General features: G+C 44.3%; 2 long non-coding RNA genes across 2 annotated transcripts; both read right to left on the bottom strand.

The window, feature by feature from the left end:
• Window positions 1-15,105: 15,105 nt before the first annotated feature.
• On the bottom strand, window positions 15,106-23,369 carry LOC139838886 (uncharacterized). The gene is made up of 2 exons (XR_011756714.1): window positions 23,241-23,369; window positions 15,106-15,358 (listed from the first exon to the last, which is right to left on the bottom strand). It is a non-coding gene; the product is annotated as an uncharacterized lncRNA (long non-coding RNA).
• Window positions 23,370-48,891: 25,522 nt separating this feature from the next.
• On the bottom strand, window positions 48,892-69,276 carry LOC127323221 (uncharacterized). The gene is made up of 5 exons (XR_011743363.1): window positions 68,893-69,276; window positions 68,568-68,804; window positions 68,372-68,465; window positions 67,803-67,887; window positions 48,892-49,122 (listed from the first exon to the last, which is right to left on the bottom strand). It is a non-coding gene; the product is annotated as an uncharacterized lncRNA (long non-coding RNA).
• Window positions 69,277-72,089: the final 2,813 nt, after the last annotated feature.

Here is a 72,089-nt window from a genome sequence, read left to right as displayed (position 1 = left end):
TCATGTCTCAGGCCTCCCCCTGGATTCCTGGAGTCGTGAGATGCTCATCCCCCGAGCCCCAATGCCCCTAGCACCTCTGCCCGAGCATGCCAACCTGTGGTCACCTCCATATTGGTCAGCAGCGACCTGAGCACTCCAGCCCCCGATGCCACGCCAAGGAGACGTCCTGGCCTCCCTCTCCCCGAGGTGCTTGCTCCCGAGGCCAGTGCATCCCTACAGCAGCCTCGCTCGTGCTCGTCCCGACCGTGGTCACCACGCCCGTAGCACACCGATCCGTTCCCGACAAACACAACACCGATTACATCAGATGAATCTCAATCATGTAAGGCAGCACATGAGATCATTGTATTGAAGTACATGGGAGACTATGTGCTTTGGTTTATTTTTATTTTTTTATTATGCCCATTTGAATATTGGTCAAATCCTAGGTTTTACCAAGATTTAAACAAGTTTAAAACATGAAAATGAAAAGGTAAGCCTGGATCCTTCTTAGTCACTCTAAAATGAAGCTTTTGGGAGGTTTTTGAAATTTCCGTGTTTGAAACCAAAAACCACTTCTCTTCATGCTTGACTTCATAAGATAGAGTTTAGGGTTAGGGGTAGATACATGATTTGTCTTATTTGAATTGTCTAGACCTTGTTTATCAACTTTTGAATGCTTACTATATATATGACATAAGAAGACTATGTGCTTTGGTTTTTCATTTTTCTGATTTTTTTAATTTTATGCCCATTTGAATCTTGGTCAAATCCTAGGTTTGACAATGATTTAAACAAGTTTAAAATATGAAAATGAAAATGTAAGCATGGATCCTTCTTAGTCACTCTAAACTAAAGCTTTTGGGAGGTTTTTGAAATTTCCATGTTTGAAACCCAAAAGCACTTCTCTTCATGCTTGACTACATAAGACAGAGTTTAGGGTTAGGGGGTAGATACATGATTTTTCTTGTTTTAATATGTCTAGACCTTGTTTATCAACTTTAATGCTTACTATATGACATAAGAAAACTATGTGCTTTGTTTTTTTATTTTTCTGATTTTTTTTTTGGAATTTTGATGCACATTTGATTCTTGGTAAAGTCCTAGGTTTGACCAAGATTTAAACAAGTATAAAACATGAAAATGAAAAGGGAAGCATGTATCCTTCTTAGTCACTCTAAAATGAAGTTTTTGGGAGTTTTTTGAAATTTCCATGTTTGAAACCCAAAACCATGCACCTCTCTTCATGCTTGACTTCATAAGACAGAGTTTAGGGGTTAGGGGGTAGATACATGATTTGTCTAGTTTGAATAAGTCTAGACCTTGTTTATCAACTTTAATGCTTACTATATGACATAAGAAGACTATGTGCTTTGGTTTTTCATTTTTCTATTTTTTTATTTTATGCCCATTTGAATCTTGGTCAAATCCTAGATTTGACCAGGATTCAGACAAGTTTAAAACATGAAAATGAAAAGGTAAGCCTTGATCCTTCTTAGTCACACTAAAATGAAGCTTTTGGGATGTTCTTGAAATTTCCATGTTTGAAACCCAAAACGACTTCTCTTCATGCTAGACTTCATAAGACAGAGTTTAAGGGTTAGGGGTATAGATACATGATTTGTCTAGTTTGAATATGTATAGACCTTGTTTATCAACTTGAATGCTTAGTATATGACATAAGAAAACTATGTGCTTTGGTTTTTCATTTTTCTGATTTTTTTAAATTTTGATGCCCATTTGAATCTTGGTCAAATCCTAGGTTTGACCAAGATTTAAACAAGTTTAAAACATGAAAATGAAAAGGGAAGCATGTATCCTTCTTAGTCACTCTAAAATGAAGTTTTTGGGTGGTTTTTGAAATTTCCATGTTTGAAACCCAAAACCACTTCTCTTCATGCTTGACTTCATAAGACAGAGTTTAGGGGTTAGGGAGTAGATACATGATTTGTATGGTTTGAATATGTCTAGACCTTGTTTATCAACTTTAACGCTTACTATATGACATAAGAAGACTATGTGCTTTGGTTTTTCATTTTTCTATTTTTTTGAATTTTCTGCCCATTTGAATCTTGGTCAAATCCTAGGTTTGACCTATATTTAGACAAGTTTAACACGTGAAAACGAATAAGTAAGCCTGATAATCCAATTTGTTGACTCATTTAACTAGTTAATCCCATTTGTTGACTCTCTGTTGACCAGGCACTTGAGGTAAAACTGAGTATATTGCACTAGCCAGTATCAGTACACAAGGGGAACACTGAGCACACAAAAAATGCTAGTATAAGACTCGAGGGTATACCTGAGTATATCTAAATTTCCAGGGTTAGACTCGAGTACGCATGTTGCGGTGCAGAAGTGGAAGACGTGCAATTGTTGATGCGTAGACGCGGGTCGCAGTGCAGAAGTCGAAGACGTGCAATCGTGGACTTGTGTCGCGTTGCAGAAGCTCAAGACGTGCAAACGTTCAATGTTGGACGCGTAGGACGCGGGTCGCATTAACCACCCCTCGCCTTTATAGACGCCTCATCGCACTATCTATGTCACTCTCACTCGCTCATGCAACGCCGCCTCTCACGTCCTATCATCACTCGCTCATGTCACTCTCCCTCTCTGCCGGCGAGATGGACAAGGAGAATGCGAATCCCATCGTCCATGATGCCATCGGCTCCAAGCGCGACGCCTCCCACTTCGAAGCCGTCCCCTCAAAGGTCGTCGCCGCCGCCGGTGGCGGTCGGATCCCGCCGGGATGGGACCCCTATGAGCCGGTGCCGTACATCTCGCCTCCGAACCCCTACGACACCTGCATGGACGACCCATGGAACGAGGTAACTATGGTTTGCTCCCTTTTTTATTCCCCATTCCTTTTTGAACCCTATTTTTGCTGGTTCCCTAGTAACTATTAGTGCCGATCTGTAGATGGATGAGTATTGGGTTAATATTTGCGCCGATTTTATTCCATTTTGCTTTGATCCCTTCTTGATTTCATTTCTGATTTGGAGTTCGGCCGTTCGGTTTATTTATGCAAGTAATAATGGGATCTCAATCAGCTAATTTATGCAAGTAATCATGGGATCTCAATCAGTTACTTTATGCACGAATCAAAAGATATCAACCGTTTAATTTTGCAAATAATCTGGAATCTGTTCAAATTCAGATCCGGAATCTGTTTCTTTGCCTATGATGAATTGTTGGGCACAAATTTTTACAGGGAGGTTTCAGTGAACCATTGCTGTGTACAAATCTGTTGTGCATGAGCTTTGGTTCGCTCACTCCATCCATGTAGACATATAATCGTGTCCACTCTAACAGAGGATGGCTCTGTTTTTCCTTACTTTGTTATCATGCACGTTAGTCATCGTGCAACTCATTCACTCATAGTTATTGTTTGATATGGATCAGCTGTCTGGCAGCGATGTCGGCAGACGAAGAGGACCAGGACGTCAAGACTCGCCAGGTGCTACGGAGGCTGCAGGTCGGCCAGTACGTCTCCTACTTCGCCAAGGGTGTCTACAGGTGCCCCTTCTGCACTAGGAGACTCGGCGGCACTGACTTCAACTGCCTCCTCACGCATGCCGAGAACATCGGCAACACCTTCCCCAAGGTTGGCTCGACGGTGAACCCCTACTCCTTCCGCTCCAAGCACGTGGCGCTCGGCATGCACCTCCGCAGCATCTAGCGGGTGGAGATCTCCGCCGGGCGCATGCCTCCGCTCAAGCCCAAGGCTCCCAAGGGGAGCAGCAAGTGGAGGCAGAGGCAGATGGGGTAGGCGGAGTCCTGGACGTGTGTTGCTGCTGCAAAGCAGCTTCTATTTTGTTGTTAGCTAGCGATCCCTTGTTGTTATGTTGTTAGTATGATGGTGTTGTGAAGAACCTCGAACCTGTTACTATGTTGGCTGCTGTGTATGCAGGTTATTATCTAGGGAGGGATCCCTATTAATCTATCCCTATTCTACTATATTTTGTTGGCCCTACTTTTGTTTCTCGATTTACTATGACTGTGAATTTGTCGTACATTACCCTGGAGATTTGCTTCTAGATTTAACTACATACATATGGACCAGAGGGAGTACTAGATTTGCTGCCATATTGGGAAAACAACGAGGGCCAAAAGGCACAAATAATTGAAGAAAGACAGAAATGCAAGCTTCTCTAGATTTGATAGTACTAATTTGGTGAAAAAAAGACAAAGAGAAAGAGGGGGGAAAGGTGCTCTTAAATATGCCAATTTGCGCCAAGAGAGACAGAACCCAGCTCCTGCTCACGTACAACCAAACGCGGTCTCGTCCTGTCCCGCGCAGTCCCTTTCTACTAGCCCCACGCGACGCGACCCCACACGACGCAGCCCCACACGTCAGCACGGAACGGTCAACTAAACGGGAATCCTCCCGTCTGAGCTCCTTCTACGGGTTTCAAATAAGGGCTTGGGGAAAACTGAGTAAAAACATAAGGCTATCTTATTGACTAATATAGCTTCTTAATTAATAAAAGGATTATCTATAATGTGCTCAGTTTGCCCATTTATTAAAGTATAAGACTGGCAGGAGAGAAAGTAATCGTTAGATTCCTCATTTGCCCCTGCATGCTAGCACGATTAAAGCACCTTCCGCACGTGGTGGACTCCTCATTTCCTTAAACCTCCTCGTTTCTCGGGATAGACCAACAGTTTTTCAGGATCGTGGGTTAATGTGGCCGCCTCGGTTTCCATGCGGGAGACCATTAAACGTCGACGACTAACCTTCCCGCGTCGCGGCCGATGCAAACCATCGCGTCCTCTCGCTGACAAGGCGGCCCCTAGGTATTTTTCAATTTTTGCCAAACTTAAAACTATGATTGATTTTAAAAAAAAAAGTGCTACATGTAGCTCGGAGTTGCAACATGGGTTGCAACTGAGATTTGTTTAATGACATCAACTGTTTGAGAACGAGGTTAAGTTCTCATCAGTCCACAAATTGCACCCTAAATTTATATCACCATTTTGGATGGACGGACACGATTGCTCCAAGAGAGTCGAGGAGACGCCTGTAGGCCCGCCATATGCGGACAGTTAAAGTCAAAGAAACCGATTCGGCTAGCTACTATGACTATAAGGGAAAAACGCTAAACTCTCTCGTTCCATTCACTTTCTTCCTCTCTCCACCTCAAACAAACATTTGTTCGTCGCTCTCTCCTCCGGCAATGTCTTCAAACTTCAGGTCGTCGGCGGTCAAGTACGCGGAGAAAAAACGTCGGCTCGAAATTTTGAGAGACGGTTCCAGAAACCAAGTGGGCTCGCCTTCACCGCCGCCGAAAAGCGTCCGTGTTGTGCTCACCGAGTTAGTTTCCTTCGCCATGTACTTTCGTTTCTTTCGTTGCTCTCTTCTCCAGCAATGTCTTCAAACTTCAGGTCGTCGGCGGTCAAGTACGCGGAGAAAAAACACCGGCTCGAAATTTCAAGAGACGGTAACAGAAACCAAGTGGGCTCGCCACCGCCGCCGAAACGCGTCTGTGCTGTGCTCACCGGGTTAGTTTCCTTCGCCATGTACATTCGTTTCTTCTTGCCCGGGCTCAAGCTCTTTAAGAGTCTCTATGGTTATACATCTTAAAGGGCTGGAAGTTCCAACGACGCCCGTACTGCACCAACTTCCACGACCAAGGAATCATCGTCGTTCGATGATTTCAACCCGACCCTACCCCGGCGAAATGAGGTAGCACCAAGCAATGTGTAGTTATCTTCTTCTTCTTCCTTTGCGCTTACTTGCTACCGATGATTTTGCCCTGAAGGAAGCGGTGCCGACTATCGACACCACGGTCGCCATCTTGATGGAAAAAAACTAGGAGCTCAGCTTAGAGTGTGATCGCCTCCGAGACGATTTGGCCGCCAACAAGAAGAATTAAAAATCTTGTGGAGCTCATTTGTAGCCTTCGCAATGAGTGCGACATGTTGAAGAATGAGCTGATTAAGCAGAAAAAGAGGAACATTGCATTAGCGGAGAAAGCTAGGAGCATACTCAAGACTGTGTGCCTCGCAAAAGACAAGTCTGATATAGAGCGCAAATACCTTCTTCAGGATAAAGAAGAGCTCCTAAAGTTGAACCTTGAATATGCTGACATTGCCATCCTTGCCCAGCTCAAGAGGTAGAAGGCACAAGATACGTTGATGCACCTGATGTTGGAGAGATGCAGTGAAAGAGAAGATGCAGTGAGCAGTTTGGCGGGATCAATGAGTGGCGTCGGGCAAACTTCACAGAATCCGCCCTGGCTGAGCTCCAGGGCCAGAAATTCCAGCAGAACCAGCAATGCAAGTTATGCGCACCTACAACTTCTACTCACTGATTAGAGGTCGCACGACATGGCATTTTCCCTCGAAATCATAGTAGTAATAGTTGTACTACTCAGTATGTACCTTTTTGTAAAATAATTTCTTACATGTATTAGAAACTACCCCTCTCCTTTCTGGATGCACCCGGGACATTGTCATCCGGCCCTCTTCTGGACAAACCCCCTCGGGAAGGACAGTATATTTTTCACATTTCGCTACTAGTACTTCTAATTCCACCGCTTATTTTTCTAATCCGTTAAATCGTTAATTAGATGACCAACTGATGGAAGCTGTGATAGATTAGACCAACAAGTGGTGAATTGTGCAAAAGATATGTCCGTGTTTTATGCAAAAGAGTGATATGGAGATCTGGTGGAATCTTGAATTTCCTCTTAAGTGGTAGGCATGCTTCACTTATAGCTAGAGTACATTGCGTACCTGGTGCATTTCGTCAGTACCGATCAGCTATTTTTGCTTATCCCGGAAGAGAAGGTAGTAGCCTTTTCAGCGCTACGGAGTTGTCTATTCACTGCTTGCTTTGTCTGCTCAAATGTCTCTCTTCTTGTCAGTCTCGCAGGTGAGACTCCCCTCCCCCCTCCTCCGCGCATGTGTCAAATATTCTGCCTCCTATTTAAAATGACATTGCCACCGCTCGTGGGCCCCGCGCCTCCAGTGGAAATTGATGCTTCTCAATCGGAGTGTAGGACGAATGATAGAAGAAGATTCTGGAGATAACTAATGTAGCAATACTGATATTCTATGGTCCAACATGCGAAGATGCCATTTACGGGATTGAACTTCGGTGACTTTGCCAGGCTGACTTTGCCATGACTTTGGTGAGTGACATGTGGACCACACTTGTAAGTGACTCAAAGACACTGAATTTGGGGACTCCTGAATGCTTCGTATATTTCTGACGGTTTCTGAATTATGTACAACTTTTGTAATATTGGTTAAACTAGTTTTGACTAGGGTTTGTGTAGGGTGGTTGAATGTTTTGGTTGGTCCAAATGGTGTTGTGTGGTCCAAATGTGATGTATCATCACACCACCATGTTCCCCCTCCCCCCCACCCCCAGGTTTTGGTAATGCCATTCTGATACATGCTTCATAGAAGGAACATACATTTTTTCCGTTAGGGCATGACAATTTTGAAAAATTCAACCAAAAAAAGGAAGACAGAATGGTAACATCATTTTCCATGTGATGATGCACCCATGTGCCAAATTTTGGTTCATTTTAAGAATGTAAGGTGAAAATTACTCGAGGAAGCTAGTTGGAGTAGACGGGCATGGCTGGATTGGCATAGGGGATTTATTTTTTGAAGGATATTATTTTTCATAGACAATATCTGACACAAACAATAAAATGTTAAGGTCTCATATTATTCTGAATGATTTTGAATTACTTATAACGTTTGGAAGTATTGGTATACATGTGCCCCACATGAAGTTAAATGGTCCAAGAAAAAAAAGGTTTCGTACACGTTTCCCAGAAAGTGGAAAGTCGAGTACATGCACGACTTCACGCGTCCACTACTGGATACAGAGAGTTAGAAGCTATAAAATCATCGGCCTCATCATCTCTCGCGAGCTCGTCCTCTCCACTCCCCCAACTTGCCTCCCCCACACTGTGAAAAACCCCCATCCACTCACCGCACCTCCGAGGCATCGACTTCCCCGTTTCCAACCGCAGTAGCATGAAGACAGGTCTTACTTACGAGGCGGAGCAATCGGCGGCCGCCCGCGCAGAGGATGCCTCTGCGGTAGTGTCCGTTGCGGCGGGTGAGGCTTCACCGGGCACCCAGGCAGCTCGTCTCCTCTGCTTGTCTGATTCTTCGACCTTGATCAAAACGGGCGTCCTGGCCGTCATGGCGGGTGAGGCTTCACCGGGCACCAAGGCCACTCGTCTCCTCTGCTTGTCTAATTCTTCGACCTCGGTCGAAACGAGCATCCTGGCCATCGAGGAGAAGGTGGATAGCAACGCCGTTGCTCCCGCCGAAGATGTGCACGGCGTTACAGGCCACCGCGGCGAGGTCTTCCTAGGCCCGGTGCTGGACGCGGACCTCGACCCCTTCGACGATTTCGGCCCAAAGGTTCATTTCCAGGAGGATGTCGAGGGTGACGATGAGGAGGTACTGCTCTTTTACCGAAACTGTCCCGATCCTCTTTGTGTCATATTACTGTTCACATGGTTTCCACGAGCCTGGTTCTTGATTGATTTGATGTCCTACCTTATTCTTGTAGATGTAATTTATTCTACGATTCGTACGGTCAGATTCTAGTTTAATTTCGACTAATCTGCCATGTAGTTGGCTCGATTAGTCATATAATTAATTTATGTGTTCATACTTAGTGGACTTGCAATTGTTGTGGCTTATGTTCATTGTTGTTCATAGGGTTTTCTCGTTATTTAGTATGATTTCTTCTGCCATTTACTTGTTCTACACATTTAATTTTAGGGTTTCTAAGGTTTGATTATGATAGTGGAGTATTTATTCGATCTATCATTAAACACCTAATTATGTAGTTAATAATTCATAGGAGTATTCTGATGACATGGACGACAAAAACGAGCGCAGGGACCAGAAAAGTCGCTACGTTCTGAAGAGGCTGAAGGGTGGTGAAATTCGTTTCCGCATGTGCGGGGAGCTATTTTGCCCATTCGGTGGCAAAATACTCCAGAAGGACATCCGCAACCTGATCCAGCATGTGACGGGTGTAGGCCTAAGTACATCGGGGAAGCACCGCCCTGCAACCAAGGCCAAGCACGCAACATATGGCCTCTTCCTCCAGAATTACGTCTTGCCTGACTTGTTCCCGGTCAACGCCCCTGCTGCTGGCCCTCATGCTCCTGGTCCTGTTTAAAGTTCATATGTGTAATCTTATTCCCTTTGGAAGTTCAGCATTAAACTCTACTATTACAACCGTGGTGGTCTTGTGATGTAGTACTCTTTTGATGCATTTGTGATGTAGTAGTACTTTTTTTTGAACTGGTATAGTACTATCTAAGAAAAGTACTCCCTCCAATTCACATTCATTTTACACCAAGAAATATGGATTAGAGCGAGGGAGTAAATTAAACATGGCATCTCGTGCATGAAGCTTGATAGATCGATCGGGTTGGCTAGAATAGCAATACAGTGCTGCTCATTAGGCAAATGCATGCCATGTACGATAGTATACATCCAGTAAAGAAGTCTATACTGACATAAAAAGACTACATTGGGGATGAGAGTCAATTGGGGCATCTACAATACAGAAAATCTTGCTCGTAGCTGATTTTGGCTAAGAGGGTTTTACTCACATTACACGTGCCACTTTCCTTGCCTGCAAAACAAGTTCCGATAAAGGAAGAGGAAAGAAGAGGACATTGTGGGCGAGATTGAACACCTTTTTTATGTGTTAAGCTGAGGCCTCGTTTAGCTGAGGATTTCGACTTAGATCTAACAGCTCAACACACCTACAAATAAATCTCCTTGCGCGCACCACCGTCAGCAAAAATAAAAAAATTAGCACGCAAGACTAAGAACAAAGTGAATTTAAGTAACTTGGTTAGCTTTTCAAGCAATATATTCAGAGAAAGAGCACACATGTTTGGCTCGACATAATCGTAAGAGAAGAACAATAAATCTAAGGCACCCCACTTCATCGACAGAAGGGGCGTGACAACACATGGATTCATACCTTGAGTCGACGCTGGCTCGTAGAAGGGCGGCCGCGCCTCGAGGATGCCGGCGACGTCTCCACCTTGGTCTCACATGTGACTGCTTCTCGGCGGGCGGTGCGCCGCGCCATGTAGAAGATCTATCAAGAGAGGAGAGCCCGATGATGCTACCGACGCCTCAACCTTGATAGCACCGACCTGTTGCTCCGCACCGAGATGCGCCACGTGCAAGATTTAGCGGATGCAACAATTTTAGAGATATGTCATGATCGTTGTAACAAATTTCAACGTGATCATGATTTGATCCTGCACTCGACCTTGAACATAAGTACTAGTACAGTCTCACAATTATTTATCATTATACTTTGCGAGATTTAGCGGATGCGCCAAATTCAGAGATAGATCATGATCATGGTAACACAATTTTCAATGTAATGATGATTTGATGTTGCACTCAACCTTGAACATAAGTACTAGTACGGTCTCACAATTTTGTATCATTGTACTTTGCAAGTTTTAGCGGATGCGCCCATTTTCAGAGGTAGATCATGATCATGGTAACAAATTTTCAACGTGATGATGATTTGATGTTGCACTCGACCTTGAACAGAAGTACTACTACTGTCTCACAATTTATTTATCATTATACTTTGCAAGATTTAGCGAATGCGCCAAATTTAGAGATAGATCATGATCATGGTAACAAATTTTCAACGTGATGATGATGTGATGTTGCACTCGGGCTTGAACAGAAGTACTAGTACGGTCTCTCAATTTTTTATCATTATACTTTGCAAGATTTGGCGGATGAGCCAAATTTAGAGATAGATCATGATCATGGTAACAAATTTTCAACGTGATGATGATTTGATGTTGCACTTGAACTTGAACAGAAGTACAAGTATGGTCTCACAATTTTTATTATCATTATACTTTGAAAGATATAGCGGATGCGCCAATTTCAGAGATAGATCATGATCATGGTAACAAATTTTCAACGTGACGATGATTTGATGTTGCACTCCGCCTAGAAGAGAAGTACTAGTACGGTCTCACAATTTTTTTTATCATTATACTTTGCAAGATCTAGCGGATACGCTAATTTCAGAGATAGATCATGATCATGGTAGTGACCAATATTCATGGTGATGATGATTTGATTTTGCACTCGACCTTCAACAGAGGTACTAGTACGGTCTCAAAAAAATTTATCATTATACTTTGCAAGTTTTAGCGGATGCGCCCATTTTCAGAGGTAGATCATGATCATGGTAACAAATTTTCAACGTGATGATGATTTGATGTTGCATTCGACCTTAGCCAAATTCAAAATCTCATAGCGGCAAAGCTTCCCGCCCACAAAATACAAAAATTTCACACACTTCTAAATTCCCATTCTACCCCTGTGGAGATGACAGCAAAGTCGGTTGGTGGGGGGTCTGCCCGTCATTTTTCCGATCACCACCTCCCTAGCCCCGAAAACCCTCCCAAAAAATACATTTTCTTCACTCTCTCCTCTGAGACCACCCACCATAACTTCTCAAGTCCCTCTCTCTACCACCTCCACGACCATCGCACCGGAACATACCCGCCGGACTTCCCTGGCCTACCCGAGGCCTCGCGATCCTCGTCATCCGGCTGCCTGCCGGAGCCGCTTCATCGACGCCGTCATCAACCGGACCGGATCATCCCCGCCAAACCTCGAAACCATATGCTCATCCAGCAGTCTACCGCAGTTGCTTCAGCTGCGGTATCGTCCACCGCATCGGATCTTGCTCACCGACACCGTTGTGCATGAACCGGATCTGCTTCACCGGCGCCTTGCATGATCTAAACTCTTCTACTGTCGCTTTTCTATTGCTTGCACGCAAGTTCTTGTTTAATCTTGGGGGAACCTGTTTGTGCTAACGACGCGCCGTTACGTCTTTGCAGATGAGATGGGTAACCATGAAGTGTAATGGCCGTCTCTCCAACCCCAAGTAGCACATGTAGTGTACTTCATCACCGGATCTATCAACCCCAGGAAGATCTGCTGTGACTCCCACAGAGTGATTCTCCTAATGTAAGTCCCTTGTTTTAGAGCCATGTTCTGGGTTCAGATGCGTGTTTGTCTGAAGCTCTTTTAGTTCATTCCTAGCTATGACCGTAACACCTTGCTATTTTCTAGTTCATTGCTAACTTTAAGTGATTGAACATTTTGGTTTGGATTCCCTGCTCTGTAGATGTAGCCATCATAACTTCTATCTTGCTCAGTCGTTGTTACAAAAATTATAGGCTGCTACTATTTTGTTCATGCCAATCTTGTTCTCCCTGAACATGTTGGTTTGCATTCCCTGTACTACAGGTGATGCCATTGTTATTTCTATCTACTTCGTCGTAAGCTAACAAAGTAATTGCCTGCTATTAGTTCCTGCATGCTATCGCTCTGCCATCCTGTAGTACAAATTTATTTGAACTCGTCACAGCAGCTACTTCCATCATAATTTTGTCTGCCATCTGATTCTTCAAAAGCTGCAATATTAACTTGTTTCTCTTAATTGGCATGGCGCTCACATATAGAATGGTGAACATATTGGTGTGCATTCCCTCTTCTACAAGTTCATAGGTGATCCCACTATATTCCGTTTCTGGTCCATCCTAAGTCGTAGCATTAACTATCCTCTATGACTATCCTCTATGTGTTGCTCATTACAACTTTATATCCCGAAACAAATTGATTTGTTTCCCTTATCTACAAGTTTATGAGTGATGCCATGATAACTCCTATATGTTTTATTCCTAGCTATTATAGTAACATCCTGCTATTATTTAGTTCATGGCCAATTTTAAGTAATTGCACATGTTGGTTCACATTGCCTGCTCTATAGTTTTTGGCATCATAACTTCTATATTTGGTTTACATTCCCTGCTATGTAGATCTAGCCATCATAACTTTATCTTGCTCAGTTGTTGTTACAAAAATTATGGTCTGCTACTATGTTGTTTGTGCCAATTTTTTACTCCATGAACATGTTAGCTTGCATTCCCTGTACTACAGGTGATGCCATTGTTTTGTATCTAGTTCATTGTAAGCTAACAAAGTAAGGACTTAGTTTGGCATGCTATCACTCTGCTATCTAGCCTGTAGTACAAATAAACTTGTCATACTACTAGATAATAATTTTGTGTGCCATCTTGTTCTTCAAAAGCTGCATTATTGACTTCTTTCTCTGACTTGGCATGACGCTCACATATGGAATGCTGAACATATTGGTTTGCATTCCCTCTTATACAAGTTCACAGGTGATCCCACTATATTCTGTATCGGGTCCATCCTAAGCTTCAGCATTAACTATCCTCTATGTATTGCTCATTACAAGTTTATATCCCAAAACATCTTGATTTGCATCCCCTTCACTATAAGTTCAGGAGTATTATTTAGTTCACGACCAATTTGAAGTAATTGCACTTGGCACATGTTGGTTCACATTCCCTCCTCTTTAGCTTTTGCCATTGTAACTTCTATTTTTGGTTTACATTCCCTGCTCTGTAGATGTAGCCATGATAACTTCATCTTGCTCAGTCGTTGTTACAAAATTTATAGCATGCTACTATGTTGTTCATGCCAATTTTGTACTCCCTGAACATGTTGGTTTGCATGGGACTCGATAGTAGTAAGTCTGCTGTTTCATTCTAACGTGCTCTGTTATATTGGCTGTTGGTATGCGGCATGCACTCTTTGTTTGCTTATTGTGCGCATTACAATGATCTTGTTATAACGACGAAATGATGAGTTCCAAATTCTTTGGCAAACAATATTGTAGCATCTTTGCCTTTCCATTGTTGTTGTCTTAACTTGTAATGTCTTTGTTTCAGATATAGGTGGTGCATGGACAACTTAAAAGATTGTCGAATCGCTTCATTGTATTGCTAGGTTTAATTACCATTCAATTTCCCTGGGTTCTGTAATATTTTTTGAAAGCCTTGCAGCTGATGTAATATTTAGATAGTTTTTATAGTTCTTTCGCGCATTTTTTCTATGGTGCTTGTGGTAAGTGAGGCTATCCGACAGAAATCATGTGCTGCGTAAATATTCTCAGTATCTTTCCATGTTCTGCGCAATCTAAATCACAAATTCCCATCCCTTAAACGGCCCAATTAAGCGAAATCACATATGTGCCGGCCCGCAAAATCCTAAAGCGCCTATCATGCTATCATATAAACAGCAACTAAACGGGCTGGCCCACTGACTTATTGGGCCAGCCCACTTGCTTTAAGGTGGACCCCGCACAAAAGCTGGGCCGGCCCTGTAACAGAAAAGTGGGCCCACATGCTTATTGGGCCAGCCCATTTGGTAACTGGGCCGGCCCGTTAGCAGGAAAGTGGGCCCCACAAGCTTATTGGGCCGGGCCGCTAACTTGTTGGGCCAGCCCACCTGCTTTACGGTGGACCCCACATACTAACTGGGCCGGCCCGTTAGCATGATAGTGGCCCCCACAAGCTTATTGGGCCGGCCCACTAACATGTTGGGCCAGCCCAATTGGATTTGTGGTGGACCCCACATACTAACTGGGCCTGCCCTTCAGCTGAAAATTGGGCCCCACATGCTTATTGGGCCGACCCGTTAACCTGTTGGGCTAGCCCACTTGCTTTACGGTGGACCCCACTTACTAAAAAGGGCCAGCCCGGTTACATGAAAGTGGGACCCACCTATTTATTGGGCAGACCCACTATCTTGTTGGGCCAGCCCACTTGCTATATGGTGGACCCCACATACTAACTGGGCCGGCCCTTTAACTGGAAAAGTGGGACCTACCTGTGTTTTTTGGGTCGGCCCACTAGCTTGTTGGGCCAGTCCAGTAGATCTATGGTTGACCCCACTTAGTAAATGGGCCGGCCCGATAACAGGAAAGCGGGACCCACATGCTAATTGGGCTGGCCCACTACCTTCTTGGGCCGACCCATTTTCTTTATGGTGGACCCTACATGGTAAATAGGCCGGCCCGGTAACTGGAAAGTGGGTCCCGCATGCTTAGTGGGTGTGACGCCCCAAAACCGGTACCATGAGGATCCCAGCGAACCCGCCGAAATCCGCACGATATCGATTTTAGGAGACGCACCACCAAGCGCCTCGTACACGCCAAAGCATGCACGCGATGCGGGTGGAATCAATCACGAGAGGTAACATTACAACATGATTACAATAGAGCCCACAAGAAACAGATATATTACAGCAACGACTCCAACGAGTCAAGATACAAATAGATACATACAAAGATCCAAATCATACAGAAGATCAAATATATCCGAGTACGGACAAGATACAAATTTGGACTAAGAGTCCTGAAGATAACCAGTGGCGTCCATAACCCTGCCCAGGCCAAGCCGAAAGAGTAACCTTGCTAGCGTCGTCTTCATCGAACATATCTTCATACCTGCCCGGTTATATCCCGTAGAAGCAGCAATAAGTACGGATTCATACTTAACAAGACTTCAAGACATATAAGCATTCGTCAACCAGTCGTCCTTTGTACTTGAGGCACACAGGGGACTTAGAGGACGCAAGAGGAACGTCATAGGCAATATGGTGGGGTTAAGCGGCAGCGCGCAAGCACTAAAAACCTATAGAGACACTCTACAACAGTCGTCTAACCAGAGAAGATGAGAGAGCGCACAACTAACAGTTCTATACTCTGCAAACATAACACAGTCGATGCGTTCCCCCTTCGCCAAGAAGTACTTACAAAGGCACTCACATGATTGTCAAGTTTTAACCATTTATTATTGAAGTTATACTAACTTACTACACAAATTATTATTAATGAATCAACAGGTGCAAGTTGTCTATGGTCGAGTCATACAGCTCCAAGTCGTCCATAACCGCGGACACGGCTTATCGATAAGATTGTAACCCTGAAGGGGTGCCCAAATGTGCCCACACGCACGATCAAACCACTTGCGACAGGTGGATATCACGACTCACACTCTCCTTCACGACAACAATGTCCAGGAAGCCACCTAACCAAGTTAAACCCATATCGAAGTCCGGCCGTATCTCCGAAGCGGACTTAGCTATGTGTGTCAACGTGCTAGGTGGTTTAAACACACACTGGGGCGATAAATCACTTCACAGAGGCTCCACGACCTATACGTGCATACCAGAAACAAGGGATACAAGGCACCCAGGGGCTTCCCAAAGTAAATAAGTAACATGCTGGCATGCACGCAACAACAAATGGTAAAACATTGCAAACTAGTTGTGGCCACTGGACAAAGTTGTAGATTCCGGCAGTGGTCGAGGGGAGACCCAGAAATATACCCACGTGTGGTTAGAGCGCTCAGTCTCGGAACAGATAAAAAGAATTCTGGGTCCTAGATTTCATGGAAACACAAGTGAGCCGTCATAAAACGAGCAACTGACCCACCGATGTCTCCGCTAACAACTATTAACAAGTAACCATGATATCCTCGATAGATATAACCATGAACCATGTGTCATGTTTGTGGAGAAAAATAGCAATTTACCAAGTAATTTAGACAAAATAGACCGCAAGCAAAGCACGACTAGATTAATGGAAAATAAACAATGTAAGTAGGAGAAGAAAGATAATGGAAACACATTCGGAGAGATTGATCCATATATTATAGGTGCGACACAAATAGAGAGCATGGTGGTGATCTGAACAAGATGAAAGAAAACACCATACAGCTGTGCGCCCGCGTTGGCATTGACGTTGTCATTTTCAGCCATGTCGTCGAGGTAGAGACTGCTGATGTCGGGGAAGAAGTCCTCGTCAGGGAAGTGGTCGTCGAAGTCCGTGATGAAGTCAGTAGTCGCGCTGATAGCGCTCCCCAAAAACCTTATCGCCCTTCTCCCGTACAGGACTCGAAGAAGCGGGGTTTCGGAGGCCTACTGTCCCGGATCGCGGTGCACGCCGCCAGACGGGATGGAGAAGAACCTGTAGCAGCGCAGTGCTATGGAAAGCGTTTGCAAGAACCTGTACGTGAGGTGAGGAGCGCCCTCCCTTTTATAGGCATGGGCAGGCAGGCGAACAGACGGCGACGGGAGATGAAACGAACAGTCAGTGGGAGGCGAACCGAAGAGACAGCAGCCGGAGCCGAACGGCCCTAATAAAAACCCACTAGCAAAAATTCGTTTCAGCTTTGTGCAACCGTTCAGATTATTTCCCATTCACCCGCGGCAAAAGATAGAGAAGCTCTCGGCTCGAGGCATTCCCGCAACCCGCGGCGTGTCGTGACGATCGAACAAGCGAGCGAGGAGGAGGAGGAGGAGGAGTGCGTGAGGATTCCCTCTTGTTCTCACTCACATACAAGTGCTAGAACAACTCTCCTTATAAACCACTCCAGCTCTCTCTCAACTAGCAATGTGGGACTAAACATTTGTCCCACCTCTTGCCATGCATGAATGGGCTACATGGGCCTCTAGGATTTTCAGGAATTATTGGAATGGAAAAAATGGACTGGGCTATTTTGTGCCAAAATTCTAACAATCCCCCACCAGATCCCAGAGGCACATGTAATTTCGCCTTTGGTTCCAAAACAACACTTGTTTATATCGGGTACTGCAGTGGAGACTGTTAAGTTGAACTTCCGCCTAGAACTCTATGCTACACTGGGCGGCAACTTGTATAGTGGACTATGCCTTGAACTGCAAGTTTGCTGCATCCTAGCTTCACACAAAGCCTTGACCAATACTAGGCTGTCGTGGGACTTCCCCGCGGGTGGAGCTTATGCGTCATACTCCATGGCCTTTCATGAGTTTGTTAGAGAGCACCCAACTCTCATAGACTGCGACGGTTAACAGTCAAACTCATATAGGTGTGCTCTTCAAAAGATGTTCTGCAGGACAACATCTCTGCTTAAGATAAGCCACTTAGAACACATTAAGATAAATATCAACTGCCATGCAGAATAGGAAAGTATTGCATCTTCACGGAGTGGTGTTTATTAAAATATGGATACTTTCCTCTCAGTCAACCAACAGCTTGTCTCCCAATTCTAATTCACGGGATCTCCGATCACATAGAGTGGTTTACCACTGTGGAAAACTCATATTGTGGGTCTCATACCCATCTCCTTTGATGCATTATCTATCACATTGCATGATAGAACCTTTGTGAAGGGATCTGCCAGATTCTTAGATGTTTGGATGTAGTCCAATGCAATAACTCCGGAGTTTCTCATTTTTCTGACAGATTTCAATCTCCTCTTCACATGTCTTGAGCACTTCATATTATCCTTAGAACTGTTCACCTTAACAATCATTGTTTGATTGTCACAGTTCATTAGAATTGCGGGTATAGATTTTTCAACCACAGGTAAGTCCATCAAGAGTTCACGGAGCCACTCTGCTTCAACAGTGGCCGTGTCAAATGCTGTGAGTTCTGCTTCCATAGTTGACCTCGTTAAAATGGTCTGCTTGCAAGACTTCCAAGAAACAGCGCCACCTCCAAGTGTAAATATATATCCACTCGTGGCCTTTATCTCATCAGCATCACAAATCCAATTTGAATCACTATAACCCTCTAGTACCCTTGGATACCCACTATAGTGGATGCCATAGCTCATAGTGCCTTTTAAATAGCGCATAAATCTCTCAAGAGCTTACCAATGATCATCTCCAGGATTTGAGACAAATCGACTGAGTTTGCTTACAGCAAAAGCAATGTCAGGCCTCGTAGCGCTAGTTAAATACATAAGCGAGCCAATTATTTGAGATTATGTAAGTTGATTTCTAGCAGTGCCTCGATTCTTTCGAAGTATCACACTAGGATCGTATGGTGTTGGAGAAGTCTTGCAATTGCTATACCAAAAACGACTCAAGACCTTTTCAACATAGTGAGATTGAAGCAAAGTGATCCCACCATCATCATCTCTCATCAGCTTGATGTTCAAGATAACATCAGCCACTCCTAAATCCTTTATCTCAAAAGACTGAGATAGAAAGTCCTTGACCTCCTTAATCACATTAAGGTTGGTCCCAAAAATCAATATGTCATCAACATATAAGCACAGAATGACTCCCTCGCCCCCACCATGGCGATAGTACACACATTTGTCCGCTTGATTTACAACAAAGCCTGCACTGGTTAAGGTTTTATCAAATTTCTCGTGCCATTGCTTTGGTGCTTGTTTAAGACCATATAAAGACTTCAACAACTTGCACACCTTTCCCTCTTGATCATTTACTACAAAACCATCTGGTTGATCCATATAAATTTCCTCGTCCAACTCTCCATTTAGGAAAGCTGTCTTGACGTCCATTTGATGAACGAGAAGACCATGTGAGGCGGCCAGAGAAAGTAGTACTCAAATAGTGATCAACCTAGCCACATGTGAGTAAGTGTCAAAGAAGTCTTCTCCTTCCTTTTGGGTATAACCCTTGGCCACAAGTCTGGCCTTGTACTTTTCAATAGTACCATCCGGCCTTAGTTTCTTCTTAAACACCCATTTGCATCCTACAGGTTTGCAACCATAAGGACGATCAGTGATCTCCCAAGTTCCATTGGCTAAAATGGAATCCATTTCACTTCGGACAGCTTACTTCCATTAGTCAGCATCAGGAGATGCATAGGCTTCTGAAATAGAAGTGTGAGTATCATCTACGAGATACACGATGAAATCATCACCAAAAGACTTTGCAGTCCTTTGTCTCTTGCTCCTTTTAGGAATTTCGTTATCATCTTTCTCGGGATCTTGAAGGTGTTCTAAGGGAATAGTAGGTTCAGGAATTGTAACAGATTCCTGACTAGATAAGTTAGGTATCTCCTCATTTGATGAGCTAGAAACATTTTTCATAGGAAAAATATCCTCAAAGAAAGTCGCGTCATTCGACTCCATGATTGTGCCAACGTGCATGTCGGATACCTCAGATTTTACTATTAAAAATCTATAGCCAATGCTACGAAAAGCATATCCCAGAAAGACACAATCTACAGTTTTTGGTCCAAGCTTGCGCTTCTTGGGAATCGGCACATTCACTTTCGCTAAACAACCCCAAGTTCGTAGGTAAGAGAGTTTTAACCTTTTCTTTTCCCATTCCTCGAATGGAGTAATTTCTTTGTTCTTTGTGGGAACTCGGTTTAGGACATGACACGCGGTCAACAGTGCCTCCCCCCACCATTCCTTAGAGAGACCCGATGTGTTTAACATGGCATTAACCAGATCTGTTAGAGTTTGGTTCTTTCTTTCGGCTACTCCATTTGACTGGGGTGAGTAGGGAGGCGTCCTCTCATGAATTATACCATGTTCCGGACAAAAGGAATCAAACTCATTGGAAAAATACTCTCCACCTCGATCAGACCTTAGCCTCTTAATCTTTCGATCAAGTTGGTTTTCCGCTTCAGCTTTATAAATTTTGAAGAAGCTCAAAGCCTCATCTTTTGTCTTCAGAAGATACAAATGACAGTATCTCGTAGAGTCATCGATCAATGTCATGAAGTATTTCTTTCCACCTTTTGTCAATACACCATTCATCTCACAAAGATCAGAGTGTATGAGCTCTAGTGGTGCCAAATTTCTCACCTCTGCAGTCGTATGCGACTTGCGAGGTTGTTTTGCTTGCACGCATGCTAGTCATTTTGATCCTTTGGCATAAGTGAATTTTGGTATTAAATCTAATTTTGATAATCGCGTCATGCAACCAAAATTAACATGACAAAGACGTGAATGCCAGACATTTGATATAAGATCAGACGAAACATGATTCACAACTTTATTAAAAACATCTGACAGTGACAAAGTGAATAAACCTCCGCACTCATATCCTTTACCAATAAAAGTACCAAACTTAGAAAGTACAAACTTATTGGACTCGAAAACAATCTTGCAGCCATCACGGCATAGAAGGGATCCGCTAACAAGATTCTTATTTATTGAGGGAACATGATGCACATTCTTCAATGGCACGGTCTTTCCCGAAGTGAACTTCAGATCGACCGTACCAACACCATGAACAGAAGCATGCGAGCCGTTTCCCATCAGCACGGACTGAGTCCCTCTGATCTGATATGAAGAAAACATGGAAATGTCAGAACAAACATGTACATTAGCGCCCGTGTCAATCCACCAATCAGGAGAATGACATAATGAAAGAACGATGAGGTAATATACCATACCCAACATCCTTCATATCAACATCGCCCATGACAACATTGGCGGTCTTGCCGCCCTTCCCATGCTGGCGCCTGTCATAACGGTTGGGACAGCTAGGAGCCCAATGCTCAGGATCACCGCACACATGACAGGAACCTTTCTTCTTATCAGTCTTCTTCTTGAAAGTAGTGGACTGTGAGGGCTTGTTCTTCCAGTCGAACTTGCTCTTGCCACAAACTTGCCCTTGTTCTTGAACTTGTGGGACTGGAAGTTCTTTTTCTGTACCAAGTTGGCACTTGAACCACCCTCAGCACCACGAGCAAGTGTGTCTTTTGCCCTCGCCTTTTCTTCCACATCAAGAGTCCCAATGAGATCCGAAGCAGTGAACTCTTGTCTCTTGTGTTTTAGGGAAGTAGCAAAATTCCTCCATGAAGGAGGCAGCTTGGCAATAATGCTTCCGGAAACAAACTTGCCCGGTAACACACAGGAGAAGTACTCAAGCTCCTTGGCCAGTGCCTGTATCTCATGAGCCTGCTCAACAACTGAGCGATCACCAGTCATCTTGAAGTCACAAAATTGCTCCATGATGTACAGTTCACTACCTGCATCCGAGACCCCAAACTTGGCCTCGAGAGCAGCCCACATGTCCTTGCCATTAGTAAAGAACATATAGGGTTCAATAATGTTCTCTCCAAGTACAGATAACAGAGCAGCCCTGAACAGCCTGTCAGTTTTCTGAAAAACTTGCTCCTGAGAAGGAGTAAGCTCTCCCTCAGGCTTGCCAAGAGTGGCGTCATTGCAGTTCATGTTTTCAAACCAGAGAACTGCTCTCGCGCGCCATCTCTTGTAGTGAGTACCCTCAAAAAGGGGCGGCTTCACAGATGCGACAAAGCCACTTGGGGTAAATTGCCTATAATAAGGTTTTTGGATTGTTGAGAAAAATAGCAATTTACCAAGTAATTTAGACAAAATAGACCGCAAGAAAAACATGACTAGATTAATGGAAAATAAACAATGTAAGTAGGAGAAGAAAGATAATGGAAACACATTCGGAGAGATTGATCCGTATATTATAGGTGCGACACAAATAGAGAGCATGGTGGTGATCTGAACAAGATGAAAGAAAACACCATACAGCCATGCGCCCGCGTTGGCATTGACGTTGTCGTTTTCAGCCATGGCGTCGAGGTAGAGACTGCTGATGTCGGGGAAGAAGTCCTCGTCGGGGAAGTGGTCGTCGAAGTCCGTGATGAAGTCAGTAGTCGCGCTGATAGCGCTCCCCAAAAACCTTATCGCCCTTCTCCCGTACAGGACTCGAAGAAGCGGGGTTTCGGAGGCCTACTGTCCCGGATCGCGGTGCACGCCGCAAGACGGGATGGAGAAGAACCTGTAGCAGCGCAGTGCTATGGAAATCGTTTGCAAGAACCTGTATGTGAGGTGAGGAGCGACCTCCTTTTTATAGGCACGGGCAGGCAGGGGAACAGACGGCGACGGGAGATGAAACGAACAGTCAGTGGGAGGCGAACCGAAGAGACAGCAGCCGAGCCGAACGGCCCTAATAAAAACCCACTAGCAAAAATTCGTTTCAGCTTTGTGCAACCGTTCAGATTATTTCCCATTCACGCGCGGCAAAAAGATAGAGAAGCTCTCGGCTCGAGGCATTCCCGCAACCCGCGGCGTGTCGTGACGAATGAACGAGCGAGCGAGGAGGAGGAGGAGTGCCCGAGGATTCTCTCTTGTTCTCACTCACATACAAGTGCTAGAACAGCTCTCCTTATAAACCACTCCAGCTCTCTCTCAACTAGCAATGTGGGACTAAACATTTGTCCCACCTCTTGCCATGCATGAATGGGCTACATGGGCCTCTACGATTTTCAGGAATTATTGGAATGGAAAAATTGGATTGGGCTATTTTGGGCCAAAATTCTAACAATGTTCCCCAACAGATAACCCGGTAAGATAGCAGTAACGGTAACGAGATATAAACAGCACTAGCATGCACTACGACTCGCAAGGCAGACCCGATAACCAAAAACCAGCTGTAGGAGGTTGGTGGTTGGTGGTGGCAATATGGGCTGCTTGAGGTAACAAGTGGAAGGGACACGTGACAAGAACGCAACTTAAGGATAGCATGAGGGAGAAGGCAAAATAAAATAGGTGAGCGACTTCTGCAGGGGCACAAGTATAGGGGAAAATGCTTGCCTGTTAAAGCTTGCTGAGGAACATCCGGAGGACTTGTCGTATCTCACCACACCACTTCGTGATCCTATCCGGGAAGAAACAAATGCTGGAACACACAACGCATGCAAGTCTTACTACTACGGATAAAGAAGATCCAGCATGATCATGATGATATGCATGACATGGCAGCGATGATGCAATGCACTTATCCAATTTAAGCGGAGTCGAAACCCTGGACAAACAGTTTAGGTTGGAATTGCATATTTACCGGCAAAGTTAAGTGGTTGTTTGATGTAGCCCCGCCTATCGTCGACGCTACACCATGGCCAAGGAGTCCCACAAGTGAACCAATGATACGTCTTCAACATATCGATAATTTCTTATGTTCCATGCTACTTTATTGATGATACCTACATGTTTTATGCATACTTTATGTCATATTTATGCATTTTCCGGCACTAACCTATTAACAAGATGCCGAAGAGCCAGTTGCTGTTTTCTGTTGTTTTTGGTTTCAGAAATCCTAGTAAGGAAATATTCTCGGAATTGGACGAAATCAACGCCCAGGATCTTATTTTTCCACGAAGCTTCCAGAAGTCCGGAGAGGAAACGAAGTGGGGCGACGAGGCAGCCACACACCAGGGCGGCGCGGCCCAGGCCCTGGCCACGCCGGCCTGTGGTGTGGGCCCCTCGTGGCGCCCCCTGACCTACCTCTTCCGCCTACTTAAGCATTCGTCGATAATAACTCCAGTACAGAGAGCCACGATACGGAAAACATTCCAGAGACGCCGCCGCCGCCAATCCCATCTCGGGGGATTCAGGAGATCGCCTCCGGCACCCTTCCGGAGAGGGGAATCATCTCCCGGAGGACTCTTCAGCGCCATGGTCGCCTCCGGAGTGATGTGTGAGTAGTTCACCCCTGGACTATGGGTCCATAGCAGTAGCTAGATGGTCGTCTTCTCCTAATTGTGCTATCATTGTTGGATCTTGTGAGCTGCCTAACATGATCAAGATCATCTATCTGTAATGCTACATGTTGTGTTTGTTGGGTTCTGATGAATATGGAATACTATGCTATGTTGATTATCAATCTATTATCTATGTGTTGTTTATGATCTTGCATGCTCTCCGTTACTAGTAGAGGCTCTGGCCAAGTTTTTGCCTGTAACTCCAAGAGGGAGTATTTATGCTCGATAGTGGGTTCATGTCTCCATTAAATCTGGGGGAGTGACAGAAACCTCTAAGGTTGTGGATGTGCTGTTGCCACTAGGGATAAAACATCAATGCTATGTCTAAGGATATATTTGTTGATTACATTACGCACCATACTTAATGCAATTGTCTGTTGTTTGCAACTTAATACTGGAGGGGGTTCGGATGATAACTTGAAGGTGGAATTTTTAGGCATAGATGCATGCTGGATAGCGGTCTATGTACTTTGTCGTAATGCCCAATTAAATCTCACAATACTCATCATAACATGTATGTGCATGGTCATGCCCTCTTTATTTGTCAATTGCCCAACTGTAATTTGTTCACCCAACATGCTTATTCTTATGGGAGAGACACCTCTAGTGAACTGTGGACCCCGGTCCATTCTTTTACATCTAATACAATCTACTGCAATACTCGTTCTACTGTTTTCTGCAAACAATCATCATCCACACTATACATCTAATCCTTTGTTACAGCAAGCTGGTGAGATTGACAACCTCACTGTTACGTTGGGACAAAGTATCTTGGTTGTGTTGTGCAGGTTCCACGTTGGCGCCGGAATCCCTGGTGTTGCGCTGCACTACAGTCCGCCGCCATCAACCTTCAACGTGCTTCTTGGCTCCTACTGGTTCGATAAACCTTGGTTTCTTACTGAGGGAAAACTTGCCGCTGTACGCATCACACCTCCCTCTTGGGGTTCCCAACGGACGCGTGTTGTACGCGTATCAAGACTGTTTTCTGGCGCCGTTGCCGGGGAAATCAAGACACGCTGCAAGGGGAGTCTCCACCTCCAATCTCTTTACTTTGTTTTTGTCTTGCTTTACTTTTATTTACTTCTTTGTTTGCTGCACTATATCAAAAACACAAAAAAATATTAGTTGCTAGTTTTACTTTATTTTCTATCTTGTTTGCCATATTAAAAAAAACACACAAAAATTAGTTACTTGCATTACTTTATCTAGTTTGCTTTATTTACTATTGCTAAAATGGGTACTCCTGAAAATACTAAGTTGTGTGACTTCACAACTACAAATAATAATGATTTCTTATGCACACCTATTGCTCCACCTGCTACTACAGCAGAATTCTTTGAAATTAAACCTGCTTTACTGAATCTTGTTATGCGAGAGCAATTTTCTGGTGTTAGTTCTGATGATGCTGCTGCCCATCTTAATAATTTTGTTGAACTATGTGAAATGCAAAAGTATAAGGATGTAGATGGTGACATTATAAAATTAAAATTGTTTCCTTTCTCATTAAGAGGAAGAGCTAAAGATTGGTTGCTATCTCTGCCTAAGAATAGTATTGATTCATGGACTAAATGCAAGGATGCTTTTATTGGTAGATATTATCCCCCTGCTAAAATTATATCTTTGAGAAGTAGCATAATGAATTTTAAACAATTGGATAATGAGCATGTTGCCCAAGCTTGGGAAAGAATGAAATCTTTGGTTAAAAATTGCCCAACCCATGGACTGACTACTTGGATGATCATCCAAACCTTTTATGCAGGACTGAATTTTTCTTCGCGGAACTTATTGGATTCAGCTGCTGGAGGTACCTTTATGTCCATCACTCTAGGGGACGCAACAAAGCTTCTTGATAATATGATGATTAATTACTCTGAATGGCACACGGAAAGAGCTCCACAAGGTAAGAAGGTAAATTCTGTTGAAGAAACCTCTTCCTTGAGTGGTAAGATTGATGCTATTATGTCTATGCTTGTGAATGGTAGGGCTAATGTTGATCCTAATAATGTTCCGTTAGCTTCATTGGTTGCCCAAGAAGAACATGTTGATGTAAATTTCATTAAAAATAACAATTACAATAATTCTAGGCCATATCCTGCTAATGGTAACTCTTATGGTAGATATGTTTCACCTAATGCGGAAAAGATGTTAGAAATTGAAAGATCTACCAAGAGCTTTATGCAATCACAATATGAGCAAAATAAATTGTTTACTAAAACTATGAATGAACAATCTACCTTGTTGAAAAATATAGGAAATCAACTTGAAAATCTGAATATGGAGATCTCTGGGTTGCAAACTAAATTTGCAAATGCTGAAAACCGAATCTCATACATGACTGCGTCACAATCTTCCTTAATTAATAAAATGGCTGCTAAACCTGAGGATATTGATAATAAAATTGTTACTACAGCAAACGCCATCCAAGTTAGAATTAATGAGAATATAAGATTGATGGCCGAATTGCGTGCTAGGTGGGAAAGAGAAGAAAATGCTAAAGAAGATAATATAGCTAAAGTTTGGACTATTACCACCACTAGTAATGCTAATGCTCCACATGTTTCTGCACCTCCTACTATTAATGGTAAAATAATTGGTGTTGGCAATGTTTCCACTTCTAATGCAAAGCCTAAAAAGCTAGGAAAGCTGCTGAAACTGCCTTTGATAAAACTGCTGAAATTTTTTCTAATGTTGGGGATAATGATCCCATTGCTTTAGATTATAATGGTTTAGATTTTGATGATTGGCACATCTCTGAAGTTATAAAGTTCTTACAAAAACTTGCTAAGAGTCCTAATGCTAGTGCTATAAATTTGGCCTTTACGAAACATATTACAAATGCTCTCATAAAAGCTAGAGAAGAGAAATTAAATCGCGAAGCTTCTATTCCTAGGAAGCTAGAGGATGGTTGGGAGCCCATCATTAAGATGAAGGTCAATGACTTTGATTGTAATGCTTTATGTGATCTTGGTGCAAGTATTTCCGTTATGCCTAGAAAAATCTATAATATGCTTGACTTGCCACCATTGAAAAATTGTTATTTGGATATTAATCTTGCTGATAATTCTACAAAGAAACCTTTGGGAAGAGTTGATAATGTTCGCATTACCGTTAACAATAACCTTGTCCCCGTTGATTTTGTTGTCTTGGATATTGAATGCAATGCATCTTGTCCCATTATATTGGGAAGACCTTTTCTTCGAACTGTTGGTGCTATCATTGATATGAAGGAAGGCAATATTAAATATCAATTTCCTCTCAAGAAAGGTATGGAACACTTCCCTAGAAAAAGAATGAAGTTACCTTTTGATTCTATCATTAGAACAAACTATGATGTTGATGCTTCATCTCTTGATAACACTTGATACACACTTTCTGCGCCTAGCTGAAAGGCGTTAAAGAAAAGCGCTTATGGGAGACAACCCATGATTTTACTACTGCATTTTTATTTTATATTTGAGTCTTGGAAGTTGTTAATACTGTAGCAACCTCTCCTTATCTTAGTTTTGTTGCATTGTTGTGCCAAGTAAAGTCTTTGATAGTAAGGTTCATACTAGATTTGGATTACTGCGCAGAAACAGATTTCTTGCTGTCACGAATCTGGGCAGAATTCTCTGTAGGTAACTCAGAAAATTCTGAAAATTTAGTTGAGTGATCCTCAGATATGTACGCAACTTTCATTCAATTTGAGCATTTTCATTTGAGCAAGTCTGGTGCCTCTTAGAAATTCATCTTTACGAACTGTTCTGTTTTGACAGATTCTGCCTTTTATTTCGCATTGCCTGTTTTGCTATGCTTGATGGATTTTTCTATTCCATTAACTTTCAGTAGCTTTGTGCAATGTCCAGAAGTGTTAAGAATGATTATGTCACCTCTGAACATGTGAATTTTGATTATGCACTAACCCTCTAATGAGTTGTTTTAAGTTTGGTGTGGAGGAAGTTTTCAAGGATCAAGAGAGGAGGATGATACAATATGATCAAGGAGAGTGAAAGCTCTAAGCTTGGGGATGCCCCGGTGGTTCACCCCTGCATATTTCAAGAAGACTCAAGCGTCTAAGCTTGGGGATGCCCAAGACATCCCCTTCTTCATCGACAACATTATCAGGTTCCTCTAATGAAATTATATTTTTATTCCATCACATCTTATGCACTTTGCTTGGAGCGTCTGTTTGTTTTTGTTTTTTTGTTTTGTTTGAATAAAGTTGGATCCTAGCATTCATTGTGTGGGAGAGAGACACGCTCCGCTGTTGCATATGGACAAATATGTCCTTCGGCTTTACTCATAATGTTCATGGCGAAGGTTGAATATGCTTCGTTAAATTGTTATATGGTTGGAAACGGGAAATGCTACATGTAGTAATTGGAATAATAACTTGGATAATGTGATACTTGGCAATTGTTGTGCTCATGTTTAAGCTCTTGCATCATATACTTTGCACCTAGTAATGAAGAAATACATAGAGCTTGCTAAAATTTGGTTCGCATAATTGGTCTCTCTAAGGTCTAGATAATTTCTAGTAAGGGTTGAACAACAAGGAAGACGGTGTAGAGTCTTATAATGCTTACAATATGTCTTTTATGTGAGTTTTTCTGCACCGGTTCATACTTGTGTTTGTTTCAAATAACCTTGCTAGCCTAAAGCTTGTATCGAGAGGGAATACTTCTCATGCATCCAAAATCCTTGAGCCAAACACTATGCCATTTGTGTCCACCATACCTACCTACTACATGGTATTTCTCCGCCATTCCAAAGTAAATTGCTTGAGTGCTACCTTTAAAATTTCCATTCTTCATCTTTGCAATATATAGCTCATGGGACAAATAGCCTAAAAACTATTGTGGTATTGAAAATGTACTTATGCACTTTATCTCTTATTAAGTTACTTGTTGAGCGATAACCATGTTCCTGGAGACGCCATCAACTACTCTTTGTTGAATATCATGTGAGTTGCTATGCATGTCCATCTTGTCTGAAGTAAGGGTGATTTACCATGAGTTGAATGGTTAGAGCATGCATATTGTTAGAGAAGAACATTGGGCCGCTAACTAAAGCCATGATTCATGGTGGAAGTTTCAGTTTTGGACAAATATCCTCAATCTCATATGAGAATATTAATTGTTGCTAAATGCTTATGCATTAAAGAGGAGTCCATTATCTGTTTCTATGTTGTCCCGGTATGGATGTCTAAGTTGAGAATAATCAAAAGCGAGAAATCCAATGCGAGCTTTGTCCTTAGACCTTTGTACAGGCGGCATAGAGGTACCCCTTTGTGACACTTGGTTAAAACATATGTATTGCGATGATAATCTAGGTAATCCGAGCTAATTAGGACAAGGTGCGGGCACTATTGGTATACTATGCATGAGGCTTGCAACTTGTAGGATATAATTTACATAATACATATGCTTTATTACTACCGTTGACAAAATTGTTTCTTGTTTTCAAAACCAAAGCTCTAGCACAAACATAGCAATCAATGCTTCCCTCTGCGAAGGGCCTTTCTTTTACTTTTTATGTTGAGTCAGTTCACCTATTTCCCTCCACCTCAAGAAGCAAACACTTGTGTTAACTGTGCATTGATTACTACATACTTGCATATTGCACTTATTATATTACTTTGCATTGACAATATCCATGAGATATACATGTTATAAGTTGAAAGCAACCGCTGAAACTTAATCTTCCTTTGTGTTGCTTCAATACCTCTACTATGAATTTATTGCTTTATGAGTTAACTCTTATGCAAGACTTATTGATGCTTGTCTTGAAAGTACTATTCATGAAAAGTCTTTGCTATATGATTCAATTGTTTACTCATTGCATTTACATTGTTTCGAATCGCTGCATTCATTACATGTGCTTACAATAGTATGATCAAGATTATGATGGCATGTCACTTCAGAAATTATCTTTGTTATCGTTCACCTACTCGGGACGAGTAGGAACTAAGCTTGGGGATGCTGATACGTCTCCAACGTATCGATAATTTCTTATGTTCCATGCTACTTTATTGATGATACCTACATGTTTTATGCATACTTTATGTCATATTTATGCATTTTCCGGCACTAACCTATTAACAAGATGCCGAAGACCCAGTTGTTGTTTTCTGCTGTTTTTGGTTTCAGAAATCCTAGTAAGGAAATATTCTCGGAATTGGACGAAATCAACGCCCAGGATCTTATTTTTCCACGAAGCTTCCAGAAGTCCGGAGAGGAAACGAAGTGGGGCGACGAGGCAGCCACACACCAGGGCGGCGCGGCCCAGGCCCTAGCCGCGCCGGCCTGTGGTGTGGGCCCCTCGTGGTGCCCCCTGACCTACCTCTTCCGCCTACTTAAGCCTTCTTCGATAATAACTCCAGTACAGAGAGCCACGATACGGAAAACCTTCCAGAGACGCCGCCGCCGCCAATCCCATCTCGGGGGATTCAGGAGATCGCCTCCGGCACCCTGCCGGAGAGGGGAATCATCTCCCGGAGGACTCTTCACCGCCATGGTCGCCTCCGGAGTGATGTGTGAGTAGTTCACCCCTAGACTATGGTTCCATAGCAGTAGCTAGATGGTCGTCTTCTCCTAATTGTGCTATCATTGTTGGATCTTGTGAGCTGCCTAACATGATCAATATCATCTATCTGTAATGCTACATGTTGTGTTTGTTGGGATCTGATGAATATGGAATACTATGCTATGTTGATTATCAATCTATTATCTATGTGTTGTTTATGATCTTGCATGCTCTCTGTTACTAGTAGAGGCTCTGGCCAAGTTTTTGCTTGTAACTCCAAGAGGGAGTATTTATGCTCCATGGTAGGTTCATGTCTCCATTAAATCTGGGGGAGTGACAGAAACCTCTAAGGTTGTGGATGTGCTGTTGCCACTAGGGATAAAACATCAATGCTATGTCTAAGGATATATTTGTTGATTACATTACGCACCATACTTAATGCAATTTTCTGTTGTTTGCTACTTAATACTGGAGGGGGTTCGGATGATAACCTGAAGGTGGACTTTTTAGGCATAGATGCATGCTGGATAGCGGTCTATGTACTTTGTCGTAATGCCCAATTAAATCTCACAATACTCATCATAACATGTATGTGCATGGTCATGCCCTCTTTATTTGTCAATTGCCCAACTGTAATTTGTTCACCCAACATGCTTATTCTTATGGGAGAGACACCTCTAGTGAACTGTGGACCCCGGTCCATTCTTTTACATCTAATACAATCTACTGCAATACTCGTTCTACTGTTTTTACGCAAACAATCATCATCCACACTATACATCTAATCCTTTGTTACAGCAAGCCGGTGGGATTGACAACCTCACTGTTATGCTGGGACAAAGTATCTTGGTTGTGTTGTGCAGGTTCCATGTTGGCGCCGGAATCCCTGGTGTTGCGCCGCACTACACTCCGCCGCCATCAACCTTCAACGTGCTTCTTGGCTCCTACTGGTTCGATAAACCTTGGTTTCTTACTGAGGGAAAACTTGCCGCTGTACGCATCACACCTTCCTCTTGGGGTTCCCAACGGACGCGTGCTGTACGCGTATCAACCAACAACACAAACCCCCGCCATATATGTCAAGGTGAACTCCTTCCTCTCTATGGTCGACCTCAACACCAACTCGAATGGTATGCTACCTCATGCCTATCGTCATGGTGTCTATAGGTGCCGACATCGACAAGGACCAAGAGAGAAGGAACTCCCATGGTGCAAGAAAGAAGAGAAGAAGGAAGAGGAAGAAGAGGCGGGAGGAAGAGGCCCAGCCGGCCCAGAGGCCGGCCAACCGCCCAAGCCGGCCAGGCCGGTCCCAGGGCCGGTCAGACCGGGCCCCAGACCGGATCCACCCCGGCGACAACCGGGCGTCGTACCGACGCCAACCAGAGGGACTTTTGCGAACTTCCCGGTCTGGCGCCCGATTGACCGGCCCTGGCGCCGGCCGGCCCGGTCTACAGCCCGGTTGGCACCCTGTTGACCGGATTTCACGGGTTCGACTCGACCGGAAACTGCCCGGGTCGGTCCACCGCATACCTATTCGACCCAAGTCGCCTTGTACCTCTATATAAGCACCTAGGTCATCCCCTTTACTCCTTAGACAAGATTTTAGGCTTAGACATGGATTTGAGCTTTGTCTCCCTAGGGTTTCATCCCCTTTGTATCAAGACTACCCTTGTTGGATGATTGGATTTGGTGTGTGAGATTCTAGTGCTACCCACTCTCTCTCCCACTCCTATATTCATCTCCCTCAGCAATCTCTCCGCTCGGAATTCTACCGCGCGTCTCTTCCGGGTTGATTCTATTGGCGTGGTCCATCGAGCCACGGGGGTAAGTATCGATTGTATCGGGTTGGTGTGCGTGCGTGAGTTCCTCGTGTTCTTCGTGTTCATCGTGTTCTTCGCGCTCTCCCTCTCCTTCCCCTTTGGATCTCGGGTCAATCGCAAGATCGGGCCACACACGGGGTCTTAGACCTCATCATATGGTATCAGCAGCCTTTGGTTTCCACGGATTTGACCCCACACCCACCCAATTTCGTCTCTAAAATTTCCCCCCAAAAATAGCCCTAAATTGCCTTTTGACGGATCTGCGATTTGGTTGCGTTTTGAGTGGTTTTGGTCCATGGATTCGGTGTTATTGTGCTTGATCTACTATTTCCCCAACTTCTAGGCCCCAATTCCATCGTTTTCCTTCGATTTGGGTCGATTTGGATGAGTTTGGCTCAAGAACACGACAGGCCGGTTGAGAAATCCGGTCAACCGGGCTGCAGACCGGGCCAGCCGGTGCCAGGGCCGATTAACCGGGCGCCAACCGGGCGCCAACCGGGCGCCAACCGGGCCAGAACCCGGTCAACCGGGCGCCAGACCGGCCCAGCTGGCCTAGGAGCCGGTCAACCGGGCGCCAGACCGGGTGCCACCACTCCCACCTCCGCCGCCGACCACCACCACTCCTCTCCACCACCGGCAAGCTCCGTCACCCTCCCAAACCACCGGTACACACCACCGCGGCCTCATAACTACCGCCGCAACCGCAAGAGCATCGACACCACCCACCACCGGCTTCCCACCGCCACCACCGCCAAGCTACTTTGACCCTTTTCTTCCGCTAACTTGTGTTTGCTTGTTCCGGTTTGAGTGCCTTGTTTGTGAAACTAACCCGCAGCTACGAAGCAAGCGATGACATCCTCGGCACCCCGAACTTGCAACCGTACTCTTGACATCACCGCCATCATCGCAAGTTGTGTGTTCATCACCGCCTACACCTCTTAGGTATAACTTGCATTACCCTTGTAACCCCTCTTCTTTTGCGATCAATCCTATCGAGCATTGCTTATTGAGTGTTGCGAGACATTGCACGTGGCCCCGATTGTGAGGTGTGTGTGTAGTGTGGAGTCAATCTTCTAAGCAAAACTCGTGTGGCAAGATAGCAAAAGCGAGCTAACACAAACAGTGTGCGAGAAAAAGCCGCCAAAACACAAAAAGAGCAAAAGAGTGCAAGCGCCCCCATACATACAAATACAAAAGAGTGTCAAGTGCCACCAAACACAAAAGAGAAAAAGCTTTTAAGCAAAAGAGAGAAAAGAGAAGAGAGGCCGCGTGTAAATCTTGTTGTCTCTCCGTTTGCAACCAAAGCTTTGCCTCTCCTTGTGTTAGTGTGACACCGAGCACCCTTGCTTTTGGGTTCTTACACTTTTCCGCTCATTCCTTGGTCACACTAACCCCGTTCATCTCGTGTGTGCGTTCCATATCCTTTCTGTGTTTATAGTGATCATCGCTTTGACATTTGAATTTTTGGATTTCACCCACTCTTGACAATACACTTGATTTCGGATTTCGTCTTTTGGCTTTCCACCATACTCACCTAACACCATATTTGCTAGCTTTTGCGTGTGCTTTTGTGTGAGTACCCGATACAATTGTTCTAACTCTCGGTTTTGTTGGATCACCCCAATCTTGTCATACCACGGTAAGGTTGCGAGGTAGTGTTCTTCCACTAACATACACCATATAGATCTTGTCGTGCTAACATGTATAGCGATGAAGAAGATACGGAGGAGTACACGGAGCACTTCGAGGAGGATACCTCTTCAAGCACCGCGGATATGGAGGAACATGTGGACCCCTACTCCGACCATGGCTCCCCAAGCATCACCGACATCTCCGACTTCGACGAGCTCTACATCGACAATGGCTCACCAAGCATGGACGACATGGTGGAGCAACACCACGAGTACGACATCGACGACATGGTGGAGCAACGCCACGCCTTCGACATCTTCGACATGGTGGAGCAACGCCACGCCTACGACATCGACACCATGGCGGAGCCTCACCTCGACTCCATCTTGAGCAACGCCTACTTGGCAAATGGAGCTACATATGAGGATAGAGGACCTCCACGATGGCACCATCATATGGATCATCAAGATCATCCTCATCATGATCGTCATCGACACTCGTCTCCGAGCTCCACAAGGCGCCACCATGAGAGTGCTTATGCACAAGATCGTCGACTTCAAGTACATCATATGGAGCATCAAGAGCGGCCACAACATGATCGTCATCGACACTCTTCTCCAAGCTCCACAAGGCGCCGCAAGCAACATGCCAAGTCGCATGAGCCATCATCTAGGCATGGCAAGGACCGTCATCGACTCACACCATCTCATGATAGCCGTCGACCACTACCACCTCATGGTCTACATCGACATACGTCACCACATGAGCTTCGCCGCCACAAGCCACTTCATGATCGCCATCGACCAACATCCCCCAAGGATCTTCGACGACACTCATCAAGACATGGTGATGAAGCACGACTATGAGAGCCTCGACATTAAGGCGACAAACACCATCATAGGGTGTCTACCACTCCAAGGATGGAGAGGGCACATCAAGATGACCTTCCTCATAGGGCGACTTCTACCTCTTCTGCCACCACCACAATGGCCCCTACCTCGTCACATGCCTATGGACTCCGATGCTACAAGTGCAAGCAACAAGGACACCCTCCACGGGAATGTCCCAATCTCCTATGTGAGGTGTGCAAGGCCAAGGGTCACGTGGCATGGCAATGCACAAAGCCAAGCGCCAAGACGCTCTACTTCAACGAGCTAAATGCACAAGTCCCCGAGATGCCTATAGCGCCCACACTTCAAGATGGAGATCTACAAGGTCAACTCAAGGATGATGTGGATCGGAGCCTAGCTCTCTACGACACTACGGCGCCACCGCTTGAGGATGACTTGGGAGGCGATGGAGTTGAGCATGGTGACCATGGGATTCTCCCTTCACCTATGGAGGCGCATGGAGTTGAGATGGTTGAGCATGTGAATTTCCCTTCAACCAAGGAGGCGCATGGAGATGAAAAAGTCGAGCCTACTCCTATATGCTTGATTGATGAGTTGGTACCAATCCCATGTGAGCATGAGAGCCACCAAGCCCACTTGAGTGAGAGTGATAGTGAGTTGAGTGACTCCCACCCCATATGTGAGTTTGAGTGCTTCCATTTGGAGGACATGAGTGATACACTAAGTGAGTTGAGAGAGGTAGATGATAGGTCCATGGAGGACATCGCATTTGCTAACACATTAACCTCTCCCTCGTTTGTGTCTTCTTATGTTGCACTAGGTTCCACGGAGGACAAGTTCCCGATCATGGAGACGATGTACGTGGTGCATGAAGATGATGATATCTCACCATGCTTGCTTCAAGACGGACATGTCGTCCAAATGGACCCTCCTACCTCCACAACACCTACCTCAAATGAGTCAGCCTACAAAGGTAACAACATAGGTGTTGATGATGCCATGATCCCACTAGTGGACATGATGACTTATGAGTGCATGCATGATCTTGATGATATATTTGCTACGTCGCATGCTACGTTCACTTTCCCATGTGATGCTTTGCTTGATAACATTGTTGATCATGTGGAATTGATTGATTGTGATACCATGACCATGCCATGCTATGAGAGTTTCACTTTTTCCCCGCTTGCTTGCAATGATAATGATTATGATAATACTTGTGTTGTGCCACCCTTGATGAACACTTGCTCTTTACATAGGGTTGTCGACAACAATGATAACATGTTGAACATGCTTTGCCCAAAATGTTTGCACCATTCCATGATCCTTGCATCCAAGATTGTGAACAATTTATCTTTCTTATGGTTGGTATGCAAGAATGCTTATTTCATTGTCCACGAGATGGCCCCCATAGCCTTCTCACTTTTTGATGATCATGAGTTACCACATGCCATGAATGCACCTTCTTGCCATATGCACCATCGCCATGCATTTCATACTATCTTGCTTGACACTAATGGTGATGTGCACAAGTCATGGAACATCATGAAGGATGATGTGTTCCTTTACCATGCACACACGCTTTTTGTTCTCTCTATTGTGTGTATAGGTACCCGAATGACAACATCCACCTCCACGGAGCATGATTTGACGAAACGTGCAATTGAGAGCTACCCCAACAAGGTCGAACTACATCACCAAACCCGTGAGATTCACACCAACGGGTATGTTCCCAAAAGCTTTCGCCCTCGTGTGTTTCCGACTTGTCTTGTCGAGCTTTCGGTTTGGTCCAATGCCTCGTCACCTCTTTTGCCTCTTATGCAACATATCTTGACACATCTTGTTGGCACAATGGTTGTTGTATGCCTTGATGTTATCATCATACACTTCGAGAATTTCAAGGACCATGTCATACATGTGAGAGACATCTTATGCATCTTGTGCCACATGTCACACAACAAGTTGCTCTTCTTTGGATTTCTCATTTCACCTATGGCAATTGCAATGGATTCTTTGACACTTGAGGATACTCATACTCGGCTCACGCCAACCATACTTTCCCAAGCTAAAAGTCTCCATAGCTTTGCTATTGCACATAACAATTTTGCCCAAAATTTTGCCGCCGATAGTTTCCTTTTGATTGTTCCATTTGTGTGGGACAATGCTTCACAACACATTTTTTACACTTTACAAAGGAAACTTTTACATGCACAAATTTTTTCCCTACCACATTTTGGATACATCGACACTCTTTTGGTTCCCATTTTTGCCAAATGCCTCTTGGAGAAACGACTTGATGCTTCATATTTGATTGAGAGCCTCTTGTTCGCCGATCACAAAATTAGCATCCACAAGCTTTCCGTTCGCAAGTTGTTTTTCCCCAAGTTCTTCTTCGACCGCTTCATCGACAAACAAACTCCCAACTACTTGGTGAGCAAGACGTCCATCATCTCGGACCTCTCGCCACAACATGGAGATGAGGAGGAACAAGAGTCGAGGATGACTCTTCCCCAAGGGGGGGGAGATGATGTAGCCCCGCCTATCATCGACGCTACACCATGGCCAAGGAGTCCCCCAAGTGGATCAACAACACAAACCCCCGCCATATATGTCAAGGTGAACTCCTTCCTCTCTATGGTCGACCTCAACACCAACTCGAATGGTATGCTACCTCATGCCTATCATCATGGTGTCTATAGGTGCCGACGTTGACAAGGACCAAGAGAGAAGGAACTCCCATGGTGCAAGAAAGAAGAGAAGAAGGAAGAGGAAGAAGAGGCGGGAGGAAGAGACCCAGCCGGCCCAGAGGTAGGCCAACCGGGCCCCAGGCCGGCCAGGCCGGTCCCAGGGCCGGTCAGACCGGGCCCCAGACCGGATCCACCCCGGCGACAACCGGGCGTCGTACCGACGCCAACCAGAGGGACTTTTGCGAACTTCCCGGTCTGGCGCCCGGTTGACCTACCTCTGGGGCCAAGTTCCGCCCAAGTTCCGAAAGTCGGCGAAAACCATACTGGATGTTACTGCGGGACAATGGCGCAATTCCGGAACAAGGCCGGAACTTGCCCGGAACTTCCGCCCCGACCGGAACTTCCGCCCCGACCGGAACTTCCGCCCCTCCAGACCGGAACTTCCGCCCCTGACCGGAACTTCCGCCCAAGTTGACCGGAACTTCCGCCCCATCGAACTTCAGCCAGACAGCACTTTTAGTTGTAACTTATCCCTTCGCCCCACCTACCATAAATAGCCTAGTTGGCTCAGATCTGAGATTAGACTTGATGTAAGAGAAAACATGAGCTATGCTCCTTCCCGCGGGAAACCTTCTAGATCTACGAATCTACGAAGTTATCTACTCTTCTAGGCGGTTGATCTCTTCCATTCTAGGAATTCTAGTGTTTTGGATCTTTTGCTTTTGCAATTCTATCTATTTGCACTCTTTTCCTCTTTGGAACTCTATCGATTGCTATTGCCAACCTTTTGTGAGGGATTCTACTCCTTGTGGGTCTTTTTCTTGCAATTCCGTTGGGTTGGTGTATCGGGCCAACGAAGGACAACCGGTTGTGTGTGTGTGTTGCGTTTGTATCTTCGATCCACCCCGTCATCCACCCACGTTCTTCGTGTTCATCCACCTCCCCACGAATCCCATCCAAATCCGTGAAGATCGGGCACATCCAAGGACTTAGTCCACATCATATGGTATCAGTAGCTCTTTGGTTGCCACGGATTTGACCCCCACATCCCCCAATTCCACCAATTTCGCCCAAAAAATTTCCAAATTTTTTTTCCCAAAAAATAGCCCCAAATTGGCCTTGGATCGATCTCTCGATTTGTTGAGTTATTTGTGGTTTTGCTCCAATAGAAACTTGCCTTTGGTGTTGATCTGCAATTCCCCCACCTTCCCACAGCTTCTAGTGCCAAATTTTCCTCGAATTCGAAGGATTTCGTCCCGGATTTCCGCCCAAATCGACGAACAGCTCGCAGATCTGATTGCGACCGGAAGTTCCGCCTCGGAGGACCGGAAGTTCCGCCCGGGGACCGGAAGTTCCGCCCCTCAGGACCGGAAGTTCCGCCTGGCTGAAATTTTGACAGCAACCTTCGTTTTTCGTTTTGGTACTAACCCCCTTGTGTTTGGACTTCGGTTTGAGTGCCATTTCAGCTACCACAAAGCTTCCGCAACATCGACAACGGCGATGGCACCCCGAAGATCCAAGCGGTTCATTTGACACCTACACCATAGCAAGTTCAAGATCGTCGGCCACCATCATCAAGTGGTATAACTTGCTCCTAACTTGTAGCCCTAGCCTCTTTTGCGTACCTTTCCTATCGAGAGTGGCTTTCTAGTGTTGCGAAGCATTGCGCAAGCGTCCCGACCGTGAGGGTGTGCGTCTGTTGAGCAAAGCTTCGAAGCAAGCTCGTGTGAAAAGATAAGCAAAAGAAGTGTGACATACTTACATAGATAGTAGTATCCTTACATAGTGAGAAAAAGAAAAAAGAAAAATACAAAAAGAAAAAGTGTGTGAGTGACACCTATACACAAAAGAGTCCAAAGCTTTTAAGCAAAAGAGAGAAAAGAGAAGAGAGGCGTCTTGCGCAAATCTTGTTGCTTCTCAATTTTGCAACCAAGCCACGGTCTCTCTTGCGTTAGCGTGACACCGAGCTAGTAGTCTTCGTTAGGATCATTTTGTTCTTGCTCATTTTCCAAGTCGCGCTAACCCCATTTTGTCCCACGCGTGTGTTCCTCATTGTGTATGCCTTTTGTGATCACCGCCTTTGACTTGTGACTTTTGGATCTTACCCACTTTTGACAATAGACTTTTCGTTTGGTTCTTCCATTTGGCTTTCCACATCCGTACCTAACACCATATAGAGTTTTGTTTTTGTGTGTGTAACCGGTTGTTCCTCACCTTGATACACCTTTCCAATTTTGTTGTGAGTCTTTGACTTACTTGTGAGCTTTCCTCTAACCCCACAACATAGTTCTTGTTTTAGTTGTAACCATGTCTAGTGGAGAGGGGAACCAACTACCGATGACACGGCACCAACATTGGATCGCTACTCAAGCCGTCAACAAGAGTATCCATGACCTCACGGCAAGGATCGATGAGACCGTTGCACGCTATGAAGAACGAGCTCAAGTGCAAAGACGGGACCTCAATGTCCAAGTGCAAGACATCCATGACAAGCTTGATGCTCAAGCCCATGATATGAGGGCCACACTTGCTACTCAAGGTCAACAAAACATGGCGAGCATGAGAAGGCAAGAAGAAAGGATGGCACGCCTTGAGCAAGCTATTGCCAACATCGCCAACAACCGAAGCCAACACTCAAGGTGTTCGCGCTCTCATAGTTCAAGACACCGAGCTTCATCCTCGTCTTACCATGCTTCTAATGAAGACCCACACCACCATAATGTGGATGCTCAAGTACTTCAACAACAAGCTCAAGATGTGGAGCAAGCACGTGCTCAACTTGAACAAGAGAGACTACAACAAACACATCGCCAAGCTCAATTCGAAGAGGAACAACAACGTCTACGTCATGATGAAGCTCTCCTTCATGCACGTGAGCAAGAACGTCTTCGCCATGAGCAAGAGGCACGTCAAAAACAAGGGCAACCGCGCCCATCTCAAGTGGCCAATGCTCAAAGGAACCCACCTCATGACGTCGACCAAGAAGTGAACCAAGAACGCCAAATCATCAATATTGATGCTCCGCAAGATGATGGCGCAAGAAGGAACAATAGGGACAATAGAAGACACAACCCTCTCAATTATCGAGCTCATCAAGCACTTCATGCTCACCAAGGTGAAGCAAGGAACCGAAATGAAGAAGACGCCTCAAGTGAAGCTAGTGTCATGCCACACCCCCGGCAACCTCATGGAAGGCGTCCTCCTCTCCCAAACCGCCACCATGGAAATGAGGATCCACCTCAACAACCTCAACAACCTCGACAACCTCGCAACCATAATGAGGATGAAGATGAAGAAAGACCACCTCCTAGACGCAATGACCGCAATGAAGAGGAAATCTTTGGGAAGCTCAAATTCACCATGCCCAAATTCCACGGAGAAGAAGACCCCGATGCATACCTCTCTTGGGTTCTCAAGGTTGACAAGATTTTCCGCATCCACAACTTCTCCGAAGCAAAGAAAGTGGCTATGGCATCATTTGAGTTTGAAGGATATGGAAATGTTTGGTGGGAAGAAGTGAACAAGAAGCGTGACAAGGAAGATCTAGAGCCCATTGACACATGGGAAGAGATGCAAGAAGTCATGCACAAACGCTTTGTGCCCAACCACCATAAGCGCGACCTCTTCAACAAGCTTACTCAACTCAAGCAAAGCTTCAAGTCCGTTGAGGAGTACTACAAGGAGATGCACATGACCATGATGAGTGCCAATGTCGATGAGCGAGAAGAGCAAACAATGGCAAGATTCTTGAATGGATTGAACATTCCCGTCAAGAGGATAGTGGAGTTCTTGCCTTACACCAACATGGTTGAATTGCTTCATCAAGCAACAAGAGCCGAGCGCCAAGTGCGAGAAGACTTAGCAAGTGCAAAAACAAAGTCCTTCTTCACCGCAAGAAATGCAACAACCACCTCCTCAAGCATCAAGAACACAAGTGCTATTGCTCCCAAGGATCCTCCTAAGCAAACGAAGAGCAACTTCAAGACAACAAGCTTCAAGCCGGATCAACCAACTATGTCCTCCAAAGCTTCCACGGGATCTAGTAACATCACTTGCTTCAAGTGTGGAGCTCAAGGACATAAATCCTTTGAATGCAAGAACACAAGAGTTATGATAACTCGAGATGATGGAGATGTGGAGTACTTGAGTGAAGGAGAATATGAAGCCTTGGTACAAGCCGCAACCAATCATGAAGATGATGACTTGGAAGACCAAGAGAAAGTCCTATGTGTGCATGATGCAAGCCCGTCCCTTGTGGTGACCAAAGTGTTGACAACCCATGCACTTCCCAATGAAGATCAAAGGTGCAACATCTTCCAAACAAGAGCCGGAATCAATGGCAAGTCAATAAAGGTTATCATCGATGGAGGGAGTTGCCACAATATTGCAAGCACCAAACTATGCTCCAAGCTCAACCTCACACTCCGGAAGCACCCCCACCCTTACCATGTGCAATGGCTAAGTGACAATGGAAATGTCAAGATACAACACACCGTCTCCGTATCCTTCAAGAGTGGCGCTTATGAAGACACCGTTGATTGTGATGTAGTGCCCATGACGGTGTGCCACATGCTACTTGGTCGCCCTTGGCAATATGACAAAAGAGCAAGCCATGATGGCTACACAAATGCCTATAGCTTCAAGGTCGGCGACAAGACGTTCATCCTACGCCCAATGACTCCTAGCCAAGTAATTGCGGACAATGCAAAGGCTTTAGCGAGGGCTAAGGAAGCTACCATCACTAGTGAGATGAGTGGTGAGAGAGTGACCCACCACAAAGAAAGTGAGCGCCACAAGCCATATATGAGTGAGATGAAGAGTGTCCTCATAGCTACCAAAAGTGAGATGAGAGAATTGCACCACAACCCATCCACCATATTGCACTACGTGCTCATTTGCAAGGGGCCATCCTCGGAGACTAACAACTTAACAACACTTCCTTCGTATTTGTTGTCTCTTTTGAAGGAATTCCAAGATGTCTTCCCCGACGAGCTTCCTCATGGACTACCACCACTTCGAGGGATTGAGCACCGCATCGACCTCATACCCGGCGCTCCTCTACCAAACCGCGCCGCCTACCGCACCAACCCCGAAGACACAAAGGAGATCCAACGACAAATACAAGACCTCCTCGAAAAAGGGTATGTTCGTGAAAGCTTAAGCCCTTGTGCGGTTCCCGTGATTCTTGTTCCTAAACCGGATGAGACGCAACGAATGTGTATGGATTGTCGCCCCATCAATGCCATTACCGTTCGTTACCGCCATCCCATTCCGCGTTTAGATGACATGCTTGATGAATTGAGCGGTGCCACGATTTTCTCTAAGATTGATTTGCGTAGTGGCTACCATCAAATCCGCATGGCAATAGGTGATGAATGGAAGACGGCATTCAAGACCAAACTTGGTCTCTATGAATGGCTTGTCATGCCATTTGGTCTTTCAAATGGTTCATCTACTTTCATGCGACTCATGAATCACATCTTGCGACCTCTCATTGGCAAGAGTGTGGTTGTCTATTTCGATGATATTCTCATTTATAGCAAAAACCTCGAGGACCATGTGCAACATGTGAGAGAGGTCTTGTGCATCTTGCGTCATGAAAAGCTTTATGCTAATCTTCCAAAGTGCACCTTTGCTCAAAACAAGTTGGTTTTTCTTGGCTTTGTGGTTTCCGCCAATGGCATTGAAGTTGATTCTTCCAAGGTTGAGGCCATCCACAATTGGCCCACTCCTACCAATGTTGGTCAAGTTCGAAGTTTTCATGGACTTGCCGGTTTCTACCGCCGCTTTGTGAAAGATTTTAGCACCATTGCTTGCCCTTTGAATGAGCTTACGAAAAAGAATGTTCCATTTGTGTGGGGCAAGGCACAACAAAAAGCTTTTGATGAGTTGAAGAAGAGACTTACCGAGGCACCACTTCTTGTTCTTCCAAACTTTTCCAAAACTTTTGAGATTGAATGCGATGCTAGTGGACTCGGTATTGGTGGAGTGCTTATGCAAGATGGAAAACCCGTGGCATACTATAGCGAGAAGTTGGATGGCGCACGCCTCAACTATCCTATATATGACAAGGAACTTTATGCTTTGGTTCGTGTTCTTGAAGTTTGGCAACACTATCTTTGGCCAAAAGAGTTTATTATCCACTCCGACCATGAATCTTTGAAATATTTGAAAAGTCAACACAACTTGAACAAAAGACATGCAAAGTGGGTTGTGTTCATTGAGTCCTTTCCATATGTAATCAAATACAAGAAGGGCAAGGACAATGTTGTGGCGGATGCTCTTTCCCGCAAACTCACCCTCTTACTCACTCGTTTGGATATTAGTGTTTTGGGTCTTGATGAAATCAAAGATTTATATGCTTCCGATCCTTTCTTTGGCCCAATCTTTGCAAAGTGTTCTAGTGACAAGGGCATCGATGATTTCTATTTGCACCAAGGATTCTTGTTCAAGGGCAACAAACTTTGTATTCCCACGTCTTCGCTTCGCCTTTTGCTCTTACAAGAATCGCATGGTGGTGGTCTTATGGGACACTTTGGACGAGAAAAGACATATGCCATGCTCTCCACTCACTATTATTGGCCAAGAATGAAGCGCGATGTGGAGCGCCTTTGCCGACGGTGTACAACATGCTTACAAGCTAAGTCTACCTCCAACCCTTATGGTCTTTACACTCCATTGCCTATTCCATATGCACCATGGACCGATATTAGCATGGATTTCGTTCTAGGCTTGCCTCGCACTAAGCATGGTCATGATTCTATACTAGCAAGAGTGCCTGTGCGTTGCTACAGATTATTTTTACGAATAATTTTGACCAGACGAAGAGTCAATGACCGGGAGGTCTGCAGGGGCTGTGACCTATACACCAATCCACTCCGCGCTGACCAACGATCTCCGCCACAAATGTGACATCATTGTCAATGGCGACGAGGTTCTGCCTTCTACATGAGTGATCCTGAGCCCGTCCCCCCCCCCACCCCCAATTCCTCCTAAGATAATGTTGCCTAGATGCCGCTCGTCGTCCCTTTGACACATGCCCTCCCAATTTTCACCCTCTCGCCTTGCCCCACTCCCCACGGTTCTCTCGAAATCCTAACTCCACATATCAGTGAGTGTTGTCCGTCCTCATGTAGATGGCCGTCCAGTTGCGTTCGGGATGCATCGTCGTGACCCTCAGCCCCGAGAATGCTGCCTTGGCCAGACAACAAGGTTGACAACAAATGCAATATTTATAAAATAGTTCATAAAAACAGTTCATACATGGAGAGTTGCAACAGATTTATAAAATAAATCAAGAAATGTTCACAAATTGGTAAATACAATAACTTGTTGCTGGTAAAAAATCTTATGTTTCAATTTGTTTTTATTTTATACCAAATGGTTGAGTATTGTTTAGATTTAGATGAATCAACTGATTAAATAAAACCAAGCGTGGGAGTGAAATGCAGAATCAATCGCTGATGAAAAAACATGTATCATTGCTGGAGGAAAGTCGATGATGTAGTCAATCAAGAGAGTAGCTCAGGGATCTAATAACTAAAAGAGGAGAGCATGTTACCTACCACTTTCAAGCACATCGTTGGGTATATCCAAGATGGTTCACGAAGCTCTGGTGCTCTTGGGAGTTCAGAAAGGGCTGTCGATGCCTACAGGTTTGCAATGATGATGGAAAAGCTGTGCAATAAAAGAAATAGCTTTGAACCAAAACCTGATTTGCATCTTCAGCTAATCAAAATGGTATTTTAGTTCAGACCAACATGGAGATGAAGACCAGAATTATGCTTCGTTATACTTAATGCAAGGATTGAGATCAAGTGGCCAAAAAGTACCTTTTCTAGCAATGCTAGAGCTTGCACTAAACTGAAATTTACATCGCTAAATCCTAATGGTTCTATCAGATGCATGTTGCTGTCGAATGACTGTCTACGAGCACACAGTGGACGAAAGGATGCGCGCTCCACGCGAGCTCAACGCCCCCGGCAGAGGCCATCTACAAAAGCCTCAACATCACATTGCTCAATTCTTCGTATTTGGCATCTAGAGCAAGTATTGCATCGACATGCTATATACTTGAACACAGTTGATTACTGAAAGATGTGGTTCTTCGACCCCAAACAAGTCAATCATGTTACTGCAGAACGCAATTGATTAGAGAGATCCATGGTTAGATTGGGGATCGATCGCTGTCCCAATCATGGCTAAAGCTGATGATGAGGAGCCGCTCCTCCTGGGCGAGGATTGCCTAGTTGACCGCCCACCTGGAGTGTTCCAAGTTGTCCTTGGCGGGGATCCATCGGCTCGCTGCCGATCTGGTGACACGGCGATCCCGCGATAGTATCGAGTATCGAGCTCGCTTGCTTCTGGCTCGTCGACGGGATCCGATCGCCCGCACCACGCCCGCACCCGCCATGGCGCCGCTTAGCGATGGTCCTCCCGATGGCCTGCACTCGAGGTAGGTGGCCGGTTTGATGCAAAGGCGCTGCGTTGTCCAGAAGTGCTGCCGGCGGCGGGGCAGCGGAAAATTCCTCGGGGTGTCTCCTCATGACCCGTAACCGTCAGGCGAGGTGAGAGAAGAAGGTTAGACCGCTGCGGGGCTTAGGAGAAAAAAGAACTCGAACCGTTTTATCACTTGTGGATGGCAGTGGTGGGTAATTTGGATTAAATTCAGGGGTAGTTTAAAGTTGGACGGACGACCGAGGGAGAAACCCTTTTGCTTTTATTATTAGGTATAGATTTGTGGTAGTAGATAGATTCTCTAAGATGGCTCATTTCATACCTTGCCATAAGAGCGACGATGTTTCACACATTGCTTCATTGTTTTTCAGGGAAATTGTTCGCCTACATGGAGTACCGTAAAGCATTGTGTCGGATCGAGACGTCAAGTTCATGAGTTATCTTTGGAAGTCGCTCATGGCAAAGTTTGGAGTGAAGCTCTTATTCTCATCATCCTCGCACCCGCAAACGGACGGCCAAACGGAAGTGGTCAATCGAAGCCTCTCTACTCTCCTACGCATCCTCGTAAAGAAGAACTTGAAGTCATGGGAGGAGTGCCTTCCTCATGCGGAGTTCGCCTACAACTGCGCCAAGCACAAGACAACATCAAGGAGCCCCTTCATGGTAGTCTACGGCTTCGAACCTTACACGGCACTCGATATACTCCCGCTTCCCCTTCATGAGCGGACCAACATGGACTTCGACAAGCGCACCGCCGCCGTGAAGAAGCTACATGAAGAAACAAGAGCGACCATACAAGAACATGTGCTTCGTCAAGCAAACCGCATCAACGCAAAGAAGAAGGAAAGAATATTCCAAGAAGGAGACCTCGTTTGGATCCACCTCCGGAAGGAAAGGTTCCCTCATGAGCGCAACTCCAAGCTCAAGCCAAGAGGAGATGGCCCCTTCAAGGTCCTCAAACGCATCAACAACAACGCTTACGTCATCGACATACCGACATCCAAGTACTTGGTGAGCAATACGTTCAACGTCTCGGACTTGTCGCCCTATCATGGAGATGAGGAGGTGCACGAGTCGAGGACGACTCTTTCCCAAGGGGGGGCAGATGATGTAGCCCCGCTCACCGACGTCGCTACACCAAGACCAACAAGTCCCCCAAGTGGACCAATGACGCGAGCCCGAGTTAAAGCTCTACATGATGAGGTGAATTCGCTCCTATCCACGTATGCTTTTGATACTCCTTTGGATGGCTTGCTACTTCATGCCAATACCCTATGTTCAATCAGGTACATCGACCAAGACGCAAGCCATGGAGACCAAGCCAATGGAGAGAGAGCTAGAAATGATGAAGATGGAGCTACAGCACCCAGGCCGGAACTTCCACCCCCCAGGACCGGAACTTCCGGCCAGATGCTCTCAAGATGCCTTCCAGCGCCCAGGAAACAGAGTCCAGCCGGAACTTCCGCCCCAGAGGACCGGAACTTCCGCCCACCGGAACTTCCGCCCAAGTTCCGCCCAAGTTCCGAAAGTCGGCGAAAACCATACTGGATGTTACTGCGGGACAATGGCGCAATTCCGGAACAAGGCCGGAACTTGGCCGGAACTTCCGCCCCGACCGGAACTTCCGCCCCTCCAGACCGGAACTTCCGCCCAAGTTGACCGGAACTTCCGCCCCATCGAACTTCAGCCAGACAGCACTTTTAGTTGTAACTTATCCCTTCGCCCCACCTACTATAAATAGCCTAGTTGGCTCAGATCTGAGATTAGACTTGATGTAAGAGAAAACATGAGCTATGATTCTTCCCGCGGGAAACCCTTCTAGATCTACGAATCTACGAAGTTATCTACTCTTCTAGGCGGTTGATCTCTTCCATTCTAGGAATTCTAGTGTTTTGGATCTTTTGCTTTTGCAATTCTATCTATTTGCACTCTTTTCCTCTTTGAAACTCTATCGATTGCTATTGCCAACCTTTTGTGAGGGATTCTACTCCTTGTGGGTCTTTTTCTTGCAATTCCGTTGGGTTGGTGTATCGGGCCAACGAAGGACAACCGGTTGTGTGTGTGTGTTGTGTTTGTATCTTCGATCCACCCCGCCATCCACCCACGTTCTTCATGTTCATCCACCTCCCCCACGAATCCCATCCAAATCCGTGAAGATCGGGCACATCAAAGGACTTAGTCCACATCAGGAACCTTCTACTGTCGAGGTGTTGATCTTCTCGACACCACTAACAAGAATGCTTGCTCCATGTTGATCGGTCGACACCACTAACAAGAAGTCGTTTCCCCATTGTTAATGAAATGCTTCTATCGGATCCTCCGAATATCGGACCTATTAGGATAAGGCAAAGATCGTCCAACCCACGTGGATACCTAGGACTCGGAAAAACTCAGATAAGAGAGAAGACTCAAAATTCGCATAGGTAAGGTGAGAAAGAAAAGAGGTAAGGAGAAAAATCAGAGCTAATCAGATCTATCCAACGAATTTTAGAAAATAGTTTGGACGCTCTAAACTCAACGACCGTTGGCAAGGTTATCCTAAAGGCTGGACTAGTGGGGTACCGTCAACATGATGCTCTGATACCAACTTGTGATGCCCCAAAACCGGTACCATGAGGATCCCAGCGAACCCGCCGAAATCCGCACGATATCGATTTTAGGAGACGCACCACCAAGCGCCTTGTACACGCCGAAGCATGCACGCGATGCGGGTGGAATCAATCACGAGAGGTAACATTACAACAGGATTACAATAGAGCCCACAAGAAACAGATATATTACAGCAACGACTCCAACGAGTCAAGATACAAATAGATACATACAAAGATCCAAATCATACAGAAGATCAAATATATCCGAGTACGGACAAGATACAAATTTGGACTAAGAGTCCTGAAGATAACCAGTGGCGTCCATAACCCTGCCCAGGCCAAGCCGGAAGGGTAACCTTGCTAGCGTCGTCTTCATCGAACATATCTTCATACCTGCCCGGTTATATCCCGTAGAAGCAGCAATAAGTACGGATTCGTACTTAACAAGACTTCAAGACGTATAAGCATTCGTCAACCAGTCGTCCTTTGTACTTGAGGCACGCAGGGGACTTAGAGGACGCAAGAGGAACGTCATAGGCAATATGGTGGGGTTAAGCGGCAGCGCGCAAGCACTAAAAACCTATAGAGACACTCTACAACAGTCGTCTAACCAGAGAAGATGAGAGAGCGCACAACTAACAGTTCTATACTCTGCAAACATAACACAGCCGATGCGTTCCCCCTTCGCCAAGAAGTACTTACAAAGGCACTCACATGGTTGTCAAGTTTTAACCATTTATTATTGAAGTTATACTAACTTACTACAAAAATTATTATTAATGAATCAACAGGTGCAAGTTGTCTATAAACGAGTCATACAGCTCCAAGTCGTCCATAACCGCGGACACGGCTTATCGATAAGATTGTAACCCTGCAGGGGTGCCCAAATGTGCCCACACGCACGATCAAACCACTTGCGACAGGTGGATATCACGACTCACACTCTCCTTCACGACAACAATGTCCAGGAAGCCACCTAACCAAGTTGAACCCGTATCGAAGTCCGGCCGTATCTCCGAAGTGGACTTAGCTATGTGTGTCAACGTGCTAGGTGGTTTAAACACACACTGGGGCGATAAACCACTTCGCAGAGGCTCCACGACCTATACGTGCATACCAGAAACAAGGGATACAAGGCACCCAGGGGCTTCCCAAAGTAAATAAGTAACATGCTGGCATGCACGCAACAACAAATGGTAAAACATTGCAAACTAGTTGTGGCCACTGGACAAAGTTGTAGATTCCGGCAGTGGTCGAGGGGAGACCCAGAAACATACCCACGTGTGGTTAGAGCGCTCAGTCTCGGAACAGATAAAAAGAACTCGGGGTCCTAGATTTCATGGAAACACAAGTGAGCCGTCATAAAACGAGCAACTGACCCACCAATGTCTCCGCTAACAACTATTAACAAGTAACCATGATATCCTCGGCAGATATAACCATGAACCATGTGTCATGTTCCCCAACAGATAACCCGGTAAGATAGCAGTAACGGTAACGAGATATAAACAACACTAGCATGCACTACGACTCGCAAGGCAGACCCGATAACCAAACAACAGTTGTAGGAGGTTGGTGGTTGGTGGTGGCAATATGAGCTGCTTGAGGTAACAAGTGGAAGGGACACGTGACAAGAACGCAACTTAAGGATAGCATGAGGGAGAAGGCAAAATAAAATAGGTGAGCGATGATACGTCTCCGACGTATCGATAATTTCTTATGTTCCATGCCACATTATTGGTGTTATCTACATGTTTTATGCACACTTTATGTCATATTCGTGCATTTTCTGGAACTAACCTATTAACAAGATGCCGAAGTGCCAGTTCCTGTTTTCTGCTGTTTTTGGTTTCAGAAATCCTAGTAACGAAATATTCTCGGAATCGGACGAAATCAACGCCCAGGTTCCTATTTTTCCCGGAACCATCCAGAACACCCGAGAGCCGCCAGAGGGAAGCCCTGGGGGCCCCACACCACACCCCGGCGCGGCCAGGGGGGGCCGCGCCCCCCTATAGTGTGGGCCCCCCAGAAGCCCTCCTGCGCCGCCTCTTCCCCTATTTAAAGCCCCTGGATCGAAAACCCTGATACGTTCGACGAAACCCACAGAAACCTTCCAGAGCCGCCGCCATCGCGACGCCAAGATCCGGGGACAGAGTCTCTGTTCCGGCACGCCGCCGAACGGGGAAGTGCCAGGAAGGCTTCTCCATCGACACCGCTGCCATCTCCACCGCCATCTTCATCACCGCTGCTGCTCCCATGAGGAGGAGTAGTTCTCCATCAAGGCTCGGGCTGTACCGGTAGCTATGTGGTTCATCTCTCTCTTATGTACTTCAATACAATAATCTCATGAGCTGCCTTACATGATTGAGATTCATATGATGATGCTTGTAATCTAGATGTCATTATGCTAGTCAAGTGAGTTTTACTTATGTGATCTCCGGAGACTCCTTGTCCCACGTGTGTAAAGGTGACAGTGTGTGCACCGTGTGGGTCTCTTAGGCTATATTTCACAGAATACTTATTCACTGTTGAATGGCATAGTGAGGTGCTTATTTATATCTCTTTATGATTGCAATGTGTTTGTATCACAATTTATCTATGTGCTACTCTAGCAATGTTATTAAAGTAGTTCTATTCCTCCTGCACGATGTAATGGTGACAGTGTGTGCATCCGTGTTAGTACTTGGTTTATGCTATGATTATGATATCTTGTAGATTATGAAGTTAACTATTGCTATGATAGTATTGATGTGATCTATTCCTCCTACATATGCATGAAGGTGACAGTGTGCATGCTATGTTAGTACTTGGTTTAGTCCTTTCATCTATCTTACACTATAAGGTTACTAAAATATGAACATTAATTGTGGAGCTTGTTAACTCCGGCATTGAGGGTTCGTGTAATCCTACGCAATGTGTTCATCATCCAACAAAAGTGTAGAGTATGCATTTATCTATTACATTATGTGATCAATGTTGAGAGTGTCCACTAGTGAAAGTGTAATCCCTAGGCCTTGTTCCTAAATACTGCTATCGCTGCTTGTTTCTTGTTTCTTTGCGTTACTACTGCTGCAATACTACCACCATCAACTACACGCCAGCAAGCTATTTTTCGCACCGTTGCTACTGCTCATACTTATTCATACCACCTGTATTTCACTATCTCTTCGCGAACTAGTGCACCTATTAGGTGTGTTGGGGACACAAGAGACTTCTTGCTTTGTGGTTGCAGTGGTTGCATGAGAGGGATATCTTTGACCTCTTCCTCCCCGAGTTCGATAAACCTTGGGTGATCCACTTAAGTGTAATGTTGTTGCTGTTGTACTACCCTCGGCTCTTGGAGGCCCAAGACTGTCTACAGGAAAAGTATGGGGAAGTAGACATCAAGCTATTTTCTGGCGCCGTTGCCGGGGAGGAAAGGTAAAAGGTACTCACACTCCGGACCTCGGCTACCAAGCTATTTTCCGCTGTTGTAAGTACTCAAAGCTATTTCCTTTAGATCCTGCAATTGCATCTTTTTGTTTCTTGTTTACACTAGTTTGGCATAATGGACAAGAATGATCTTCTTATTCTATTTCCTGATTTAAAACATGGATTGTTTGATGCGAAAATTAAAAAACCTATGGAATCTTATTTGCATGCTGGTAGTAATATTAGTATGAACGCTTTGAACACCATTGTTGATAATGATATAGAAAGTTCTAAGCTTGGGGAAGCTGGTTTTCATGATCTTTTTAGTCCCCCAAGCATTGAGGAGAAAATTTTCTTTGATGATACTTTGCCTCCTATTTATGATGATTATAATGATAGTAGTCTTTTGTTGCCACCTGTTATGGAGGATAAATTTGATTATGATTACAATATGCCTCCTATATTTGATGATGAGAATAATAATGATAGCTACTTTGTTGAATTTGCTCCCACTACAACTAATAAAATTGATTATGCTTATGTGGAGAGTAATAATTTTATGCATGAGACTCATGATAAGAATGCTTTATGTGATAGTTATATTGTTGAGTTTGCTCATGACACTACTGAAAGTTATTATGAGAGAGGAAAATATGGTTGCAAAAATTTTCATGTTACTAAAACACCTCTCTATGTGCTGAAATTTTTCAAGCTACACTTGTTTTATCTTCCTATGCTTGTTACTTTGCTCTTCATGAACTTGTTTATTTACAAGATTCCTCTGCATAGGAAGCATGTTAGACTTAAATGTGTTTTCAATTTGCCTCTTGATGCTCCCTTTTGCTTCAAATATTATTTCTTGCGAGTGCATCATTGAAACTGCTGAGCCCATCTTAATGGCTATAAAGAAAGAACTTCTTGGGAGATAACCCATGTGTTATTTTTCTACAGTACTTTGTTTTATATTTGTGTCTTGGAAGTTGTTTACTACTGTAGCAACCTCTTCTTATCTTAGTTTTGTGTTTTGTTGTGCCAAGTAAAGTCGTTGATAGAAAAGTTCATACTAGATTTGGATTACTGCGCAGTTACAGATTTCTTTGCTGTCACGAATCTGGGCCTAATTCTCTGTAGGTAACTCAGAAAATTATGCCAATTTACGTGAGTGATCCTCAGATATGTACGCAACTTTCATTCAATTTGGGCATTTTCATCTGAGCAAGTCTGGTGCCATTTTAAAATTCGTCTTTACGGACTGTTCTGTTTTGACAGATTCTGCCTTTTATTTCGCATTGCTTCTTTCGCTGTGTTGGGTGGATTTCTTTGTTCCATTACCTTCCAGTAGCTTTGAGCAATGTCCAGAAGTGTTAAGAATGATTGTGTCACCTCTGAACATGTGAGTTTTTGATTATGTACTAACCCCTCTAATTAAGTTTACTAGTAAAGTTGCACGTGCAATGCACGTTCCCATTAATATAAATTTATTTAGACGCATGACACACATAATGTCCCAAACTATCGGAAAAAATGGAAATTCAATTATATGAAAACAAGAGCAAAAAAACGTTCTATAAACTGTTAAATCCTATTGAAATATGGTGCCAATTATGTCACACGAAATTCAGGTGAATCAACTAATCAAATTATATCTTAACATTGTTACTTATGTTTCTACTCCTGCTACTCTCACTTCACAGATTAATTATATACAAATGATGGAACAATTATGCTCAAGTCTCTACAAACAACCAAGCCTGTTAGTATGTAACCGCTAAAATACTCACAAAACCTGGTTTTTGCATGGATGTACCGATCACTCGATATTATCAGCAACACCATTAGACTATAAACAAAAGTTTCCGAAACACCTAGCCGAAGTAGTAAATATAAGTAACGAATGCATCAACCGTGTAGATGAATAACTGGAGGGGCATTTGATTCATAAGTACAAGTAAATAAGCACTTACTCTGTTGTCAAACAGTAAAGATGTAAATAGATCTTTCTCTGTCTAAGCAATCACTAATTACATTACCATGTTGGATCACTTCATAAATACGTATCCTTAATTCTCCCTCTGCTTTCATGGCACCAAGACATTTTTTTTGTGAAGAGACAGGGAGCTTCAATAGCTGACATATCCTCCATCCAATTTCTATAGTTGATTCCATTCATGCTGCAAGTTTGAAGAATATAGAAGTAACTGTCAGATGCCGGGAACACTTTTTGTGCACATCAACGGAGAAATTCCTGAAGTAGATAAACATTACGCGTAGTTAATAAATTTTAACCAAAATTAAATGAACATGTTGTAGAATAAGGTCTCATATAGTAATACTCTTCTTCATTTCGAACAGCGCTCACAATGATAATCAATTCCAAAATTTAACAATACATGTTTATATCACCTATTCTAGGAGCACATGCACATCAATCCTCTTATATGACTCACACATTCACATTCAATTAAAATAAACGATAAGTATATCACCAATTCACAATTTCGGGGCAGATGGACTAAATGAAATATCCAAGATAAAGTACAACAGTGTAACACAGGAGCCAAGAACCTTAGCAACATATGGCTATCTAAACATATGTGGTAATAATTTATAATAACATTAGGGTTTTTTTTTGGAAAAAAGTCTTCTGCAATTCTAGAGGCCAGGCTTTTTCTACAGGCTAATTCCTGTTCTTCTTCTGTACTCATCAGATAATCACCCGGCGGCATTAGCTAATTCAATTTTTTTAAAGGTTTAAAGGCTCAAGTCATGTGAGCATATAACAAAGAATATAAATCTGTCCAAATAGCGCGTGGGTGACCTACATATGTTCCATTAAAACCAGAAAGATGGAAAACACAATTTTCTTACGAAAAGTTAAAGGGAAAAAGACGACCGACAAATGCTCATGTAAGTAATCAACTACATGACTCCAAACATTTGTACTTTGCTTTGGGGGTTTAGAACCAGCTAAGATCCTTCTGGATGAACTAAAATTATGTTATGGTATGCACAAAAACAATGTATTTCACCGCAAATGAAGATTGCACTCTATGTCTTACTGTCTTCAAATATATAGAGGTATTGCAGATCTATGGAATTCCAATAGTTCTTGCTTGAGAATGATTGAGGATATGTTTCTGGAAAACTCCAAAACCAAACAAAAGCATGTGTATCATCATATATTTACCTTCTGGACCTATACGGAATACACCATATTATTTCAAATCAGTTGTAGATGAACTTGAATATATTCATTTGCATTGTGAAAGATTTCAGAAACACAATCATTAGAAGGGCATGCTCACATGCATGCTTCATCATATCTTCCCATCATATTATCACAAAACATCCATGCTTCAAGAAGATTTCACATTTTACCTAGTAAAAGACTTTACCTGATTTTGCAAGATGGAGGACCGCATAGAGTTTTTTTACACCATACTCAAATTCATTTTATGTAAAGAAATGAAAATTCCTATTCACCATGTTACACATAATTCATACATGCCTTTTCTGGAATAACTCTCAGTTTATTAATCAAATAAGAAAGGTAAACCGATTCGCTGAGATGGTTCATGTCATTGAGGATATTACCACAAGAAAAATAGGTTACTGCATTCTTGTAGATGAATTGATTATGACTCAAAATACTATGATCAATGATAGGGCAACCATATAATTAATCATGTTAAAAGTTAAGAAGAATGTTCTTCAGGTCCGTACCTTATCTCGTGAACATACTGGTAATCACTACCAAGGTCTCCCCGCCTCCCAGGGCTGCAGAGAATAGAAATGTAATATATATATGACCGGTTAAAAAGATACGCATGCTTAGTACAAGAACATACCACTAATGCCTTGGCAACATGGAGTTGGCTGACTGATGAAGGTAAGGGATAGTTGGAGAAAGCGAGAACAATATGGGCGAGGGCGCCGAGACCGGCTAGACCAGGTCTGCTGGCCACAACTACAGTGTCTTGTGGCCATGATGGCCAGATAGAGGCGGGTGAAACTGTGATGTATGGCTATGCACCGAGAAAATATGATGATCACTTTTCCTTGCCATCACACTAATACCATAGTTATGATTATCACTTTTCCTTGCCTGATCAGCAATCCCAGTTTGAATCAAAAGAAGTGTTGGGCTTCGAGTTAATCCAATATTAGAACTGACTTTGGTTACGCACTTATGCAAATCTATCTATGTGAATAAGCATTTTCTTTGTTTGAATAGAAGAACATATGTCATGATACTATACATCGTTGCGGAATTTATAGAGTTTTCATTGTAGAGAGTAAAGTTAGAAGATATGTGAAATTCATAATAGGTGCAAATATCATAAACTGGGTAGGAGGTGCATGAAAAGAGTCGATATATGCACATAGTGCAAACAAAATATGTTGCCATTAGGTCAGGTTAGCACAACAACTAAAATAGTTAGCATTCATAGCAATGGAACATTAGTCACACTAACAAGTAAATGAATAGTTCTGACTTGTTTGATATGGGCAACCTAGCTCAGTAAGAAAAGGTAAATGTAAAAATACATGATGCTCAATCATCCTATGTTTGTAGTTCACGGAAACAAAACTGATCAGTAGTTGTATGTATCACAGAACATAAACTGCACACATGTTCCACAAAATCATTGAGTTTACAGGGAAACCATTTTGAATGTCAGAATCAAGTAAATAAGTTGTGCCGCATATAAGTACGATCTGCTTCCATTCACCTAAAAGCTCTGCTGGAGCAAACAAAAAAACGCATACTGATCATGTAGAGTTGGACGGAGGAATAGTTCTTACACAGCGCAAATGCAATGCTTAATGTTCAGAACAACATACCCTAGTACATCCTGCTGGTTAATGCACAATCTGAATATGTGGCATATACCCTTGAAAAGAAAATCTTGAACTTGTATATCAGAAGTAATTTATTAGAGATATGGTACTAAAGCTAAATACATGGACATTGGTGGACGGCAATTAAAAATGTGAACAATGGGAAAAAAACATGGCATGCTAGAAAATGTAATCAGGAAAATAGAAGGGACTTTATGTAGCAAGCCTGGAAAATAACCTAATAGCGGAAATCGGTTATACAAAACTGCACATGCTTATATTCCTATTACTTAGTAGCCGGAAACAGGATCGAAGCTGCGTTCCTGGACCCGGGGTTGTTGATGGGTTCGCGTTCCAGATCGATATGGCTGCTGATCCCGAACAAGTACACTAAATTGCAATGGAAATGTGTACGTACATACCAGATAGGCAGATACCATTACACCAAGCATCCAGCGGCTCCTCGCGCCGTCCGTCGAGCTGCCGTAGCGCCGTATGCCCATCTCCATCCCGCGACGCTTACGCCGGCGGCCGGCGACCGACCTGAAGGTCTGCGTCCCTGCTCTGTTCAACAGTAGTCGCCGTCAGCACATGGTAATCTATTAATCCTCTCGTCTCTGGCCACAGCTTGGCCGCCTCAATAGCACAGATTAGGAGCTAGGGGATGAGGCAGAGAAACGGCGGCGGAGCGGAGATGTGGAGGCAGGCGGCGACGGCCGAGCTGATGACGGGTGGCGGCGTAGATCACGTCGGCCGCGCTGGTTACCTGCGGCAGCGTTGAGTGTCGTACCAGCAGGGCGGCGGCTTGGGGAAAAAGCAGGACGGGAATTTTGATTAGCCACGAATTCATTCAGTTCCGTGTTGTTTCAGATCATGGGTTTGGGTTGGCAGACAATACAACATTAAGAGAACGTGAGACGTTAGATTTGGGCATGTGGACGGCTCAGATCGTTTGGATCAGCCTCTCTGGCTCTTTTATTAGTAGTGGTGATGAGAAGTTTGGTGTGAAGGAAGTTTTCAAGGGTCAAGAGAAGAGGATGATATACTATGATCAAGAAGAGTGAAAGCTCTAAGCTTGGGGATGCCCCGGTGGTTCACCCCTGCATATATTGAGAAGACTCAAGCGTCAAATCTTGGGGATGCCCAAGGCATCCCCTTCTTCATCGACAAATTATCAGGTTCCTTCTCTTGAAACTATATTTTTATTCGGTCACATCTTATGTGCTTTCCTTGGAGCGTCTGTATATTTCTTATTTTTGTTTGTGTTTGAATAAATTGGATTACATCATGCTTGTGTGGGAGAGAGACACGCTCCGCTGTTGCATATGAACACATGTGTTCTTAGCTTTTAATATTCATGGCGAAATTTCTTCTTCGTTAAATTGTTATATGGTTGTAATTGGAAAATAATACATGTAGTAATTGCTATTAATGTCTTGGGTAATGTGATACTTGGCAATTGTTGTGCTCATGATTAATCTCTTGCATCATATGCTTTGCACCCATTAATGAAGAAATACATAGAGCATGCTAAAATTTGGTTTGCATATTTGGTTTCTCTAAGGTCTAGATAATTTCTAGTATTGAGTTTGAACAACAAGGAAGACGGTGTAGAGTCTTATAATGTTTTCAATATGTCTTTTATGTGAGTTTTGCTGCACCGGTTCATCCTTGTGTTTGTTTCAAATAAGCCTTGCTAGCCTAAACCTTGTATCGAGAGGGAATACTTCTCATGCATCCAAAATACTTGAGCCAACCACTATGCCATTTGTGTCCACTATACCTACCTACTACATGGTATTTTCCGCCATTCCAAAGTAAATTGCTTGAGTGCTACCTTTAAAATTCCATCATTCACCTTTGCAATATATAGCTCATGGGATAAATAGCTTAAAAACTATTGTGGTATTGAATATGTAATTATGCACTTTATCTCTTAATAAGTTGCTTGTTGTGCGATAACCATGTTCACTGGGGACGCCATCAACTATTCATTGTTGAATTTCATGTGAGTTGCTATGCATGTTCGTCTTGTCTGAAGTAAGAGCGATCTACCACCTTATGGTTAAGCATGCATATTGTTAGAGAAGAACATTGGGCCGCTAACTAAAGCCATGATCCATGGTGGAAGTTTCAGTTTTGGACATATATCCTCAATCTCAAATGAGAAAATTATTAATTGTTGTTACATGCTTATGCATAAAAGAGGAGTCCATTATCTGTTGTCTATGTTGTCCCGGTATGAATGTCTAAGTTGAAGAATAATCAATAGCGAGAAATCCAATGCGAGCTTTCTCCTTAGACCTTTGTACAGGCGGCATAGAGGTACCCCTTTGTGACACTTGGTTAAAACATGTGCATTGTGATGATCCGGTAGTCCAAGCTAATTAGGACAAGGTGCGGGCACTATTAGTACACTATGCATGAGGCTTGCAACTTGTAAGATATAATTTACATGATACATATGCTTTATTACTACCGTTGACAAAATTGTTTCATGTTTTCAAAATCAAAGCTCTAGCACAAATATAGCAATCGATGCTTTTCCTCTATGGAGGACCATTCTTTTACTTTCAATGTTGAGTCAGTTCACCTATTTCTCTCCACCTCAAGAAGCAAACACTTGTGTGAACTGTGCATTGATTCCTACATATTTGCTTATTGCACTTATTATATTACTCTATGTTGACAATATCCATGAGATATACATGTTACAAGTTGAAAGCAACCGCTGAAACTTAATCTTCTTTTGTGTTGCTTCAATGCCTTTACTTTGAATTATTGCTTTATGAGTTAACTCTTATGCAAGACTTATTGATGCTTGTCTTGAAGTGCTATTCATGAAAAGTCTTTGCTTTATGATTCACTTGTTTACTCATGTCATATACATTGTTTTGATCGCTGCATTCACTACATATGCTTTACAAATAGTATGATCAAGGTTATGATGGCATGTCACTCCAGAAATTATCTGTGTTATCGTTTTACCTGCTCGGGACGAGCAGAACTAAGCTTGGGGATGCTGATACGTCTCCGACGTATCGATAATTTCTTATGTTCCATGCCACATTATTGGTGTTATCTACATGTTTTATGCACATTTTATGTCATATTCGTGCATTTTCTGGAACTAACCTATTAACAAGATGCCGAAGTGCCAGTTCCTGTTTTCTGCTGTTTTTGGTTTCAGAAATCCTAGTAACGAAATATTCTCGGAATCGGACGAAATCAACGCCCAGGTTCCTATTTTTCCCGGAACCATCCAGAACACCCGAGAGCCGCCAGAGGGAAGCCCTGGGGGCCCCACACCACACCCCGGCGCGGCCAGGGGGGGGCGCGCCCCCCTATAGTGTGGGCCCCCCAGAAGCCCTCCTGCGCCGCCTCTTCGCCTATTTAAAGCCCCTGGATCGAAAACCCTGATACGTTCGACGAAACCCACAGAAACCTTCCAGAGCCGCCGCCATCGCGACGCCAAGATCTGGGGGACAGGAGTCTCTGTTCCGGCACGCCGCCGGAACGGGGAAGTGCCCCCGGAAGGCTTCTCCATCGACACCGCTGCCATCTCCACCGCCATCTTCATCACCGCTGCTGCTCCCATGAGGAGGGAGTAGTTCTCCATCAAGGCTCGGGGCTGTACCGGTAGCTATGTGGTTCATCTCTCTCTTATGTACTTCAATACAATAATCTCATGAGCTGCCTTACATGATTGAGATTCATATGATGATGCTTGTAATCTAGATGTCATTATGCTAGTCAAGTGAGTTTTACTTATGTGATCTCCGGAGACTCCTTGTCCCACGTGTGTAAAGGTGACAGTGTGTGCACCGTGTGGGTCTCTTAGGCTATATTTCACAGAATACTTATTCACTGTTGAATGGCATAGTGAGGTGCTTATTTATATCTCTTTATGATTGCAATGTGTTTGTATCACAATTTATCTATGTGCTACTCTAGCAATGTTATTAAAGTAGTTCTATTCCTCCTGCACGATGTAATGGTGACAGTGTGTGCATCCGTGTTAGTACTTGGTTTATGCTATGATTATGATCTCTTGTAGATTATGAAGTTAACTATTGCTATGATAGTATTGATGTGATCTATTCCTCCTACATATGCATGAAGGTGACAGTGTGCATGCTATGTTAGTACTTGGTTTAGTCTTTTGATCTATCTTACACTATAAGGTTACTAAAATATGAACATTAATTGTGGAGCTTGTTAACTCCGGCATTGAGGGTTCGTGTAATCCTACGCAATGTGTTCATCATCCAACAAAAGTGTAGAGTATGCATTTATCTATTCTGTTATGTGATCAATGTTGAGAGTGTCCACTAGTGAAAGTGTAATCCCTAGGCCTTGTTCCTAAATACTGCTATCGCTGCTTGTTTACTGTTTTACTGTGTTACTACTGCTGCAATACTACCACCATCAACTACACGCCATCAAGCTATTTTCTGGCACCGTTGCTACTGCTCATACTTATTCATACCACCTGTATTTCACTATCTCTTCGCCGAACTAGTGCACCTATTAGGTGTGTTGGGGACACAAGAGACTTCTTGCTTTGTGGTTACAGGGTTGCATGAGAGGGATATCTTTGACCTCTTCCTCCCTGAGTTCGATAAACCTTGGGTGATCCACTTAAGGGAAAACTTGCTGCTGTTCTACAAACCTCTGCTCTTGGAGGCCCAACACTGTCTACAGGAAAAGGAGGGGGAAGTAGACATCAAGCGACTTCAGCAGGGGCAGAAGTATAGGGGAAAATGTTGGAGATATGCCCAAGAGGCAATAATAAAATGGTTATTATAATATATCTTTGTGTTTATGATAATGTTTGCATACCATGCTATAATTGTATTAACCGAAACATTGATACATGTGTGTTATGTAAACAACAAGGAGTCCCTAGTAAGCCTCTTGTATAACTAGCTTGTTGATTAATGGATGATCATGGTTTCGTGATCATGAACATTGGATGTTATTAATAAAAAGGTTATGTCATTAGGTGAATGATATAATGGACACACACCCAAATGAGCGTAGCATAAGATCAAGTCATTATGTTCAATTTGCTATAAGCTTTCGATACATAGTTACCTAGTCCTTCAACCATGAGATCATGTAAATCACTTACACCGGAAGGGTACTTTGATTACATCAAACGCCATTGTGTAAATGGGTGGTTATAAAGATGGGATTAAGTATTTGGAAAGTGTGAGTTGAGGCATATGGATCAATAGTGGGATTTGTCCATCGTGATGACGAATAGATATACTCTGGGCCCTCTCGGTGGAATGTCATCTGATTAGCTTGCAAGCATATGATTGGATCATAAGAGATGACATACCACGGTACGAGTAAAGAGTAATTGTCAGTAACGAGGTTGAACAAGGTATGGAGATACCGATGATCGAACCTCGGACAAGTAAAATATCGCGTGACAAAGGGAATTGGCATCGTATGTAAATGGTTCAATCGATCACTAAGTCATCGTTGAATATGTGGGAGCCATTATGGATCTCCAGATCCCGCTATTGGTTATTGCTCGGAGAGGAGTCTCGACCATGTCTGCATAGTTCGCGAACCGTAGGCTGACGCGCTTAAGGTTCGATGTCGCATGAGTAGATTCGGAATATGGTATGGAGAAGAAGTTTGTTCGGAGTCTCGGATGGGATCCAGGACATCACGAGGAGGTCCGGAATGGTCCGGAGAATAAGATTCATATATGGGAAGTCATTTTCAGGGTTACCGGAAAAGTTCAGGATTTTTCGGTATTGTACCGGAGGTTCTAGAAGGTTCCGGAGGGTACCATAGTGGAGACCACCTATCCCGGGCGACCAACATGGACCGGAGGGGTCGCATAGGCCCACATGGGCCATGCACACCAGCCCCCCAAGGCCCATGTGGCTGTACCAAGTGGATAAGATCAAATCCCATGAAAATAGGGACTTAACTTGGGGGGGAAGTTCCCCCCCTTGTTTTGGCCGACCCAAAGGCTTGGAGGAGGGGCCAAGGCAGCCCCCCACGCCTATATAAGAGGGAGGGGAGGGCTGGGGCGCAGCACATCATCCCCCCAAGCCCTAGCCGCCCCTCTCTCCCTCCTCCTTCCTGCGCAGGCTTGGCGAAGCCCTGCAGGAATTTCTCCTCCACCTCCACCACCACGCCGTCGTGCTGCTGGGATTCCGAGGGGATCTACCACACCTCCGCTGCCCGCTGGAACGGGGAGAGGATGGGCTTCATCGACACCGTACGCGCAACCGAGTACGGAAGTGCTGCCGGATTGCAGCACCGGGGACGATCGTCTACACCAACAACGAGATCTAATCTCGTAGGCTTTGGAAATCTTCGAGGGTTAGTCTCATATCAATCTCGTTGCTTCGATCTTGTAGATTAGATCTTGGGTGTTCCATAGATTAGATCTTGGATTTATTCGTCTTGCGGTAGGAAAATTTTTGTTTTCTATGCTACGAACCCCATCAGTGGTATCAGAGCCATGTCTATGCATAGATCTGTTGCACGAGTAGAACACAATGGTTTTGTGGGCGCAGATGCTTTTGTTGCTTTAGTTTGTGTACTTTGCATCTTGCGGGATGGTGGGATGAAGCGGCCTGGGCTAACTTTACATGACCGCGTCTCATGAGACTTGCTCCACGCTTGACATGCAACTTGTATTGCATAAGTGGCTTTGCGGGTGTTTGTCTCTCCCACCATAGTGAAGATTCCAATTTGCACTTTCTATTGTCAACGCTAGTATTACCGTTGTGGTTCATGTTCGTAGGTAGATTGGATCTTACTCGAAAACCCTAAACCACGTAAAATATGCAAACCAAATTAGAGGCGTCTAACTTGTTTTTGCAGGGTTTGGTGATGTGATATGGCCATGATGTGATGATGATTATATTTGATGTATGAGATGTTCATTATTGTATTGTGGCAACCGGCAGGAGCCTAATGGTTGTCTTTAAATTTGTTAAGACCTGCGTGTCTATTCATCATGTAATAGCTTTATTTCAAGTAGTTGTTATAGTAGCTATTAGTGATGGACAACCATGAAGCGGCGCCATGGACCTTGGTGCAATGATGGTGATGATGGAGATCATGATCATGTGCTTTGGAGATGGAGATCAAAAGCACAAGAAGAAAGGCCATATCATATCGCATATTATGAATTGCATGTGATGTTAATCCTTTATGCATCTTATCTTGCTTAGATCGCGACGGTAGCATTATAAGATGATCCCTCACATTAATATCAAGATAATAAAGTGTTCTCCCCTCGTATGCACCGTTGCTACAGTTCGTCGTTTTGAAGCATCTCGTGATGATCGGATGTGATAGATTCTACGTTCACATACAACGGGTGTAAGCCATGTTTGCACACGCGGAATACTTGGGTTTGCTTGGCGAGCCTAGCATGTACAGACATGGCCTTGGGACACAGGAAACCGAAAGGTTGAACATGAGTCATATGGGTGATATGATCAACATGTTGATGTTCACCATTGAAGCTACATCATGTCACGTGATGATCGGTTTTGGTGTAGTGGATTTGGATCGTGTACCACTTAACAACCATGAGGGATGTTGTATTAAGTGGGAGTTCATTAGTAATTAGATTAAAACATGAACTAATTATCATGAACATAGTCCGAATAGTATTTTGAATTAAAAGTTTGTAGAATTGGCATCCGTTTTCTACCATGCGCTAGTCTTGTAATTGAGATAGAAATAATGTTAAGTCTGGCAAGTAACTTTACGGACTGGTACCGTATTGTTAAAGAATCAAGATATGATTAAGTCCTAATGCAAACTTTTAGTAAACCTCACATTGATGATTCAAAGAGCAATGGTTTCAATTAGTACCAAATCATCTTGTCTCCGTGAAACTTGAAGTTCAAATCCGTTTGAAAAGTAAGGAGCTGGAAATTTTGTTTTCAGAAACAAGCAAGGTATGAGATATGTGTGATATCTAAGACCCTATTGCAAGATGATAGAATATAATCTAGTGAGACTACATAAACTCATAAGTTTTATGGGAATGTACGAAGGTTGAAGACGCTAGGCGTCCCGATCCTCCAACTAGTTGGGCACTAACGATATTCGCATATCCATGAAGTGATCGTCCTTAGTATGCACCGTTGCTAAGACTCGTCGTTTCGAAGCATCACGTGATGATCGGGTGTTATAGATTCTACGTGTGCATACAATGGGTGCAAGCCAGATTTGCACATGCGAATACTAAGGTTAAACTTTACGAGCCTAGCATGTACAGACATGGTCTCGGAAAGTCGTCATGATTTGATGGATAAAATTATGAGTGAAATTGTTCATCACATTAAAAGGTTACTAATAGTGAAATCTAGAACACTTGTCATGTGATGACCAACTTCAAAGTAAGAACCTCGAGGTTATTGGTATTTGACCAATGGACCTAAAAGTTATTGAAGGTGAAGTGTTTTCTGAGAATGGGGAAAGCTAAAAGAGAAACCACAAAAGATATTTTGGCAGAAAGAAAGAAAAAAAAAAGACTAGAAAGTCTAGCTCAGGTGTATATAGATGATATACATGTTATGGATGTATTCCTTGTTTGGTCACATAATAAAATTCTTGGGTATTTGTACCAGATTGGTTGGTATGAGATGTCATACAATACAACGCAATACAAGAATACGATGGCCTAAGTGACTGATAAAGAATATGGTAATAATGCACGTCCGGAACATAATAAAGTGTTATTATGTTTGTCGTTGGCATTCTACCTAGCCCTTAGAATTTATAATAAAGAGCTTAATAAATTGTTATTTTGCTCTGGTCAAATGAAAACAATGAGTTGTTCAAATTATCACATTTCTCCATGTACGATGGATAAGTTATTTTAAATCTTAATGGTGAAACACACATACATAACACTGACGCTAAAATGCCATAAGGCAAATGATTTGAATTCCACTCATTAGTGGAACCGCCATTTAGGTCATGTTAGAAAGGAACGCATGAAGGAACTCCATGCAAATGGATTTTTGGAGTCATTTGATTTTTGAATCGTTTGGCGCTTGCAAATCTTTTCTAAAGAGAATGACTAAATACTGTTGGAGATATGCCCAAGAGGCAATAATAAAATGGTTATTATAATATATCTTTGTGTTTATGATAATGTTTGCATACCATGCTATAATTGTATTAACCGAAACATTGATACATGTGTGTTATGTAAACAACAAGGAGTCCCTAGAAAGCCTCTTGTATAACTAGCTTGTTGATTAATGGATGATCATGGTTTCGTGATCATGAACATTGGATGTTATTAATAACAAGGTTGTATCATTAGGTGAATGATATAATGGACACACACCCAAATGAGCGTAGCATAAGATCAAGTCATTATGTTCAATTTGCTATAAGCTTTCGATACATAGTTACCTAGTCCTTCAACCATGAGATCATGTAAATCACTTACACCGGAAGGGTACTTTGATTACATAAAACTCCATTGTGTAAATGGGTGGTTATAAAGATGGGATTAAGTATTTGGAAAGTGTGAGTTGAGGCATATGGATCAATAGTGGGATTTGTCCATCCTGATGACGGATAGATATACTCTGGGCCCTCTCGGTGGAATGTCATATGATTAGCTTGCAAGCATATGATTGGATCATAAGAGATGACATACCACGGTACGAGTAAAGAGTAATTGTCAGTAACGAGGTTGAACAAGGTATGGAGATACCGATGATCGAACCTCGGACAAGTAAAATATCGCGTGACAAAGGGAATTGGCATCGTATGTAAATGGTTCAATCGATCACTAAGTCATCGTTGAATATGTGGAAGCCATTATGGATCTCCAGATCCCGCTATTGGTTATTGCTCGGAGAGGAGTCTCGACCATGTCTGCATAGTTCGCGAACCGTAGGGCGACGCGCTTAAGGTTCGATGTCGCATGAGTAGATTCGGAATATGGTATGGAGACGAAGTTTGTTCGGAGTCTCGGATGGGATCCAGGACATCACGAGGAGGTCCGGAATGGTCCGGAGAATAAGATTCATATATGGGAAGTCATTTTCAGGGTTACCGGAAAAGTTCAGGATTTTTCGGTATTGTACCGGAGGTTCTAGAAGGTTCCGGAGGGTACCATAGTGGGGCCCACCTATCCCGGACGACCAACATGGACCGGAGGGGTCGCATAGGCCCACATGGGCCATGCACACCAGCCCCCAAGGCCCATGTGGCTGTACCAAGTGGATAAGATCAAATCCCATGAAAATAGGGACTTAACTTGGGGGGGGGGGGAAGTTCCCCCCTTGTTTTGGCCGACCCAAAGGCTTGGAGGAGGGGCCAAGGCAGCCCCCCACGCCTATATAAGAGGGAGGGGAGGGCTGGGGCGCATCACATCATCCCCCCAAGCCCTAGCCGCCCCTCTCTCCCTCCTCCTTCTTCCTGCGCAGGCTTGGCGAAGCCCTGCAGGAATTTCTCCTCCACCTCCACCACCACGCCGTCGTGCTGCTGGGATTCCGAGGGGATCTATCACACCTCCTCTGCCCGCTGGAACAGGGAGAGGATGGGCTTCATCGACACCGTACGCGCGACCGAGTACGGAAGTGCTGCCGGATTGCAGCACCGGGGACGATCGTCTACACCAACAACGAGATCTAATCTCGTAGGCTTTGGAAATCTTCGAGGGTTAGTCTCATATCAATCTCGTTGCTTCGATCTTGTAGATTAGATCTTGGGTGTTCCATAGATTAGATCTTGAATTTATTCATCTTGCGGTAGGAAAATTTTTGTTTTCTATGCTACGAACCCCATCAGAAAATGCTTGCCTGTTAAAGCTTGATGAGGAACATCCGGAGGACTTGTCGTATCTCACCACACCACTTCGTGATCCTATCCGGGAAGAAGCAAATGCTGGAACACACAACGCATGCAAGTCTTACTACTTCGGATAAAGAAGATCCAACATGATCATGATGATATGCATGACATGGCAGCGATGATGCAATGCACTTGTCCAATTTAAGCGGAGTCGAAACCCCGGACAAACAGTTTAGGTTGGAATTGCATATTTACCGGCAAAGTTAAGTGGTTGTTAGCATGGCATATCATGGCAAAGGTGAGCTACTCAAAGTTAAATGGAACCGGGACAACATTTATATAATATCCCACATATTCCATATATTACATATTAGGTGATAATGTGAACTAGCACGAAATTGTATGATGCATGATGCAACAGCAAGAATGGATGGCATATTCATGTTTCTCTCATTTTTCTGATCAATTTTCATATATAACACTTTTTATTTCGAGTTATGGTTTAGAAGATATGGTTTAGACAGATTTGCAAAAAGAATAGAAGTAGACAAAGGCATGGGCTGGTATGGGGCCGGACCTGAGGAGAGGCGGCGGCGGATAGCAGCCTACCACTGTCTGGGCGATGAAGAAACTCGCAGTGGGTGGGCTGAGGCCCAACTGCAGCTTCGGATCTGATTCAAGGCAGAGACCCCAAAAAATGATGGCTTAATTAGCCACACTGGGGATTTGAATACGTCACCTCATGGGAAAGTGTTAGGAAACCAACAGCTTACCACTGCACTACTGATTCGGATCATGTCGTGTTTCTGGTGCGCGACCTTTTGAGCAGACCCAGGCGCGGACCTTGGATAGAACGACCATGGCGGGGAGGATCTGGTCGTCCAAGGATCCATCGGGGGAGACCGAGACGGGGCAAGCGAGATGGCGGGCTCGAAGCAGGAGTCCACAGGGATGCTACTGAGCGACTCCAAGGACCAGGGGGTCGCCGAAGACGGCCCGGCATCAAGCACCTGCGGCGTACGACATCGGTCAACGCCGGCAACACAATCGAAGACGGGATGTAGACTTATGGGAGGTCACGAAGGTTGGGGAGCTAACCGGGAAGCGATTGGATGCGTCGGTGAGGCCGGAGGACGGCGGAGGTAGCTTGAATTGAAGCTTTTCCCGCCGGCGTTGGAGAAGGAATCGGCAAATTTGTCGGCAATTGGAGCGTCCCCAGGTCGATTCCTTTGGTGAGGAGAGAGAGGAAGAAGAGGCGCATCTTTCGGTGGCTTGGGATCGGCGAGGGGCGACCTGCAGCGGCGGCACCATGGCGAGGTGGTGCGGTGTGTTGCTTGTTTCCTCACAGAGAACAGAGAAAGGGGAAAACGAACTGAGGGAAGAGAAGGATGGTGGCGGCGCAATGGAGGGAGAAAGGCTAGGGTTCGGAGGGGGCAGAAGAGGGATTAAAAAGAGAGGGGAGGGAGCAGGTGGAGTGGTGGCTCTCGGTGGTGGTGGGGAGGACCACAGTGCATGCCTCTCCTGTCGTTGTCCAGGAAGAAAGAGAAAAGAAAGGGGAGATGGATGAAGGGGTATGGGCCGTGGCGAGGACTGGGCTGGCGAGGTGGTTTGCTGGCCTTGGGCCTTGCTGAGCTGCTCAGGCCAGGAAGGAAGGGAGGCCAGGAAAAGGGGAAGGGGGTTTCTTTTAAAAAACTATTTCTCTTTTCTTTCCAAAACTGTTTTGTAAACTGGTTTAAAATAGTTTAAGCAAATTTGAATTTTGAATGTAGAGGTGGAGGGAGAGAAAACAAATTAGTTTGGCTTTATAAAATAATTTTATTTAGTAAAACATGGATGATATGATGCACATGCAATGATGATGCACAAAAGAATAAAACAAACAAATCTAATATGGGGATTTTCCTGGGTTGCTACAGTGGGCCGGCCCTTTTGCCTATTGACCGGTCAAACGAGTGCATTCGGCCCGGACCACATGCTCAGTGGGTCGGCCCATTTATATTTTGATCAGTCAACCTTAGAGGTTAGGCCCAACCCACGTAACTAATGGACCAACTCAGCTAAATAGTTGACCGGTCATACTACGTCAGCTGGCCCGGCCCGCAAACTAAATGGGCCGGCCCGCTTAAGGCGTGGTAGGTCTCGTGTGGGCCTACCATCTACCACGGGGTTTCAGACGGTTAACGTCGTTAACTGCCAGTTAACGGCGTCTAGCACGTGTCAGTTTGCATGATGTCAGCAGTCAACGGGCTCCCGAAAACACTTCTGCAACGGTCCGATTTTCCGTGGCGGAAGGGCGCCCGAACGCGACGGACCGAAAAAAAACGTGGTAGGCCTTTGCCTGACGCAGTTTCAACAGCAGAACCCATATCGTCGGGTTAGGCCCATAGGCGACGAAAAATGCCCCTTAGTGGACGATTTTGGGACGTTGTGTATCAGAACTTTTCTTGTAGTGAGCTCGTGCCGAACAACTTAACTATCAGGTACTTTCGTTTCTTGGAACTATTCCTCACATACATGAGAATATGATGCTGCCTAAATCAGATGTGTTTGTTACTCTTCGGAATGATGGACCTAACATGGATGAGAGGGACAAGCATTGGAGCATGATTACACATGGAGGAGATGGCAGCAAACATGTGAGGATTGAAGAGGATGCTGCGGGTGGAGATTTCAGAACTTTGAAGCCACCATAATTGGAGATGAAGACATGGACGAAATATAGAGGTTTCTACTTCATAATTTCGTCCATATGAGTACATGGTGCTGCGACACCATTAGTTTTGGTCCAGGCCCATGTAATTTTCGCAGGAATTAAGTCAGCCACTTTTTAGAGTCCGTATTGAAGGGGAAAGGCCTTCTAGGGTTTGGTTCAGCCACCATACACATGGCTGGCCGAAACCCCACCTTTTCCTCCTTTAAATACCCCCATAGCCATCACGTTTAGACTCGGATTTTGATTAGACTAAAAGTTAGCCAATTGCTGCAACTCTCGTGTACTTCTTTTGAGGCGAACTCCAAGAACAAGAACGACTATTCGGAATCCCACCATTATCAATCAAGCTTTCATCTATATCCGCAATATTCTGATTGCATCTTTAGTTCTTACTTGTTCTCGATTTCAGGTAGGAATTAAGACCCTCGCTGGTCAGGTTGATTGTGCATCCGCAAGATCAGTAACTCCCGGAGATTGTCCTAGCGATTGCATTGGCGCACGAGCTTTGCACGTGTAGTCGGATCGTCAAGCACGAACTCCACCAACAAATCGAAGTTATCATACTCTTATCGAAAGATCGGACATCTTTGCCCTATCAAGTGGTATCAGATTTTAGGTTGCTCGGTGATATTTTACAGTTTTCGTAGTGTAGATTGCATCTACCATCATACCCATAAACCACAAAAAAGCCAAAAATACAGTTAGGGTTTTAGATCATCGTCCCATAAACTACCTGCCACGTCTTGCATTGTCTTATTAGTTTTGCATAGTTGAATTTGTGTGTGCATCTTCGTGTCAAGTTGTTGGTCTTAGCGTCTAGTTCCTTTAGAGTTTCGAGTTCTAGTCATATTAGTCACGCCGCCGCCGCCGCTCGCGCCATACGCAGATCACCGCCACCACCGCCATATACTCTGCCATATACCCCGCCATATACTTCCGCCATCGCCATATACACCGCCATATACTTCCGCCACAGCCATATACACCCGCCATATACTTCCGCCACCGCCATATACATCTTCCACATACCCTGTTTCCTACCGCGACATGGTTTCGTGTTGTTTCTCTGCCACGACAGAGTCCGTATAGGCTAAGGTTTTCCTGTTTTCCTTAATAGCTGTTGCCTTCTAATTTAATCCGTGTTGTAGAAAAAATTCCGTGAGATAAGTTTCGGCCACCGGTAAAGAATTGTGAAGGAGAGCAAAAAAAATTCTGTAACCGCCTCCAAAAAAAATTCTGGCTACACTAGTTTTCGGCCGTGGAGATCACTTTTCGCCACTGGCACTTATAGCAACATTTGTTTGACGCCTGTGCGCGTTTCAGAAATTTCGACAATTTTTTCTGAGGCTATACTATTTTTAGACCTCGGGAATCAGTTTGAGACACTCGCCATCATAGTGATTTTTCGCATCTTGGTTCGCCACATCATCGCCACCTCATCGCTTCAGTTGCTTGTGTTCCGCGCTATGACCTTGTTAGTGTTCTAGGCTCGTGTCTCTAGTACGGTCTAGCCTAGGACCAACACAGTACCATTGTTGAGCATACTTTCAATATTGCATTGCTGTTTTGACAATTGCTATTT

The sequence above is a fragment of the Lolium perenne genome, chromosome 4 (genome assembly GCF_019359855.2).
Source record: "Lolium perenne isolate Kyuss_39 chromosome 4, Kyuss_2.0, whole genome shotgun sequence".
Classification (NCBI taxonomy): domain Eukaryota; kingdom Viridiplantae; phylum Streptophyta; class Magnoliopsida; order Poales; family Poaceae; genus Lolium; species Lolium perenne.
The sequence above is the reverse complement of the archived record's forward strand: the minus strand, read 5'-3'. Positions and strand labels throughout refer to the sequence as shown.